This window comes from Cyprinus carpio, unplaced genomic scaffold, assembly GCF_018340385.1.
Source record: "Cyprinus carpio isolate SPL01 unplaced genomic scaffold, ASM1834038v1 S000006726, whole genome shotgun sequence".
NCBI lineage: Eukaryota > Metazoa > Chordata > Actinopteri > Cypriniformes > Cyprinidae > Cyprinus > Cyprinus carpio.
Window position 1 is genome coordinate 81367 of NW_024879330.1, and position 62500 is coordinate 143866.

A 62500-nucleotide genomic window follows, 5' to 3' on the forward strand; every position below is an offset into this window, starting at 1 on the left:
AATGTATAGATTAATAAATATAAATATCATGAGTTATAATTTATTTATAATATATTTGATTATGAAATGGTTTCTCTCTCTACGACCCGGTCTAATCTCATATTGCAAAGCAGTATGGGGAAAAACACCAGATCTGAGAGCGGAAAGCAAAATAAAAAAACGTAAAAAACCAAATACAAAAAAAAACAAAATTAAATAAAAAAAAAAAGAAACAAGAAAAAAAAAAAATTATTCGATGTATATCATTCTTTGTTCACTATATGAATTTTTCACAGGTTCAGATATTTATGCAGAGATACCAGAATATTCACCAGTTCAAAGTAAGAACCAAATAATATTTTAAAGCGATAGATTAGTTGTCATTTCTTTATTTATTTGACATTTTGACCTCAATCCCTTGTTTTCCAGCATCTAAACTTTAGCATCTCACGAAACGGACAGTGTCCTCGGACGGATTCTGGGTGAAGGTTTCTTTGGTGAGGTGCATGATGGGATCTATAAAAGCAAGGTTAGTGCACACCTACAGGCCCAAATATTCAGCGATATGGATCATAAGGATTTTGTAGAAGAAATCACTGGAAACTATTTCAGAGTTGCAGCTTCAGGACAGCAAGCCTCATGCACTCTTGATTGTCTTTAATCCAGAAGGGAAGAGCGAGGCTTGTTGTTATACGTGAACGTTGGATGTGGGACTTGTAAAAGACCATGCAAGGACATGCTAGCTGATGTGAAGAGGAAAGTTCATGAGGTGAACGCTTGTGAAGATGATTCATCTTCCCCATAGAATCGGACAGATGCCTGAATAGAATGCTAAAAGTCATTGTTTTCATTGCATGATCATGAAGAAAAAAAGAAACTGGACCATCCGCCACATCGTGAGGGCTCATTGGAACGTATATGCAGGTGTCACCAAGGATCCCGTGTTGCGATTTGGACAATGGGAGCTGATACCACGTATTTGGAGCATGTGCGATTTTGAGATTTTGTATCAATTTTGCACCCATACACATGATTTCATGATGATGTGTCAGGAGCCTTGTGTTCTATTTATTACAAGTGATGGTAGCAAATGAAAAATCAGACAAACCAGCGTTACTTGCGAAGAATTTAAGCATTACAAGGATGTGTTTGTGAGCATAGTCATATTAAACAAAGTCAATCCAAGGAATGCGTACGACTTAGGAGTTCTGTTTCCCCTCATAGGAACAGATTTTGTGAGATTCAATGTAGCATTACATCACTTGCTCACAAATGGATCCTCTGCCAGTGAATGGGTTCGCCGTGTCAGCAATAGAGAGTCCAAAACATCTGATTTAAAACACACCACAATAATCCAGCCACTACGCCAGGCCCCATCAGTTAAAGTGTCATTGTATCAATGGCATTGTATGTAACATTTTAGCACCCCTCCTCCACTTAACTGATACAACAATTAGAGTTAGTCAACATATAAAATTCCATAATAGAACGCCCGTTTGTCCAATGAAAAAGTCCATCTTCAGTTGTCCCTCATATCAAACATATTTGTTTTGAACTGTTTTCGCATTGTAAACAGTGTTGATCTACTGCATATTTCTCTACGGTTCAGATGAGATACACTTATCTCTGGAGAACAGCAGTGTCTGAATTGAGGATCAAGAAGAAAAACGGTTTGAAGTTATAAAAAAATATAAAAAAAAAACCTAAGCAGCGGGCTTTTTTTTTTTTTTTTTTTTGGCTTGAGAATAGCATTAACTGATGGATGGAGTGGTTGTGGCATTTTGTGATAAGTTCTTTATACAGATCTGCAATTTTGGACTCTCACTTACTGACGGGCCACCCCATTCACTCGTGCAGAGGCCATCCATTATAAGAGCAAGTGGACATGCACATGATACAAGGTTCTCCACACATCTGTTCCTATGAAGAGAGAAACATACAACTCAATGTACGTTCAACACTTTTTCAGGGGGGATCTTGCGGGATTCTTATTTGGCGTGACAAACCCTATAACCTCCTTAACACATCAACTGTTTGCCCATGTTCACAATAAGGAAAATTAAATCTGACCTTTACATTAGTACTATGATATGGCATATTTATAATCAGACTTTATTATCACTTCTGGTCATCTCTGATGTAATTCATTCCTAGCCTATGAATTTACCTGATGGACGAAACAACAGCACACAATCTAAAGCACTGTCCACGAGTGCAGCCCTTGCTGACTGTCTATCAAGATCAGTAAGCTCCTCTGGGCTCGCTTACTAGAGGGTGTTAAAACATGAAGTTCCACAGGTACCATCCAATACATCTTCTGACCAGATGTCAGTGTGTCTACAGCTTGTAAACAGTTCTCCGCCTGGTTTTGTGCATAATACATTAACGTTATTTGCGTTTGAGATTCTGCGGCATTTGGTTATTCGGTTGGTTATGGTGTAACATAGTATGAAGAATCCAACTGCTCATGCCTCTATAAAATATCTCTTCTCATTGACTTTTCAACTTAACTCTTCTTCGCTCTCGCAGCTCTCATTCAAGCAGCTCCCCTTACTGGCGTTACTAAAACGACTTGCACTGATCTGTCATATATCTGACACAGGTAAAAAATAAAATAAATTACAAACTACTCCAATCAATCTTCCTACGCCTGCCAGATGCACTTAAACTTGCAATGGGTACATCCGGACTTTGCTTTGTACGTCTAGTGTTTCTTCAGCTAACTCGCAGTTGTGTTCCTGCCATGAGTAATGTATATTGAATAATAATTACATTATAGAGCCTTTACGTGTTCACAAACAATTCTTGTTGTAATAATAGCTGCACATAATGACAGAAGAATTCTGTTTGTATGTCAGAAGCATAGCCCACTACATCACACAATTATATGTTTTAATAGCATTTTAGATTTGTAGAGATTTTGGATTTTAAAGCGACTTGATTGCCTTCTGTTGTGCAGTAATTTCATAGGCTAAATTTTTTGCATATCACTTTCACTTTTCTAATGAGAGATGTATTTGTAGGCTATATAGTTTTTTGAGACGTCTCCTTGCGCTCAACAAGATTGCATATATATGATTAAATTACAGTAAAAACTACAAAATTGGTGAAATCTTACTAAAAGGCTGAATAACTGTTCTATGTGGATATATTTAATTTATTCTCGTGAGCAAATGGAAATTTTTACCATCAATCACTCCAGTCATTCACGTGTCCACATGGATCCATTCAGAAATCACGTTCTCAATATGCTGACTTTGCCTGCGCGACGAAACCTAAGTTGCTTATTCATGTAAAATGCTGGCAATCACTGATAAAACAGTTGCTGCTGCTCTGTTCCATATTCGTCTGGTGGAACGCACCAATACCTACTATTTTTTAATATTTCCATACAGAACATACAGCATTTCTTTGAAAAAGACACCACTCTTGTATCACCATTAAAAAGAGTCTTTACTCGTCCACTTTTAATCAATAATTTACAATCCGTAGTCTTTGCGCCAATAAAAAAAAAGTACTAATATAGCCGTTAAATAAAACACAATCTCATAAATTGACACACGACCAAAAAACTAACGTACACAACCAATTGCCATAAACTATGTTACTCACCACCAAATTATTGCCTTGCCCTAATACAACCCGCGCGATGCCATTAAAAATATAAAACCTCATTTTTGCCTAGTATGAGTGTCTCTCAACATATCCTTGTTGAATATACATGAATAAATCATGTATCTATTACTAGTGTGGCCTGAACAAAGAAAACCTATTTCTACGTGTAGTGCACATGCATCCAAGCTTATAAGTGCAGTGCAAACCTGGTCCAGGGACATTGCTGTGAGAAACGTGCTGGTCGCCAAACCAGAAACTGTGTGACGCTGGGAGACTTCGGCTTGTCCGATACCTAGAACTCGGCCAGAGTTTACAAAGGCAAGATATGTTTGCCTCGGACTAGTATGTTTAAACTTATCCTGCAGTTTAAGTCTAATATCGGTTCTCTTGTGCCTAATGCTGTCAAATGGACACGTTTGGTATTCCTCTGAACCTCGTGAGTCGATTACTATATCCAAATGGGATGGCCCCCAGAGTCCATCAGCTCGCAGAGGGCTTACTCGGCGTTGAAGTGAATGCTTTGGATGTTCAAATCTTACGTGACTTTGAACTCATGACGGTGGTGATTGCGACCTTAACGCCGCCGTTTTAAACATCCATGACGCGTTTGTTCTATGTCACTTCCTACAAGAGCACGCACAAAATGCTGGCTCTCTACCTCACAGAACAGACTGAATCACTTGTTTTTTGACCACCATTAGCCCCCAAACGATCGTAATTCTAATCGTAGCAGGCGACATTGTTCTCAAAACAAGGCCGTCTCCATGGCGGTAAATTCCTAATCTCCTGTATCCATTCTTGCTTGAGATCAGTGCCTGAAACAAACCCTATCTTGTCCCACAATGCCTTCTGCGTCTTGCAGACACAGTCGTCACTGCAATGAAACAGGCCAAAAGCAGTTGCAGACAGCACTAATTTCAGGGTATCCTGATTTCGTGGCGACGGTTCCTGTGCTTATCCTTTCAGCCGTTGTGCATGTGGGAGATCATGAGTGGAAGTCAGCAGCCGTTTATTCTGCTGCGAAAACACCGGATTGTGAATAACCAGGCTGGAGCAGGGTGTCCGTCTCGCCCAAAACCTGACGCAGTGCCCCGCCGGACCCTCTACTCCCTCAATGACCTCCCGTCTGCTCGAGCGCCCTACCAGCCCCCCGCGAGAGACCCCAGACTTTCGCCAGACACTTCGTGTGCAAGCATGAGGGACTCACTACGGCTCTAGTCAGGTTGTCGGTATGTTTGCCATCCCTTAAGGAGACGTCAATACGAGCATGCACTTTCGGACCTCCAAAACAGAATACTTAACTTATCCCAAAATAGAGCATATATTAACCCTAAACGTTATTAGAGCTCGATCTCATCTGTATTTACACCACAATTTAGCACCGCAACATGTAACACCAAAACCTCCTCAATCGGCGACCTAGACCTGGTCACCATCCTTCAGAAACTCATCATATAAAAACAAAGTTTATGATCTGCGACTAAAGCTGTAAGTGGAAAAAGTAAGGATGATGAAAAACTAATATGACTGAAATTAAAATTAAAAATAATATTAAAACTCTAACAGCACCAAAAAAAAATGTCCAATTCTAACCTCAAAACAACCAACATACTATACACAAATTAATAAAAAATGTACAACATAATCCAAAAATAGTAAAGAATATAAACATGCAAATAATAATAACCAAATACAAAACTGACCTGATCATAAAAAATCTAAAGTGTAAAATTAATATTAAATTACTATTCAAAATTGTAAAAAATGTAAATACACATTAAAATTGTGATTGTATAAGAATAAAAAGTAAATAAATAAATAAATGAAAAATTCTAAACAATTAAATGTAAAAAAGAAATACCTAAAAACTAATTGTAAATGGATTACACATTGTGGTGAAATTTTATTTTAAAAGAAATAAAATGTAACTATAATAAAAAAAAGAAATATATTTAAAAAAATAAAATAAAAATTAAAAAATTAATATAGGAAAAGGTCAATAAGTAATAAACGAAAATACAAAAACTTCTATATATAAAACAATATAATAATATAATTAAATCTAAAAAATAAAAAGGTAGATGATGGTAAAACATAAAAAAAAAACAAAAACGTGACCACAAATATATAACTAACACATGAAATAATATAACAAACACTCTAGACTCTAAACCTGTTTCTGTTTGCTCCCCCACAGTGATGTTCATAATATGGAGAAGGTAAAGTGGAGGTGGAGGAGATGAGAGGCAGAACGCGCTCCATAAATATATCCCCGTTTTACCTGATGCGCTCCACCGAAGGTAATCTGTCTTTTCACTCCTCTTTTTATTATACATGGTATTTCGTACTGGTATTTATCAGTTCTCAGTCTTTTTCTGCTTCATCTTCATTCTTTTGTGAAAAGCCGTCAAGAATGAAACAATCAGGTCCAAGCAGCCTCTCAAAAATCCACGTTCTAACATCCCCAGGTGATTTTTCACTCCTATTAAGTCTGAAGTTGCTTTAATTGCAATAAAATGCAGCCTCTTTGTAGTGATGAACTACTTTATGAGCTCAAACTTTTTCTCCATCAAAATTCTCCCAAGATTATACAATATCCAGGATGATCCCCCCCCTCTCCACCAGCTGTCATCTATTTATGACCTTATTTATGTCTATTTCTATTTCACCCAAAGAATATTTAAGGAGAAACGAAAACACTTCTGAGACCAAAGTGTGGGAGTTAAATGAGACTTCAAATTATGTCTCCTGTGCAATGATGAAAAGAAGAAGCTATATATTTACTCAGTGGGTGATGCATTTAAAATTGGTAGACCATCACTATAAACTATGAAGCAGCTTCATGTTGGTCACGTCTATCTAGGTCAAGTCACACCATTTCCAGCAGCTGTGGTTTTGGCCTCTTTTCTGCATTTGCACTCAGAACCGCCATGTTATGCGTGTCATTGTGTGAATATGTTTAGCGTGTGGTTTAGTTGTGCTTCTCTGTTTGTGTTTCTTGCTGTTCGCCCAACTTTTCCAGCTGCCTGAGTCTCTGCGCTTTAGTTTCACGAGTCCTTGCCAGCCCGCCAGACTGGCGCTCTGTGCTCATGTCCAGGCTGCACGCTGAACCTGCCGCCGTCCCATCGCCGTCGGCAGTATGGGGGGGTAAAGAGCGCCACCTGCCTTCAGTATACTGCGAACAAACATGCTCCTGTGTGTTTTCACCAAAAATTACATTTGCTGACAGTTATTCACCCTCATAGGCATCCAAGATGTAGATGAGTAGTTATTTTTCATCAGATTTGGAGAAATGTAGCATTGCATACACTTGCTCACCAGTGGATCCTCTGCAGTGGAATGGGTGCCGTCCGAATGAGAGTCCAAACAAGATGATAAAAAAAACATCACAATAATCCACACCACTCCAGTCCATCCAGGTTAATGCTTGTGAAGCCAAAAAGATTCATGTTGGAAGAAAACAAATCCATCATGTAAGGTGTTTATCTTTAAATAACCATTCACTTTGGTCAAAATTATTGAGTGACCATACTCCATAAATACCACTGTCCACCAGTAACAAAAAAGTTACATCCCTTGTTTTCTCTCATCCAACAAATCCACTCACCTATGTGTTTTTAGAGCTCTTTGGCCTTGTACAAAGGGGTTTGATCTCGTGCATATTCTCTCTTGATTCAGACCAGATGACTTTTTCACTGGAGGAAGTACTATTATGGACATCATATTTTAGCCAGAAACAGTGGTTTGCAGTTAGGAAATATCTTAAGGATGGATGATACAAACACAGTTTTTCACTTCACAAGACATTAACTCATGGACTTGGAGTGCTGTAGATTACTTGAAGATGCTTTTTCAGCTGTTTGGACTCTCATTACGCTGGACGGGGCGGAGGGGCACCCATTCACTCTGCAGGAGCATCCATTGGTGAGCAAGTGATAAATTGCTTACTTTTCTCCAAAATCTGTTCTGATGAAAGGAAACAACATTCACCTATATCTTGGATGGGTGACGGTGAGTCAACTTTTCAGCAAAGTGTTGAATTTTTGGGAACTATGTACTTGATACTAATTCTTTAAAAAGCCAATTGAAACATGCATTGTCAAACGCACAATTCAAAACACTGTCAGAAACTACCCATTGAGAGGGCTTGACAAGCACCAGTTTCTTTCCTGTGTTGATGTATTTCCTATTTTTTTAAGTATCCAGAGTGCCATTTGTTTTACATCACATCCTGCCGAAAACCACTCCTCAACAGGCCCTTGTGGCATAGACGAAAAAAGATGCTAGTTCGCAAATGAATGAAGGTCAAGCCATTTACTTTGCAACTCTTTATGGCTGAGAACGAAATCATGAATAAGATGTACCATGATTTGCTGCATGCGATAATTCAGGGGGAGGACTATTTAATAACTACATATTGCATTTCTATTATGCCATCCAAGGTATATATCAGTACATTCCCTGGGAATTCAGAACACAGACCCTTGGGGCGGTGCGAGTGCTGTGCGCCTAAGGTTATGACAAAATTTGGTGTAGTGTTAAAACTGGTCTTTTGTTTTGGGTTGGGCTAGTTGTAATGTGGGCGCCCTAAGCTTCAGTGCATCATCTCTCTTCTTTTACAAATTTAAAGTGACATGATTGGAGTGAATTTAAGCCAGGGGGATGTCAAGCCTTCTATTTAATACAGTAATTTGACTTTCTGGAAATTATGTCATAAATGTGTGTATATTAAAATAATCAAACAGGAAGTACCGCTTGTGAAGTTCACTCAAAGGTCAGTGATAGGATTTAGACTAAATTAATGTTAAGGATATAAATATGTTATAAATAAAACAATGTCTTAAACTGTTATCAAATTGTATTTGTGGTGTATTTGTACATCAAATGTTGCAATAATATTGTTAAAATGCAATTTTGAAGCAATCTTTGTCATCTCACTTTAGAAAAGGACGTTTCAAAAGTGGGACAGCATGCTTTGACTAATGTGGGACAGTCAATATACTGTTATTCAATTGATAAAATGTGTATTAAATACCATACATGCATTTTTATTACATTTTGGGCTTGTAATGCAGGAATTTTTTAGCAGTAGTTTTAGTAATTTTGTTATTGTTATTAAATATTTATATTAAGCTGCAATTTATATTAATTTTAGTCATTTTACTGCTTGGTGCATTGATAACCACAAAAGCTTTTGGCCTGGTTTCTTTTTTAAAGATGGTCAGGTGTAAATGCATATATTTTAAGAGTGCTATCAGCATATTTATGGCCATAATGATGACAAACATAAAATTAAAAACTTGCAAAACTCCTGTTTAATTCATGAGGTCGTATTATTTTCTGGTATGATATATGCGTGTGTTGTTTGTGAAGGACCGAGGTTTCCTGGAGCCCAACAGTAAAGAAGACGCTCAGCGGCTGTGGGAAATGGAGAGGCAGTGTGTGCAGGAAACTTTAAGGAGGCAGAAACAGGAAATGCTGGAGGACAACAAGTGGCTTGAGAAAGAAGAGAAGCTTCTGGTTAGTCATCAGTAACGTGTGTCTCTCGTCAGAGCCGTAGAAGCATGCAATCCTCCCCGGGAACGTTACTATGAGTTCAGAGAAACAATTCAAATGTGACCCTGGACCACAAAACCAGTCTTAAGTGTAAATTTTTTGAAATTGAGATTTATAACTCATCTGAAAGCTGAATAAATAAGCTTTCCATTGATGTATGGTTTATTAGGATCGGACAAATATTTGGTCAAGATACATTTAAAAATCTGGAATCTGAGGGTACAAAAAAATATTGAGAAAATCACCTTTAAAAGTTGTTCAAATGAATTCTTAGCAATGCATATTACTAATAATATTAAAAATTAAGTTTTAATATATTTACGGTAGGAAATTTACAAAATATCTTCATGGAACATGATATTTACTTAATATCCTAATGATTTTTGGCATAAAAGTAAAATTGATACTTTTGAACCATACAATGTTTTTTGGCTATTGCTACAAATATACCCCAGCGACTTAAGACTGGTTTTGTGCTCCAGAGTCACAAATATGTTTGCACAGCAGAGTGGTGTTTAAAAAGACCGTTCTATAAAAAAAGATTAAAGTTAACATCAAGTCCAAATTTACCTTATTTACAGGCTTCTGTTATTCAGAAAAAAAGACTATATTAGCCTTTCTAATCTTTCATCAGAAAGTAATGACTTGTTCCTCCACTGAAATGGCTTTTTTTTTTTTTTGGCTGATGTTTCCTTCCCCTAAGGATTTCTGTTTTATATAATCTTGTTTGTCTTAAAATACATCACATTATGAAAGTAAAATGGGTTTCATCTTTTCATGTGGACTTTAGACTTAGGCTCTGTTTCTCTTTCAGGATCCATTTGCCAATGACGACACAAAGGCTAAAGTGGTAAAATACTTCTGTATATATATGAAATATTAAATAATCTCATTTTTATATGTTCATCCCATCGTGACTTTTGTCTTCCACTGTTATGCACTATTATTAAACAACATTAACATCCTTTTCTTTATTTTAGATGTCAGGAAATGAGACAAGCCAAGGTGAGTTAATTTTAAAACACACAATTAAAGGAATATTTCACCCAACATCATTTACTCACCTACATCATTAAAACCCTGTATGCTGTTATTTCTAGCTTTTCTGATGTAATTAAAAAATAAAAAATAAAAAAAAAGCCAAATTCTTTTCGCATTTTAGCAGTGATGAACAAATTTAATTGTTATATACTAACTTTCCTTCGGCTTATCTAAAAGTTTGTGGTTTTTTTATGTGCTTGTATTTTGTTATATTTCTATATTTCTCTGACTTATTTTATTATTTTTATTAATATATGGATATATATATATATTATTAATAATATGTTTAATATATAGTATGTTTATTGTTTATTTAACTTTCATTCAAGTTGCATAGAAGATTGACCTTTTATTATTTCAGTACACGAAGAATGATTTGTCATTTTTAGTAATTTGTTTAACACACTGCAGCGTTGATCGCACAAACTGTACTCCTGAACTCATTAATTCTTCTTATTCAGTCAGTAGCCATGCGACCGTTGAATCTGGTGAATGTCATATGTCATCCAATCACGTTCTGCTGTCTTTTGGACTTTGTGCTTTTGCTGGGTTTCTTCAGCTCCTTTCCATGCTCCTCCAGAGAAGCCCCCAAGGGTGTCTGCTCAGTAATGCAGGTTTTAATGCGGTTAGTGGAAGGCTGAATGCCAGCAGGACCTTCTGATCTCTTGTTTGAAGCACGCCTCAGTAAAGGTGTCTGCCATCCTTTGGATGTTTCCAGACGAGCAGATGGCAGCAATCAAAGCGAGAGGTTTTTACTGGGAGCTCTGTACTAAAACCTGATGAGCTTTGGAACCTTGTGGGGCTCACCTGGATAATGGAATCAGTAGAAAGAGGATGAGCAAGGGTTTTTTTTGTTTTTCTGAGACTTCAGTGAAGTTGAAGATGAAACCATTTCTCTGAGCTGCTGTATAGCTGTGGCACCAAAGAGAGAGTAAAAATGGCTTAAGGGAGTAAATAATAGAGAGACTGCTTTTTGACTGTACTTTTTTAAAAAGTGAGTTCAACATCCCTGGTTCAGGGTTAAGTACACAGTAAAAAAAACAAAAAAAAACAAATTTAAAAAAAAAAAATCTTATACTTAAATTAACATATGAAAAAAAATAGGGTAGGTTGTACTTTTCTTTGTTGTCACAGCTAACTGCCGTAACATACATCTAAATTTGTACTTACATTGCTAAATGAATAAAACTTGCTATGGGATAAAACTGTGGGCTTAGATGAAATAAGACCCCTTGTAAATTAAACTAGAATAGCCGTATATATAGTAAAGAAACAGCTGTTTATTACCCGTACTGTTATACATTAAGGCGCACATTAAAACTGCTAAATACTGCACTAGAAAGTTTGAAATTAGCTGTCACGAGACGCTGCTGGAAAAGGAACCGAGTCAAGAATAAATCGAGAGAGATAATTTATTAATCCAACACAGAAAAACGGAGGAAAGGAAGACACAGCCGTAATGTAACTTGCAGACCCGACCAAACAGTATCTTGAACAGACTAGGACCCTTAACGACAGGATAATTGAGGAAATACGTTGAAGTGGAGATGATCTAAATTAACAGGGAGACATGGAAAACACGATGGGTGAAGAAAGGCTAGCACACCTGGGAACTAAGCTCAAACCAAACAACAGGAGACGAGAAAACGGGGTCACGGGGCAACAAAACACTAAGGAAGGTACAGGGGTGTGACTCGGTATTTGTGACATTAAATCCCCACCACCCGGAAGGTTGCTGTCCCGCACTGCGTATAAACAGAGGGAGGGCGTAGGTGGGAACTTGGGAGGAGGTTCCGGTGGAGGACTGGACTAACCCGGTGCAGGGGTCTAGCACGACAGAGGACCACGGAGAAAGAAGCCAGGTAGGAGACGACAGAGGGAGGAGCCAGGGTAGGAGGACAGGGAGGACCTGGAGCAGGAGGAAGCCCAGCAGGACCAGGGCCACAGCCATAACAGCCCAAGGTGGAGCTGACGGTTGGAGGAGCCATGGAGGAGGAATGGCGCCGACTCCAGTGGGGCTGAGCAACCGGGTGCGGAGCGGGAGGAGCACAGTGAAGAAGCTGGAGCCCGAGAGCAGAGCCCAGAAGAAACCAGGCCACAGCCATAACAGCCAAAGGTGGAGGCTGAACGGTTGGAGGAGCCATGGAGGAGGATGGCCGCCGGACTACCCAGGGTGAGCTGAGCAACGTGGGCGGAGCGTGGAGCCCGAGGCAGAGACAGAGAGCCAAAGGAGCCAGCTGGTGACGGGGGAGGGATCCGGACTTGGGTCTAGCGGCGGAGACTGATGGCTCTATGGCAACCAACCCGGAGGATGTGGAACTGAAGGGCACACAGCGGATCACAGAGTGGCCAGAGGACTGAGGTGGAGCCAAGGGAGGAAGGGCCTGATGGAGCACAGAGGGAGCTATGGCAAACGCCAGAGGATTGGATCTCGAGCTAATGGATGGTCGACGCCAGAGCAATGTGGAGCCGGAGGAACGAGGGAGCCCAGGCGGGACTTGTGGAATGCCGGCCCAGGCAGAGGATCAAGAGAGGACGGAGCTAGGAGCCATAGTGGAGCCACAGTTCAATGGGTCTCGAGATGGAGTGCCAGACCTCGGAGAAGCTGAAGGGTGGAGGTGAGGGAGGACTACGGCCACGCTGGACTCCCTGGAGGATGGCAGTCCCGTGGAGATTTTGCAAAAAACCGCTCATATTTATGGTGGGCTGAGCCGCGAGCCATGGGGCTGGAGTCCACCTGGGCACTAACACCGTGACACAGGGGGTCCCATCCTAGTGGCCTAACTGGGAATTGGAAGCTCCCCTCACTGGGCTGGATGGTAACCCAACGGATGAAGGAGGGAGCTGGATGGGACCAGGGGAGACATGTATGAGAGGTAGAGGGGGTATGGTCATCCTATGACAGTTCAGATCTCCCGGTCTATTAAAATCCACCTCCTACATTTTGCCGGTCGCATAATTTGCTCACCCTCAGCCGCGTCAGAGGGGAGGAGCCTCCACCTCACACTCACGACCGGCCACGGCTGTGCTTGCGCCGTATCTCGCAACCTGTCGTCTGCAGGAGGATGACGGCTGGTGGACTAATTCGAGGCAAAGGAGGTAGGGGATCATGGACAACACTACAGAAACGGAAAAAAGAGACCTGAGGAAAAACCAGAAAACAACAAAGAGACGGGTAGGGACAAATGTCGCTATTTAAACTTTTGCTTGTGGTCGGATAAGACCACGCAGATTGAACAGACTAGGGACCATTTAAAGGACAGAGACGAGATAATTTTGGGGAAACAACAGTTGTGAGGTGACTAATGACTAAATGAACAGGGACATGGAACACATGGGGAAGAAACTAGACACACCTGGGAATTAATCAAACCAAAACACTGGAGACAGAAACTGGGTCACAGGGGCAAAAACACACTAAATGAGTCCGGGTGTGATGCTAGTAGCTTGTTAATAATGAAATTATTTCTACATTTACACCTATATAAAAATTCTGTTAACAATAAACAACACTGGCGTCGGGGGATGCACCTATTCCTAAAACTGTGCCGTTCATCTTTCTTATTTTGAAAAATTTGGGCAAAATTTTTAATCTTGCAACAGTGTTGTAATCATTAATAAAAACTTAAACTTAAATATTAAAATTGTGTTGAATTGAAACAACTGAAATAAAAGTAAGAAGTGTAAATATTAGATGAAATAAAAAGCGTCTGTTAAGAAAAGAAAAAAAAAAAGACGAGAAAAGAGAGAAAATGTTCTCTTGGCTCTCGTAACCTGCATACATGTTTTAAACTGAAATACTACAACATTACAGAATCTTATTATAAAAATGTAAGCTTAGATAGAAATATTTAATAACAGTACTGCACAAAATGACTAAAGCATTAATAACATTTTAAAATGGAAATCTGAAACTATAAAAATAAAAACTGCTTGAAGCTCTGAAATCTGGATTTCCGACCACGTTCAATTGTCTGAGCAAAGACGATGCTAGAGTCGTGCGTTGTACTTTATTAATATTTTGTACTATGGTACGCGTTTGAATTATAGCTCTTAATTTTGGTTTTGGTTTTAAATTAAATAAAACACACCCAAAGATTACTATGTTTTTACAATCACAATGCAAAGAGAAGATTATGTAATTTCAGTGGATCTGTAAAATTCCGATGCATGGAACATGAATGTGGCAAATGGGTTTTGCTGCCATGTATTAACACCAGACTTGTGCTGGCCATCACAGCCGCGCCCACAGCAGAACTGCGACCGCAGCGGATGACCTGGTCTTATACACTAACGTGATGGGAGATGGTGAATGGGCGTGGTGCAGCTGAGAGACCGATGTCAACACGTTACCATCCTCAGGGGAGTACGTCACTGTGGTGAAGTTAGGGCGACTTTGAAGCAGTTCGTAATGCTTAATGTTTGGAGTCATGTTGCTGTGTTCCGGTAAGGTCATTATTGTCTCATCCTGGCAGTGGTGGGGGAAAAACTGGACGTTACGCACAGTCTGATCAACAGTGGGATGACAATCCCTCCGACTCTACACGAGTCCATCAGAATCGGAGGTAAAGCATTTCAAATAACAATATTTTTTTGAGCTATAAATGATCAAAGCTTATGTTCCAAATATGACAAAGTTATTGTCAACTGACGATATTTTCTGATAATAAACTCGGGAACTAGAAGATAATTAGGGCAACATTGATAGATACTCACGAATTGTGAGATGTTAATGATACAGTACATGATAAATTATAAGATTTTAGTATGCTTTCGCAAGAAAAAAGTTAAGATTGTTTCCAAAGATAGAAAAGGATAAATTGTGAGTTTTTATCTAACATTTCTGACTATTTCATCTATTCCATGGCAGAAACAAGTTGGACTTTTTTAATTCGCAATTGTGAGTTCACAACACGTCGATTCTGACCTGACATGTCTTTCTCAGAATTAAAAATAAAAAAAAAGAAAAAACGATAATATAAACTTGAGGAACAATTCGTGCAATTCTAGAAAAGCAATCCAATTTTCTTAAACTATTTTGAACTATTATTATGGAAGATATTTCCCTAAAAACATTTCAAAAGGTTAATTGCAACTTTTTTATCTCACAATTCTGACTTTTTTTCCTTGCATATTCTGAGACATTTCTATAAACTCAGAATTAATAAGAGTATAAATCAGACGTTGGAGAAAAACTTTAAAGGTTAATAAAAATCCTCAGTTTACCTTTTATAATTCTCAAAATATTTTCTATTTCTTGACTTTTTTCGACGGCCAATTGTGAGTTAACATCCCATAAACATCCTAGCTCTAATCAAAGTCTGAATTGTGAGATATAAATTTGCAGTTCTAAGAAAAAATGACAAAACTGTGAAATACAAAATCATATTAATTATGAATTGGTGAGATAAAAAGTCAGCAATTTTGACAGATTAAAAAGTCACCAATGACCTTTTCAATTTGTTTGCCTTTTTTTTTTTTCTCACAAGTGTGAGTTTAACCTCATAATTCTGGCGTTTGTTTTTCCTCAGGACACAATTGATGAGATACATGTGCTAAGATTGTTGGAGATTTAACAACTCATCAACTTCTGGAGAATTGGTGTGTGGTTTGTAAAGGGTAGATATTAACCCTCGAATTGTGAGATATTACACTCCACATTCCAAGAAAAGGCTGAATTGTGTGATCTAAAACAATCTCTTTTCATGTTGTGAGTTTAACATCTCGTAATCGTGGCGTTTTTTTCTGGAATGTGTTGATAACTGTGCAAGTTCTGAGTTTATATCTTATAAAATAATCTTTTTTTAGTCCTAAATAGTACATTCCTAATTACAAGAAAACTTTTGAGGAAAAAAAAGGTCTGAACTTGGTTAACGCCCTTAGTTAACATTTATAATTAGGCAGGACGAATTGTGAGATAAAAGTTTCATTACTTATTAATCTATTTATTTATTTCGTCTCCATAGCAGAAAATAAGCTTTCATGACATTTCTATAAATGAAAAAAGTATAAGTGTATGTGTCTGGCTGCCCTCTCTGGCTCGTCAAGATTGAAGGAACGCAGAAGTTGCGTGAATTATAGCGATCTGGCCGAGCTTGAATCAGTAAAGATGCGTTCTGGCTCAGCGAGAAACGCCGTACAAGTCTCTGAAGGACCGAGTGTAAGAAAGAACAGATGCTGGCAGGCCGCTCACGACGACCTGGCCAGGACTCCAAATAACCTGCTGGACGCTGTGGACACAGGCCCGAGTACGCAGAGAAAAAAACGTGGCCCAAAACCCACACACCACACTAGATCTTGATCCCTGATTGGACGTCAGACAGTGGCAAAGGTTTTCATTCCAATGAGAAAGCTGGGGGAGTGAACTCAGTTTGTAAATGACCTGGAACAACGTCCTTTATTTATGGCTTCCGAGATGGTGAATGAAAGCAGGGCTGTTCGGACGTTGAATGTTTGTCAGATGGATTTTTCACCAAATGTTCTGCTTGTAATTGTTTTCCCCAAAAGTCAAGGATGTCTGATCTCAGGAAAGTTTTGTGGGAGCGAAAGAAATACAGACTTCTGGAGTTTTAAATCATGTCCGATCAGTAACTTATTTTATTCTTTACAATTTACAAAGAATGTTGTTATAGAAAATCTCATGCAACACATCAATACAGTTTTTGTTGTATTCGTTCTATACAGTACAACTGGATTTAGGACATCACAAAAATACTTTTGAATCACTCTCAATATATTTTGAAAACTCATCCAGTTCACAATTTACCACTGAAAGAAATGTCCAATCAATTGTGGATTACATAAATAGAATTTGAAAAAGTTATTTGATATATGAACTCACAAGTTCTGAAAAAAAATAAAATCACAATCGATTAGCCAGACTATACAATCGGATATTTTTACAAAGTCAGAATTGTGCCAGACTAAAAGCTGCAATTTACCTGTTTATCATTATTTTAAGTTGATAAGATTTATAAACGTTTTTAGAACGAAATTTCTGGATCCCAATCCTGAGAATAAATCTTTGACAAATTCCTGACTTTTTTGTCCCCTCAAATTTGAGATGCAATATGATGTGGTTTGAGTGTTATGCTTTTCAGCATCGCTTATAAATTACGAATTAGAGATATAGTTAAACTTAAAAGATAGGGGAAATTCAATAGATTGGTGAATATAATATCTTCTGCACCTTTTGCCCAATAAAATTCATTTTCCGCTCAATTTGAATTACTTGATAAAGCTCAGATAAAAATGAGAAAAGTTACATTTTAGCAAATTAAATATTGTGTTTATATTTTTTATTAAGATTAAAAAAAAAAGAAATGTGTTAATTTCATTGCCATATTGTAGTTTGTAAATGATGCTTTTAATTTAAAATTGACGGTGCATTGAATCCGGAATGAAACTTTTACACAACCATTCAGCAGAGGGAGACATTGCTTACATCTGGCTCATTTATTGATTAGCTCCAGTTTTTTACGGACGTTTACATAGCTATACAATGGAGCTAATTTAGGAATACGGAGATGGTTTATGGAGGGAGTTCTATTAATTAATGAAGTCAACCGACTGGGACATTTTCTGTCAGGAGGCATTCTGATTTTTTATCAGATAAAGGCCTATTCCTATTGCTCCCTATATGTGTTTTCTTTAACGGATTTGTTCAATGTGGTTGGCAAACAGTGTTTGAGTTCATCTGTGGCGAGCAGAATTTAAAGTCGTAAATTCAGTGTTTCGCTCAAGATCCATTTAAAAGGTATTGAACTAGGTGGTTCACGGACCTGACCTTCATAAATTGCAAAACCTGCCCGCAAAATCAAACGCAATGTTTTTCCCAGACGCTAGACAAGTTATAATTAATAACACTGTAAAGAGGAGTTTCCTTGTGACACTTGGCGATTAATGGCTGTTGAGAAAGCGGCCCGCACCAAAATGCAATCTACGAGTTCATTGAAGGTTGGATAAAGGGAAAGAGGTCGAAAACTATGAATTGAACGGCCACCCGGCAGGGTAACATAAGCTTTGCCTCTTCTCCCAAAGGTTAATTTTGCGTATTGCGGAAAGTGCTGCACAGTCCGTGCTCTCTTATGCATGGAAAACGATTAGGACTCGGGGAGCAGTTTGATTAGCGGTGGGTAAATGTCAGATCATTCAGTGGGTTGTTGTAAACAATGAAATCGCGATCCTCAACATATCTCCTGAAAGAAATAAAAACCTTTTTCATATAAACAAATGTTTGTAATGGTCCCTGGAAAACGGCCTTGGCTTCCATCAGGGAAGTCTTTATCTGGAAGCTCTTGATGTCAGATCTGTATCTCGGCTTTATTTAAAGCGGGAGAGTTTAGATCATTCCTGAGATGCCAGGGAGGTAAGGAAGAGGCCGACCGTTCCCCAGGCAAGCACACGTATGTATGAAACATCCCACAGAAAGATGACGGTCAATTCACACATGGCCACGTATTTCCACGTCCTCCTTGACCTGGGTCGAAAAGCAAAACACAGTGCAGATCAAAATGTCCAGAGTAGGAAAACATGTACGGTGAAAAAATGTCATGAGGGTTGACCTAGGATTGTCCAGATTGGTCGGTGAGAGAAACATTCACACCAAAAGGGGTTCAGCAGCGTTAGTAATCGAGTCCATTTCCACTTCACACTTCTCTTAAAAATTGGATTAATAAGCAAAAGCAACCTTTGTTTGGCCATAATTTCAACTTTATTCCTAACGTGCCAAAACTGTATTCTGATAAATTAATGTCTTGTGTAGCGCAAATTACATAGGTTGTCTTGCTTTATGTATTACTATTTTTTGGGCAGACATGTGACTTGATACCTCTACAATTGAATGTGTTGGCAGGTTTTATGTGTAGCATGTATTTTCATTATTGTGTGTTATATTTTCAGTTTTGATTGTTAGTAATTTTTAGTGTCCTTTGTCACTGTTAATTTATTTGGTCACAACGACCACTTGATAATTCACACTGTAAACTTATGACCGAAAAATCCAGAATATATGACAATCGAGATTATGAGATAAATGTGGAAAAACTGTGACATAGGTATAACTATGATGATATAAACGATGACAATAAATGCTAACCTTTTGTCATAATTTTTTTGGTCATAATTTTTTACTTAGTATGATATATGTCAATTTGAGCTTTTTTTCTACATAATGTTGAGGCTTGGATGTTCAGTTTCAATTTGTGTTTGATTCAATTTCAAATTTGATCGCTAATTTGACTTTGTGATGGAATAATTTGATTTAGTGATGCAATCAATTTTAAACTTGCTTAGCTCATAATTTAAGCTTTATTATTGAATAGGCTATAAAACTTTTACTCTCATACTTGTGACGTAGTATAATCACAAACTAGTAGTTTCATCTCATCATTTGGATATTAGTCTAATAATTGAAGTTGAGATCATAATTATGGCTTAGTGTTGTGCATATTTGGTTTCTTTCTCTCAGTACATACCTTTTCAACCTCTTTGGTCTCATAACTATCTTTTTGTAGGTCCTAATTATTACTTAATTTGACTATTATCTCATAATCCATATCTAATTGTTATCCCTAAATGAGGAATATTGGGCATGTCAGACATTGTGTTTATCTAATAATTTTGAACGTTGAACTGCAATTTAATGTAATTTTACCATTTAGCGAAGGATTAGGGCTTTTGTGAATAAATTTTGACTTTTTTGTCATACATTTTGACATTTTTTGTCAATAATTACAAAGTGACTGTCATCATTACTGGGTTTCACCAATAATAATGATGTTTATTTCCTCCTGTTGTGGAATTGATTTATTTATCCTGAACACTTGGTCTGAATGTTAGTCACTCAACTCACGAAGTCTTCATCCTCAGGCACGCAGGGGATCGGCGATCTGTACCGCACACCATTCCAGAGCTCGAAGACACACACGGTGAGAAGGTCAGACTGGGTCGGACACGAGATTTGTAAGCTTTACTGGGCCCTGGTTCAAAAACAAATCCCAACTGCTGGAGCTCGTACTGCTGAGTAAAGGCTAAGAGGTCGGACAGATACGACGGTGGTGGATGGGACAAGATGGACGTTGATTATTCCCATCCCTCACCCGAACTCAATGTCCCTGACAGTTCAGCCCGTCCCACATACCGTCTCCTTCGCGGAGTCCGCATTTGGATGTGCTGGGTTGGCAGTAGTGCTTGGTCGTTTCTGATCGGGTTACGGACAGTCTCAGAAGAGCCAGCGGGGAAGGATGAGGTCCAGGACCATCAGAAGTACCCAACGGGCATTTTATGGTGCTGTGGTGACACGATGGGCACATTACAGCACAAAAAACGGTAATGACTATAGAGAGGGTGACAACGATCATGGTGAAGAAGCAGGTACCTCCAATCAGTGGAATGACCAGAGCCGTAGAGGTAATGATTTCCGTTGATGAGTACCAGGAAAACTGTGAGGGGAAAGGCGGACGGATACTAAACACGTAAATCTTCTCCTCCACAGTCTGAATGGCAGTGAGAACACCAAGACCGTCAAAAACCATAGAATTGACAAGCAGGGATTATGGATGAGGGTGATGGGGTTAGAACAGATGCAGACCGGCGGAGAGAAGAATTAGGTGATGTGAGGTCCGGGTAATCTCTCCTGACAAGCAGTCATATTTCTTTTGTGGTTGGTAGGTTCCCACTTGGGCATTGACGATGCCCATATCCGCGCGTCTCCCTCACCAGTAGTCCCTCTCAGTCCGACAGCTCTACGATCTGCTCCCAGACGAACAAATCGTGGCTTTGGCGTAGGTCCAAGAGCCGCACCATTCAGCTTTGCAAGTTTTGTTTGTCCAATGTTAAGAAGGTGACATCAATGATCGGAGGAAGCCTGCTTGTAAGATGTCTTGGAGGAACCCCACCACTATTTCTGTGTGGACAGGTGGGGTTTTTTTGGTCATGGGGGTCACAGGCACACTCAACCAGTTCTGCACACTGTAGATGAAACGCACATGTCGTTTACAGAACCCGTTCAATAATTTGGGTTCGGTAAGATTTTTTAATGTTTTGAAAGAAGTCTCTAAAGCCGGGGGATACACGGTGTGATTTCAGCTACAAGTTTTCGTTAAAATACCAACTCTCACTTTACGAGTAAGTTGCTATGTGATTTAAAGCCAAAGCTCAGATTTTGGTTCTCACACTATACGGTTCTGATCTGTCCGAGCTACAACTTCAATCTAATACGAGCACGAAAGAAAACAAATGAGCCCCATGAGTTTGGAACGGAGTTTGAGGGTCAGTCGGGTCGTAGCTCCAATTTAAACTGTGTGGAACCTTCATGGAGGGGTCGACCACAATGTCTGCCCTGGACAGAAATTTAATCTGACCATCTGGTGTGCTGGTCCAGGTAGCGGCTAATCACCTCTCCTTACCCACAACACCCAACCCCCAACACACATGCACGTCAAAAGATCTATCACTCAAAACTTAAAATTTGGGTCAGAAGCAGAAAATCGGCTTCAAACTTGTATAACAATGCACAAGTGCCAAGCACAGCTTTATGCGCACAAGGCTGCAGTTTACGTATTTCTTATAGATTACGGACTGTAGCTCATAATTATAACTTATTATGTCATAATTTTTGAATTTGAATCTCATATTATTGGACTTAGTAAGTCAATCATTTTTGACAGTTTTCTCATTATTTCAACATGGTTGTTATCATAATTTGAATTTTTATTCGCATAGTTATGAGGTAGATCTCAAAGTAGGTGGTATGACAGAATTTTGTGTCGTTTTTAATCTCATCATTATAACTTGATCTCAATTATGGGATGGAAAAGTCATATTGTGGACGGGTTTAGCTCATAGTGTATGACTTTCCCCTATTGTCGCAAAAAAGTAATATCCTTTTTATTCTCATAGTTTGACTTAGTATGTTATAATTTTAACATGCATTTAATTCTCATAAAGGCAGAGGATCAGAATTAGGTATTTTACCAGATTGTTGGGTGGTGTTTCTTGCAGTAGTTTGGGGGGGGAAACAAAAAAAAAGGACATGTTATTTTATAATTTAATATTCTGGAATATGATTAAAGAAACTTTCCCTACATAGATTTAACGGCAAAGCTGAATTTTTAACAGCCATTACTCCAGCCGTTAGAAATCATGTTAATATGCTGAATTGATATGTGTAATGTATTAGTTTTTATTATTATGATCAGTACTTATGAATTATTTTTTTAATAAAAAGCAATGATCCCAAAAGATTATAGGGACAGAAGAAAAAATTCTAAGGTCTATAAAACACACAACATCACACACCACACACACACACACCACACACAACACACAACAACACCCACACCACACACAAACTTAACTGACTTTCATAACAGGATCTCAGAAAGTATGCCCTTTAAAGAAAGTGTTTTTCTCGTAAAAAAAATAGTAATGAAGTATAGGAAGGTGTCTTTGATGTATCCCTTGGGCTAGAAAAACTTTATTGAATGACGTCTAGGAGAGATTGTTACATGACCAATTGCATTAATTACTTCAAATATCTACAAGCTCTGTTCCATTTTTTTTTTGGCTCCCAGTATCTTATGATGCAAGAGCGACCTCGAATTTCTAATGTTTGTCGAGATCAAATATCCTCCTAAGATAAAGACAGCACCTGGTGTTTTTCTTCGGAAAATAGGACGAGTCATTTGGACATTTTATTAGGAATTAAAACAATGCGACCTTTTTTCTTAATCAACTACCGCAGTGCGTTACATCTTATTTCACGCCCACGTCTGTTTGATTTGCAAATATTAATGTGACCAGAAACACCAGAGCGCTGGATTCTACTGGCCTGCCAGATATTCAAGTCAGCCATTAAGAGCTTGACTGCCCCTCTTTCTTCAATAATCTTAACAGGGATCACCTGTGGTTAGTTTTAATCATAAGCCTTTATGTCCAAATAGGCCAGGACAACCTTGACCCAAAAAAAAAATTTCCTGGCATTTATGTTCATGTTGGCAAACAACCTTTTAGAAATAGACAATCAGATACTTAACTTATTGGATAAGGACAACTTATCTAGGCACCCAAATTCATCTCTGACGGGACTCTTAATGACGACGTTCACATATCAAATTCAGATGGATCCAGCGCAGTTTATAATCTATTCCATGCCGGCAGAGGTCCAAAATAGTTCAACCATTTTCATATATAGAGTACTTATAAATGGCCAAATTACAAGTATATATTAAATGTTGTATACAATAGTGTATATGAATATATGAACAAAACCCTCTTATAAAAAACCTTTAGATCTAGTTTAGAATAACACATATAAGTTGGTGTATGTAGGCACTGCTGAAGTTATCCTTGAGGTTTAATGGAAAATTGTTATAAATATATTCGGTAACATCAATTATTGCATTCGTTTCGCTGTATGGTTATCTGAATGGTTCATGAAACTATAATCAGTTGAGCTTTTGACGGTCAAGATTCATTTTTAATCAATGAAATTAAATAATAAAGACTGTTACCTGTTTCAGCCAAACGTTTGTTTGTCATCATTGATTTTTTCTCATCCTGTTAGAATATAAGAGAGGAGTAAAGTAACGCATCAAAAAAGATATAAATTTGTCTGGTCAACCAAGTTGAATAAATCCCATTCGATTTATATAAAGGAGGGAATTCAAGCAGAAGCCACACCCACACTTTGGCCAAAATCAGAACTTTGAGGGCCAAAAAATGAAGGCATTCAAGATGATTTTATTGCACTGATGCTGTTTAAATTTAAATTTGTTTTCCCACTCAGTATAACCCATGCAGACTCTTTTCTGTATTGTGTTTTCAAGGAGAGCATCAAAATCATTTCAAAATATCAATTACTACATCAATAATCTGGGCAATCGAGAGGCCAAACCAAAATTTTACGATAAACAACATCGCTGAGGTTCCGCACAGGTCTGGACACTTATTTGTAAACGATCGATACGTGAAGAGTTTTTTTTTAAAGAGTTTGTCCTTCGCATATGCATGCTTCAACCGTCTGATAATGGCTGCAAGAGATATTCAAAGACAAATAGAGAGTTTCTGACAGGGTCTTGGATCATGCTGCTTTATAGTTAGCTCCATGCCATTGGCAACGTTCAAGGGACATTTAAGATACTAAATTATACACATTTTCTACAGTTTGATATGTCTACTTTAGTATAAATGCTAAACATTAAACAATATAATGCAAGCTCGTCTCAGTCTGTAGAGTCCCGGAGTTGGTCTGTCTAATTTCTGTAATTCTTTATAACTTGGTCAGATTTCCATTGGTTGTTTTCATAGCTCTGAATATTTTCTTTCACGTTCCATGTTCTCTAACTAGCTATTTTAGATCTGTCCCTCTAATTTGAGGGGTGGGGATGATGTCACGATATAACGTTACAGGCAAAGATCGTCTTGGAATAATAAATAATAATAAGAAATAATAATAAGACTAATATATAACATTTAACTAATAGGGTTTTATTATTGAACATTTAGTTTTTATAAGGACGAGTTGTTTCCGCATGGAATAAATAATAATAATAATAGTAATAATCTAATTCCTTGCAACTGAGGGATATATTAGACCTACGCACAATTGCAAGGTAAAACAATTGAAAAGAAAATCCAGATTGTGAGATAAAACGTTGAATTGAGCTTTGTTATTGCCCCAAGTCATGACATACAATATAATAAGTCAGAATTGGTGACTCAGAACAAGGAAGAAGAAAAGTCAGAATATCGTTTTATATCATGTTAATTCTGATTTTAGAAAGTTCGAAAGCAAGAAAAGAAAAAAAAAAAGTCATAACGGGTGTGAGATGGAAGGTTTGTTTCTTGCGACAGGAGGAACAAAGGTCTTTGTCTTTTATGTGTTGTGGTTATGTTACTTCGCATTACCTTCCCTAGTTTTTCTTTTAGGTTTAGATGAAACAAAAATTGCAGTATGGCGTTGACTTTGATTTTTTTTGGAAGGATATATCGGTGTCCACAAAAATTTGGGTATTTGAACTTAGATTCAGGGTTTTTCTGAATTTTTGTATCGGTTTTACCAGGGAGTTACGTTGTCAGCTGGTGACTCTGGTAATTGTTAATTCATAGTCAATGAACTGCTTACAAAGGCGTCTGATAAATGTTTTTGGAAATGTACTGAAGAAGGATGCAAGCACACTGAACCAGGGGCGGGCACAGGTCTGAGGGTCACTCACCCTAACTAGTTATAGCTGGGTAAAAATAAGCAGACTGGGGCCAAAAAGCACAGCTGCCTCCTCACTGGTAATGACCTATTTCGTTCCTCAATCATCTGCAGTCAGACTCTAATTAATGCAAGTTAGTCCAGTGATTGTGTTGGATGGTTTGTCTTAGATATAGCGTTGAAATTCAGATTAGAAAGCTGGAGTGGGTGGATTCCACACGGAACAGCCAACCCAATAAACCGCCAAAACACACGAGTGAGTGTTTGGGTGAGGTCAAAAAACTTTTTTCAGTTTGAATTACAAAAATGTATATTCATTCCCAGACTGTCCTATTTGATTTAATAATGTTCAGCAGAGCTTTAATGCAATGCTAGTGCGTCCGAGACTTTTAGATCCCACTAGAATGTATAATCTGGACTCAATTTCAACATTAAAATATGAGATCTATAGGACTTTTGTGCAAAAACTCATGGTTAATGTGTTATTATATTGCACATTCAAAATATCTGATCCACTGATATATGAAGATAAAAAGACATTAATACTCAATAACCTCATCTAAAACTTTTTTGATTCTTTTTTTCATGACACTGTAAGTGGTTCATACACAAATACGAATGTGATTTGAAACCGAATGAACTGAATAATTCGATTTTCTATAATTTCCATAAAATCTAATTTCACTAATAAGACGAACTGTGCACTTACCAGGTTTACGGTGTCGCACAAAAATGAAGAGACAGGACACGATGCTTCAAAATAATGGTTTAAATGATTTTGCTCCATATCTGTATGCAGAAGTCTAGAAGCGCGTGAACTGGCCTGTCAATGATTGTTGCAGTGCTTGTTCCAGTGCTGCCTTGGCTCTGTGAGACGCACTGAGAGCCAATGATGATGCTTCCGTGGCGTCTCCATCGAGGACCAGTGGGAGGGGTTACATCGTGAAATAAGTCTTCAAGTTTGGTACTTAAAAAGACCAAATTATCAAAAATTCTTAATTATTAACTTTTATTAAATATAAATACATACTATTTACATTGTAACCCAATTTGTTTGTAGGATTAAGCCAATTCCAGCCGAAAAGCACGTTACTTGCTTGAGTGACGTTCGCGAGCAACGAATAATAGGCTACATTATAATCGATTAATCAAATATCGCAAAATAAATCGGTACAATTATTTAATGATGTTGTTAAATAATTTGTATGGCATTACATATAACTGTTTTTTTTTATTATATGTCATTATTTATATTATTATACAATATTATTATGATGTTTACGATTTTAAAAAACATGACTGGTTTTTGTGCAATGCAATAGTTATGAAATTTTTTTTTTGTCAGTGAAAGGATTTCTTTAACTACTGCAAAATAAAAACGGTCCACTGATTTATATTATATCGATATTTATATATACTATATATATATATAAGAGAGAGAGAGAGAGCTGAGAAGAGAGATGGAGAGAGAGAGAGAGAAGCTTTTTATGATCTTGATTTTATGCTATATATCTAGATATTTTATATATACAATTGTATTTATAAAATCTAAATATATATACATATGAAGAAACGTGAAATAGTGAATATATATACATACATCTATAAGAGTATATACATCTAGTAATATATATTATACTATATATATCTAATATATCGCACATATAATATAATATAATATATCTACTTATATATATATATACAACATATTAATATATAAATATCCCTACATAGAATAATATAGTATATCTATATAGATATATCTAGAATATATATCTAATAATATATGGTGTGTCGTGTGTGTGTGTGTGTGTGTGCGTATGGCGCGTATCAAAGACGCCAACTGATCAATCGAGCCAGCTTACCTTTGCCTTCCTTGTCAGCCAATCAAGGTACGAGTATTTTGACGCGAACGTGATGACAACGCGATTAATATTCATTCGCTGGTACTCTGCACGGCCGGGGGTGGGTTTCTATAACTGTACTGTAGCGGTGTAGCTAGTTTGTCATGTTTACAGTTGGTAACTATAACTTCGGTAAGCTTTAGTACAGCGATCCTCCTTGCGTCCAGACATCATTCAGGAAATCTGCAACATCAGGTAAACATTAAAACATCACTGAAATCAACTTTATGACAAACTCTGTATGTTTTTGTCCTGGTAGATAGCCACAATTATGAGTTATGTAAACGTTAACATTTCTGCCCTGTGGTTTTCTTTTGACCAGAGCCCTTATTAGTTTTGAATAAACTACATTAAACTAGTTTTCCAATAGAAGGCAGTGTTGTTTAGTTTGGTGGTGTGGGTTGTGACACCCATCTACCCAGACTTTCAGGAGTTTTGAAGAACTGCTGGTAGTTCAAGTTAAGTGACTTTTATTGGTTGTTTTTGTTTCTTGAATAAATATTTTATATTAAAATACTAAATATGCTTATACCTGTATTCACTATTGTGTGCGTGTTTAAAATGTTTATAATATAAAATATAATCCATTATATATATTATATGTATATCCTATACTCTCTCATATCTCTATATATATATCTATTAATACAATATCACTATATTAACCAGTATAACAAATAAATTATACTCAAATTAGCCTATCTTTTAAAGCAGAAAAAATTAAATAAAATTATATATATATAGATATATATCTATATATATAATATTTTTGTATTTTTAACTTTTTTCTATATATTATTAATACTATTTTGTACAAAATATTTTTATACTACATTTAATATTATATTGTATTATATATATATATATATATATATATATATATGTATGTATGTGTGTATGTGTGTGTGTGTGTGTGTGTTTGTGTGTGTATTTTATATATATATATATATATATATTTTTTTTCCTGTTAAAATACCAGTTTAAGTGTATGTGTTTTGCTCTAGGGGCTTCATAAAGAATGTGATTGAAAGACTTGGCAGTGAGAATGCACTGTACCGCTTTGGAGAAAGGAAAGTCACTCTACCTCAGGTCATTTTCATTCATTCATAAAATGTATTCATGCATATGACATTGACAGTTTTGCATGCAAGTCTGCTTTAGTGCAACAAAAAATATTTGCTTATGTATCACTGTTTCAATATGTCAGATGATTCCTGCTTTTGAAGCTGAGTGTCAGAAGGTAGCCGCTTCTAATCAGGAACTGTCTCTCCTGCACAGTTCTCAGCTCAGAAGCTTTTCAGTGACGTTGGGCAGGTGAGTTCAATAAGCCGGTTCTTGATGCTGCAGCCGTCCTCCTCCGTCGTCATGGTATGTTGCTTTCGTGCATTGCGACTCTGAGTGGTTTTAAATAAACCTTTTTCTCAAAGGAATTGTTGATTTTTAGCTCTTTAAAAAGAAATAGTTCACAACAAAATGAAAATTAGCTGATACTTTCCTCCCTCACCCGTCCAACCGCTATATGAGTTTGTTTTCTTCATCAGAACAGATTTGGAGAAATGTAGCATTGGCAATCAGTGTCTTCAGCAATGGATGCTTCCAGAGTTAATGGGCAGGCCATCAGAATGAGAGTCCAACCAACTTGATAAAAAACATCACGATAATCCACAAGTAATCCGCAGTCCCACCACTCTGAAGTCCATCAAGTTGTACTTCTGTGAAGTGAAAAAGCTGTGAGTCCATAGCTCCGTAAATTATGCTGAGTTTCTAGTAAAAAAGTCCATCCACTATTGTCCTCTCACATCAAAAATCCACCCAATGTATTTATTTAAGAACTGTTTTGGACAGTTTTTCACTTGTAAACCATGCTTGGATTCAAGTGCATATTTCTCTCTCCTGATTCAGACAAGATTATTATAATTTTTTTTTATTTTTTTAGTATTATGGAGAGTAGACTAATATTTCAGCCGTAGAGGCTTACATGGCTTGACACGCTTGGTTTCATCGTTAGGAGGGATGGGATTTGTTCTTATAACTACTCACTTTTGCTTCATAAAGTCATTATTGATGACTCTGTGTGGATTACTGTGGATTATTAAGATGTTTTTATCAGCTGTTTGGACTCCATCTGATGCAACTCTCTCGGAGGTCTGAGGGTGTCTAAATTCTCAGCAATTAACATTTTTGGGTGACCTTTTTTCCTTTAAGGATTGCTCCGTGTCCCTGGCCAATATCTTGGGTGGATACACGAGCAGCGAGACTGCGTCGGCTAGGATTCTGTCCCGTATTGGAGAACCGTTTCGACCCTGTTTGTGCGATCAATTGCTACGCTGGTGTCCAGAATCCCAGAGCCAGATATCTTTACCAATGATGCCCGCGAGAAACTCGCGGTAAAACCTCAAGAAGTATGCCGTAAATCATTTCAGACTCAGCGATTGGAATTGACAGCGATTCAAAAGCTGCTAGTTCAGGAGTCACCTCTGCTCAATCATTATTCTGATTAAGGCGTCTGGCTGGATGTGGATGAGAAAGTGATCCAAGGCAGCTGAAGGTTTTGGGAATGACGCTGTTCAAGTCAAGGGACATCACTGAGGCCTTAAGGAATCCAGAAGCTTACCGGAATAGCCGGTGAGGATTTCTGACCTTTTTTCACCACACTACAATAAAGTCTAAATCTAAAAATACGGGTTAAAAATGGTACAGAGCTTTTGGAAGATTTTACAGTGAAAAAAAACATAATTTGACTTCCCTGTGTGAGATTTGTACATTACTAATGGTTTTAACTGTTAACAGTTCACCAGTGATCTCCAGCCACCCTCAGCTTGCGGCTGTACTCACAAGCCCTTCCTGAAAAATGTCCCTCAAGTGGATATGTTGAATATTAAGGTACTTTATAATGCTTAGCTCTGTTTTACGTGTGGCCAAAGTTCACTGGCAGCGTAGTATTGATAGAAAGGTCATTAAATGAGTGTTCCTCTGGTTTTCAAGCCGGGCGTGAGGATCCACTATGTGGACATGGGAGCACGGACCCCAGCCTGTTCTCCCTGTGCCATGGCTTCCCCGGAGAATTGGTTTTCCTGGAGGTATCAGGTGAGGAACGTCAGCTCGTTCAGCAGGGTGCAACTGAAAAACAAGCCTTTGAATGTAGTAGATTATTGTGAGCAGGTGGGGTGGCCCGGTGGCTAGGAGCCACTGCCCCCTTTGCCCTCATCGGCTGAGGGTGCCCCTTTCACCGACCCCCCCCCCCACCCCCCCCACACACCCCAGCTCAAAGCGGTCTGGTACGCCCGCTAAGATCCACTGATTCCACTAATCCACGCTCTGCCACATCACTCCTCACATCTATGTGCCCCCATCTGGAGATTGGAGACCACAGTCCCCGAAGCTTGTTGTATTACCAGGTAGATGCATTAGTCAGTGGTTGATCCACTGAATTAGAATTTAGTTGGTAGGCTTCAAGTAGTTTTTAATTCTTTTGTTATAATGAATAATAGGCTCCTATAAAAGCCCTAACAACTTGTACAAAATATCTACTGGTTCCGATTAGAATATAGAATGTCTAATCAAATTATTGTACCTGATCAGATCTACAATATAGGTATTAAAACACCATATTTGCTGTTGTTGGGCAACACTTCTTTTGTAGACAAAAAAAATAAAACAATAGATAAAAAATGCCTTGATAAAAAAGAAGACAGAAGAGTGAATGAGCTTAAGTGACGCTGCTAAAGACAGTTCAACATCGCAAACATGAATCTCAAAAAGCTCCATCAGGTAAATCAGCATATCGAATATTTAGCAAGCAGTTTGTCACACTTTGAATTCTTGTAATTAAGTTATTTCCCATTATGATGTATTCTGTCTTAATACCAATAATCTGTAACACATCATATATTTTAATTAAAACCGGATTTCAATAGTAGGGGCCCATAAATAGTTAAAAAAAAGTATAAATGTTCTTAGATTAGTTGTTTATTAGTATATAATATAGATGTATGCTGTGAAAATAAAATCGAATCCTATCCTATGTCTTATCCAAAGTAAAGTATTCTCCTCCTATCAGTTTAAAATGATCAGAATGTTATCGATGACAGTGGGATCTAAAACAGTAGCTTCTTAAAACAAAGTGTAAGAATACCCCCATCTGGGTGTAAAATGACCAGCTGGACTGAATCTGATTCACAAACTATGTGAAATTACTGCAACAATATACCAGCAAAAACTAATGTACTACTTCCTTTTTACAAACCGTCATACTTCTTTTCTTAAACGTTAACTTTTAACAACATAAAACCAACCAATAACGTTGAAATTTCACATTTAATTGTTTGCATTTCTGAAACAATATAAGTTGAACACTCAAAGTTGTAGCCTTCCCTAACAACAGAGACTAAACAAAGAGTGTGCTGGCCATTAGTGACTACATGTATATGAAAGATATAATCTGATTATAATGTGATGAAAAGGCATTTTTCTGGTTCTTATCAATAGAGAAGGATTTGGTGTCCACTGTCTCCTATCAAATGAACTCCAAATACATTTGTATAATAATAAACTAAACCAGTACTATCACATTAAAATACCATTTATCATTCAGAAATGTACTTAACTAGACAGTGCCCTTATGGTGTGGTAGTTAAAATACTGACACAATTACCCCACAGCATTTGTCTCACTTTGCCCCATAGCTGGCCATTTTGAAAAAAAAAAATAGCTACTGTAGCTTACCCCAGTTCATGGCTAAATATTTAGCTAAATGATTTGCATCTTAGTTTTATATGTTGCTACACATATAAATACATTTGCTTTGGATGTAACAACAAATTTACACATCTGTTATGCCTAAATTTTTACTTTGACCAATAAAAAAAAACAGTTTTTTAAAGAGTAAAAATGGGTGCCTTCCCACTCCGCCCTTGTCTTTCTCCTTATTTATGACAGTCTTGGCAGAAATGAGGTGTGTTTCCAAAATACATGGTCACATGACAGGTAAAAAATGCACGCAGTTACTTAAGGTACAGGGAGTGGAGTCAACTGTACTCACCACCCACTTCCGTGCATTACAGATAAAGGCAGAAGCAGGCTCAAGAGGAGGCAAGGAGAGCCCACTCTTGTCAAAGAAACATCTCCAATAAAGTCTAAAATTATTACGATGGTAACATCTTCTCTTTTTAATTGTATGTGTTGAACAACCGGATCATTTGTGGTAACAAGCATCCACCCTCCTTGTTGCTTACTTTTTTTGGTTTGGGCCACTGCCCCGTCCAAGTGTCTGTGCACGGCCCTGATGTGTATCTTGTCAAAGCTTTGTGGTTAAGATCAGGGCTGTAACCCATGGGATTGAACATCCAAAGCAGTGATTCTGAGTTTTGACTATTTATAACTTTGAATATGGCTCCAGATCGGTAATAAAATAGGTTGCTTTGGATCAAAAAGAAGAATTGACGGCGTCACCACTGTGGTGATGCAAGTTTATATATATACTCTTACTTACTTGGCATAAATACAGAAAAATACTGTTAACTAACAGAGAGGGAGTGATGGATAATTTCACATCTTTTTCTCTTCTGACCATCATAATCAATCTCTCTATATTTCTTCCTCTTTTGGCAAGTCATAGAAACATTAACATTAAGCATTGAGCAAATGGGAGCGCAAAAAATTATTTGTTGTAGTTTCCATTTACCACAATTGATGTACCCAACTATATACAACTTGTGCGTCTGAGAATCCTGGAAATGTGAAAAGATTCGATAGTGTAATGCAAGAGTTTGTTATTAACCATTTTTTAAATCACTTTCTGAGGCACTTCAGTGCTCATTACTATTATATCTCATACTTGGGATTAGAGGTTTGAATTGTTTTTTGTTTCTCTTCAGATTCCGGCTTTGGCTGATGCTGGATTTAGGGTTCTGGCTCTTGACATGAAAGGCTACGGTGACTCCACTGCTCCAGCAGGTCAGTTAATATTAAATACATTATATACATGCTTTGTCTTTTACTTCTGTTTTTTTTTTTTTAACATTACATTTACATTTACATGTTTTTATCCAAAGCAATTAACTAAAGAGGAACAAAAGCAAAGAGGAACAAAAGCACTTCATCAAGGAGCCAACAATATACTGTACATATTATACAATGCAAGGTTTGTTTGACAACTAGATTAGGAAGCTAGCTAGAGAAGAGGAGAATTAGAAGATCATTTTTTGTGATTGTGGAAGTGCATTGGTTTAAGAGTCTGGGGTGGTTAAGTGCTTGCAAAATAGGTCTTCAGCTGCTTCTTGAAAGGTCCGGTGGATGTTGGGTGACAGCTTGTTCCACCAGAGGTTTTGGCGAGTGGCTTTTTGCATTGTTGTGAAAATGCAAGAAGGCATACGCAGCTTATAATGTGATCTTGGTGTGAATGCATTTTGTCTCCAATGAAGATTCACACCAGCTATTTTTTACTCTATCTATGCATACTATAGATCTTATTCTGAACAATTCATCTGTGCATATGTTTCATTTTTTAAAAATGCTTTGGCCTCATATTGTTTCATCAGAATTTCATAACTGAATCTTCCAGTGAAAATGTCAGACTTCTCTCTTCTCCAAATTATGTAGTCTTAAAACTCGCCCCTGCAAGCTTGCATATTAAAATCTTATTATACTGTGATATACATCACAGTATGGCAGAAACGATCTGTCTACTTCCGTTTTGACACTACTTTCAACACTGCATTTGTTAAATATAGAGTGAAAAAAAAGAGGTAAAAATGGCCTTAACCTTAGCAATAAAGCCTAAAAAGGGGTTTTCTGATCTGTAAATTATACTAAAGTCAATGCATAAGTGAGAGATCCTTAAAACTGCTGCCGAGAGTTTGTTTTAAACGTGTGCATGCGCTATTTGCTCAAATGTCATGCTTTAGCTTTAAAAGCAGCATGTATTTCCAGGTAACTGAAATAAATTCCCAAAGCAATTCTAGCTCTCCAGTTCCTCTATGATCGCTGCAGCATCATGCTGAGAATGAAAATGAGAAGCACTGCTCTTTAGCATGTGCGTCAGGTCACTTCTGTGATGGGATTTGAAGTTTACATAAAGAACTGTGTGTGGAGTGACAGTGCATGTTTTTAACAATAAGGTACGAGAGGCTGTGTTGTTTTTTGTATATGTTTTCAATATAGCATGTTCTCAAGGCCTTATTGCTTTTACAAAATGGTTACAATGCAATGCAAACATTACGGACATTTTTCATCAAGTTTTAATGAAACTTTAATCAGCAGAAAAAACGCCACAAAGACATGATTGCTGTCTTCCACTGAGCCACATTAAACCCGTTTTTAATCAATTCCCAAATGATTTTAACATATATGAATGATTCTGAAGATATTATTTTAAGCCTAATCTTGATTTCAAGTTTGGAATTGAAATCAAGACCAGTAAAAGAAGAAAATGCAAACATGAGGCCAGATGATTTCTGCTACATCATGCTTTACTGCATCCAAACAGCGATAGAAAATTATAGATTTTGAAGTTATTAAAAATAATATAATCAAAATTGAGTATTTGAAGTCAAATTATAATATAAATACTTCATTTTCAAACAGATTTGACTTGTTATTTTGATATGTGCATTAAAGCTGATACATATACTGTATATAATTTGAAATATCTTGTTGTTATTATTGCTATATGAAAGGTACAGTACATTGAATAAGCTCTGTTTCATTCCCATCTGTTTATGCAGACATTGAGGAGTATTCTCAAGAACAGATCATGCTGGTAAATAAGAGTAATCCTTGTAAATTTAAAAAGCAAAAACTGATGTTTTGTTGCACAGAATTGATCATTTTGTTTCTTTCCCTTGGCTTTTTAGGATCTGGTGACATTTTTGAATAAATGGTATGTACAGTTTTTACTTTAACACATGCATATAATTACAGGATTACTGAGGAAGGCTGATGTATGATATTATATAATATTGAAAAACAAGATAAAGGGCTGATAGTTTAACTTCTGTTGGGTTGGGACTTGGACTTAACTGGTTTTGTTTACAAAATACTGGACACTGCTGATTTCCATGATGTTACCTTAGATTTTTTTTTGCGCATATGCAGTGCTTCCTCCATTGAAAAAAACAAAGTACTAAAAAAATATACTAGCAGTTGTATTAATCAGGTTAAGTCTGTCTGAATGTTATAGAGCCTGTGTCGTTCCATTATCAGACCACTGATCCTCTCTTTGCTCTTTTGCACGTCTCAAAATAGGACTTTTTGTTTAACTGACAGTATGTGCAGAAGCTAAATGCAATAGAAAAAATTGGGGAAGCAGTTCCCCCTTTTCAAAGCCATTTCCTTATGAATAACAGTGCTCTGCTGCTTTTTCAGAACTTTTTTCAGGCTATCAGTGACATGTGCAATCATTTGGCAAGTTGTTTTAGTATGATAGAAAAGTTTTTCTCGGTTGTGATTCTCATAGACTAACTTCTGCTTGTGTTAAAACACAATTGTTAAGGTGTCCTCAGAGCATCCACACAGCCATGTTTGGCAACAGAACTGAGAGCTGGAGACCTCAAGCGGTTGAGGACCTGTTTTTTACAAAAGTCTGTTCAACCATATTTGGTTAGTCCACACCGCGGTTAGACCAGCAGATTCTGCAATGCAGATACCACATGATGTTGCATTTGTTAGATCTAATAACACAAGGTGGTTGCAAACTGTTAAGGTGCATTGTACCAGATAATGCTTTGTTTTGACAGTCTGACCATAATAGAATGAACTGCTTTTTGCTCATTGATATTAATATTACGTGTGTCTCTTTCGGTGTGTTACTTTGTAAATGGCATGCAGTGAGATTTCATCCCTGTACCATGTAAGTACTTCATCGAAGTGCTTTGGTCCCATTTTGTCTTGAGGTGGTGTGTCATGGGACTTTCAAAATATGATGCTTTAATGACTTTCTGTTACTGTAAACTATGAAACGTTATTGCTATGTGTTAGTTTAACTATTCCATTACGAGTATTTTTCATTAGCAGGTCACTTTGTGTCTTTTATTTTCCAGCTTTGTCCATCTGCTCAAATTGTTTTGTTATTGGCAAGAAATGAAATTGTTCGTTGTCTATTCCCCGTTTGCTTTCGTTTTTGCTCTTCTTTTTGGTCGTGTGGGACCTTACAGCTTGGCTATGGACAAACTCGTTAGAAACACGTTTTGTCAGGATTGAGAAAGAAACATGTGTAACCATGAATGCTCACGTTGACACTACACTTCTGGTAAGTGCACCTCTATATTATTTGAATGGCCCCATTCCTACCTATATACACTATACCTTTGTCTGTACTCATAAATGGGCCCTTACTGACGTACTCAGAATTCTGACCTCTGTTCTTGGTTGCACTTTTTGTTCTAGCAATTCATATGTATTTCTATTTTTCATAGGTTTATCTATTTTATACTGAAAATGGTACTCATACATCTGTAACGTAACAGTAGAATTAAGTATTAAGTCCTGGAGGTTATGGTTTTTTAAATGCTTCACTAAGAATAAAACTCTTACAATATTTTGACTAAAATAAAAAGTCTGATGAATTAGTTGACACACCGTGGAACAAACAAATTAAAGAACTGTGTTACGTTGTTTAAAATGTTTAAAATTAGTAGCTGGAAATAATTAAATCAAAAACTGTAATCTAACATTAAGTCGCTTTCATACTTATCACTCATAACATCTAATAAGAGAAATTAAGAGCTTGATTGAACAATAAATCATGATATAAAAAATGCTTACAATTACAATAAAAATAATTAGCCTATCATAGGTGTTCCTTTTTAAATTATAGATTTCTCCTGACTTGGAATTTTTCACGGCAGTTGTAGTTTTTCGACCCCTTTGGTTTGTATTATTGCCTTCCAGCATTTTGAATTGGGCGGAAAAAATATGAAAATAGAGGCTTAAACTCATTATGAAAGTACATGCATGGTTACAACCTGTAAAAAAACAAATAATCCTAATATAGTATATATTTATTTTCTGAAGTTTCTTTTTTTCTTGTGATGTTTGGACTGAATTATGATTTTCCCATGATCCCATGATCAGTTTCCTTTTGTGAGAAATTGCACACCAAGAATTGAATTTTCATCATTAATTGCATACGATTGGTTTGATGAGATTTGGGTCTTTCTTGCTGTGCTCCGCAGGGCATTTCCTTCGAGGTCATCTGGATTGTGTCGTGACTTGGTTGGCGGTATTCCCTTGGTGTGGAACATGGCACAGTTTCATTCTGAGCGCGTGAGGTTTGCATTTCATTGAGAATCATTAACAAGACTGCTTCAGGAGTGTCATGGAGTGTTGGAATGTCATCATTATATTTGTTTTGATTGCACAGTGCAAACAGAAAACTACATCAACGTTTTGTTTTGACATTTTTCTTCCCATGCTAACTGCAATTGTTGGTAATTTACAAGCTCAATATCGTGTTCGCATAAGGGTAAGATGGGTCCCGTGCCTTCTCACAGCCCACCCTTTTTTTTTCCTGTGGATCCAAATACCCCAAAAATTTTCCCCCCCCCCCAAAAAATTTAGAGAGACCTCAATGCCCGACCGATCTACTTTGGCTTACCATATCCTCCTTTCGAGGAAGCCTGTGAGTGGTTTATCAATAATCGAAATTAATTTCATTCATATATGGGTTAACATTCACAGTATATATAACATATATAGACACCTTTGATATCATAATTAATATTATGTATTATCTATATTATAATTGATTCGATGTTTGTATCATATATTGAGAATTTGGTTTTGATGTTGAATTCCTAATATCTAAAATGTTAACTACATAGATAAATAACTCTGGACTTTTCATAATCTGTTATAAATTTTTTATTATAAACCTAGACTAATTGCTAATAATTGACTCATAAGTTTGGTATTTAATATGTTTCTTATTGATTATAATATTTACAATATAGTTATTAGTTAACATGACTTACCAATGTAACGCTAAGCGCTATAAGTGATAAATTTCATGGTATTTAACTACAAGAGTTATTTTATTTTACATCACCATAACAATTATAATGATTGATAGTATAAGAATCTAATAACACCAAATCTCGATATATTTATTATATATATATATATTATATATCTTTTCACATGTATTATATGAAAATACAAAATTGGTAATATTATTTTAATAAGTACCTAAGCGGAACCTGAAACATAACAAAAACAGTTTGTGTTTTTAATTTGCTAGTATGTGCTTTACACTTTTAGTTTATTTGTGCTATGTTTGTCTGTTATTTTCAGGGTGTCGCAGAGGCCTGAACTGGAGAAAAAACCTTGAGCGCACCGCACACGGATGTTCAAATGGCAGTACTGGAAACTGGTAAAGTTTCCTGATTATCAATGTACATTTTTATCTTGACCCTTGTCCTGCCAGGGCTTAGAATTATAAAAACACACACCATTAAAGTGGTTTTTGGGTAGACACGAATTTAACACTATATTCCATGTTCTCCTGAGCATTAATGATAGCTTTTTCTATAGAAAATATATTTTTTTTAAATGGTGTTAAATGCATTCTTTAAAGAGAGGTTAGTGTTCACTTGTAGTAGTATATTGATGAAGTTTTTAATAGGATGGGACCCCAAGATTTCCCCCTCAAGTTCATAATCAATGCATGTATTTTAAAAAGCATTTCAGTAAAGTCGTTATAATTCATGTTGCACAAACCAGCAAGAGCACCTTGACTGAGGCGACGATCCTTTGTGCACTTCATCTGAAGTGAACAGTTTTTCTGTTAGATATTTACATTGCTTATTGCCGGCATTCAGAAAGCCAGCGCTGAATGGAGATCTAAGAGGCGAGGTGTGTGCGGTTGGTGCTAATGACCCGGCATCATAATGGAGGCCACTTAAAGGGCTCCCATCCGGGACTCTGAATTCCTGGACTAATGAATCACACAAATGGCAGGCCGGCCATCGTTCAGGCTCAGGTGGCCACACGCTGCATCTTAATGAGTGTTGGTGGATCTCTAGACATAAGCCCCCTTCTGCTGCAGCAACCACGTCCCCACCGATTAAAACCAGGAAATCACCACGGAGGAGGACCACAAGCCACTAATTATTGCATTCACACCGACACGTATCAATGCCATTCATCCAACGAAGAACCACATTTATTTTATACAACAGTCATGTTGAAGGAAACCTGTGATTTAATCTTTCATTGTTTAATTTAAATGGGAACATCAAGTATTTTTTTTGATAACTATATTTCGTCTCTTTTGATGTTTCTAGGGTGTTGTTATGGATGTATGTTTGATTAGTCACTGTGATATTCTAGTTGAGTCTATTATTATATCTAATTCTGGGATTTTTATATGATCCACTTGGTGAAACACTGTAAGTCTGATCGCTCCGAGAAAAGTAATGGCACAGATTTCCTCAACCAGCTGCACATTTTTGATGTGTAATTCACAACCTTACTACAAAGCAGCACTTATTATACAAATGAAAGGACAGGTAGTCTCTTATTACAACCCCCCAGGAGGACTGTATGAAAAAATCTGGCCTGAGCTATTTTTAATGATCAGCCACTATCTTAGAGAAACACCATGAAAATCACATAGTAATGTGATAAAACAGCACTCAGAATACATTAGCAGCTGCATTTAGTTTTGGTAATTGGAAATGAAACACGCAGAAATATTAGTTGAAAAACATTAACCTTAATTTTTTTTCATTATGATCGACTAAAAGATCCACCACTGACCCCTCAAACCTGATGAACCGGACTTACAAAATGTTAGGAACTAGCACTAAAAACCACAACTATCAAAACAATCATCAACAATGCTACAATAAAATTACTAAAACGGTCAAAATTTAAAATAAATAACCTCAAAATATAAAAATAAGCTATAAAATTATTAATTAATATGAAACCTTTTAAAAATTATAGTAGTGTTATTAATATTTTGAATTCAGCGAGTTTTCTTTTTAGGATTTTTTCAGTTAGACTAATACTGAAATAAAAATTAATTAAAGATAAAGAAATATTACAAATATATAAAATTACTGAACTTAAACAAACATTTAAGAAAAACTGAAACATAAAAATAATTCAAAAATATTAAATAATATTAATAAAATACTCCACCACAAAAATTATAGATCAAAGATTTCAATTTTATATTTTTAGTTTTATTTTTATTTTATATTTATTTTATTTTTGATGCTCCCGCTAGTCACCTTTAGGCAAAAATAATTTTCTCATTTTGTGTTTTTGTTTAAGTTAGAACTACCTACATAACTAAACTTTAAACCACACCACCCCAACAAAAATTAAAGATAAAAAATAGTAAAAAAAAAAAACATAAAAATCGACAAAATAAAATTTTAAAACTAAACAATTCAAATTGAAAATTAACTAAACAAAAATATACAAATAAAAGCTCACTCAAAATATTAATAAATACTTATAATAGTATGGAAATAATACTAAAATAAATACTGGCAACCCACCCTAAAACATCTTATTTCTTATTACCCTATCTGCCAGACACATCATTTCCTAGCACCGCTGGAGTCTGCCAGAGAGGAAAGAAAGTACACCAACCTATAATGTTTTTTATATATTTGATGAACAGTGGAGGAGGTGGGCAGCATCATTAGCTTCTGTTATGCAGTCAGCTTCTGATTTAGTTCAGTTGTTTTTGTATTGAGATGAGGGGGAAATGAATCATGCATGTTTTGATTTTGAGTTGCACTCGAGAAGAAAGAAGGTACATCTCTGTTCGTTGCACCGAGCCTCACGAGACTGCACTGGCGCACACGTTTTCCTTGTCTGCTCTTTTGTTTATCAGGTGGATTGTTTGTGGGGTCACCTGAAGATCCGCCCCGCAGTGCTATTCTGAGCGAGTCTGCGCTGCAGTACTACGTTCAGCAGTTCACCAAGAGTGGCTTCAGGTACACTGAGCAGATCAGTCCAAAATGTGCATCATATTTATGTGTGTGTTCATAAGCAAAATGTGGGATTTAATTAAGTACAGTAGGACAAGTTGGTTGTCAGACAACATTTTCACTTTAATAACTCTACCAAACTATTTAAAAGTCTGAGTTAAGGGCTAAATTTGAGGATGTCCTACTAGACTAAATCATGTTGTGCAAAGGCGTTCATATTTCCTTCATGGTGGTTTTATATTTAGTTTTCCTTTAAAATAAAAAGGAAACAATTGTAAAATCTCTTTAAAAACAATAGTTCAAACCCCAAAATAAAAAACGTCATCATTTACACACTGTCAAGTTGATTTTAAACCTGTATGATTTGTATGATTGTATATATATATATATATATATATACACACTAATTATTATTTTTTTTAATTGATTAATTTATTAGTATGGTTTTTTTTGATAAAATGTGTATTTTTTTTTCTTCATGCTGCATATACTTATGTGCATATTTAGTATTTAATATGTGCTATTCATTTGCTATTTATTCTGTTCTTCACATATAGAGCATTTATATTTGCTATTGTATTTATATATTTTCATGAGTAATTAGGATTATTTTTATAAAATTATCCTAATTACTAATTATTTTTATTTTTCATTTTTTCTTGTGATATGTGACCCTGGAACACAAAACCAGTCTTAAGTGTCCATTTTTCCAAAATTGAGATTCATACATCATCTGAAAGCTGAATAAATAAGCTTTCCATTGATGTATGGTTATTAGGATCGGACAATATTTTGGCCGAGATAAAACTATATAAAATATGAAAATACTGAGAAAATCACCTTTTAGAAGTTGTCCAAATGAAGTTCTATATCAAGCATATTACTAATCAAAAATTAAATTTTGATATATTTACGGTAATAATTTTACAAAATATCTTCTAATGGAACATATCTTAACTTAATATCCTAATGATTTTTGGCATGAATGAAAAAATCGATAATTTTGACCCATACAATGTTTTTTTGGCTATTGCTACAAATATACCCCAGCGACTTAAGACTGCTTTTGTGCTCCAGGGTCACATATATTCTTCCACAGAATGAAGGAAATCATATGGGTTTGAAATGACAGAGTGTTTATGTGAACTAAGCCTTTAAACGTGAGGCACTGATAATGAATGCATGCTCATGCACATGACATGGATGACGTGTCTCTGAGAGTCCTGGTTTGTCCAGGGGTCCTCTGAACTGGTACCGTAACGGGGAAAAGAACTGGCTTTGGATGTGTTCCAGGCCGAGGGGCAAGGCAAGTGTCCTCACCATGAAAATTGATGCAGATGAACTGATTGATGCTGTTATTTCATGCTACAAATGCAATCAAAACTCGATACTAAAATAACACTGTTGTGACTTTTTTTGTTTCAAAAATCTAAAATGTTACACACTGTATCTTATGAAATTGTTGCATTTTTTTAAAGTCAGTTCCTTAAGACTGACAAAACTAATTTGGTCAGTTGAAAGTACATGAATTAAAATGCTTCTGCCATCACAGATCATGATGCCAGCTTTCATGGTGACCGCAGGAAAGGACCCTGTTCTTCTGCCAGCCTTTGCCGCAGGCATGGAGAACCTGGTGAGACAGCAACTTTGTTATTCTTCCATTATGTTAATGCTGCGTTCAGATCATGTTATAATTACCATAATTACGACTTGGAGTTGTTCATGTCCTCTGACTCACAGATTTATGGAAGCTTATTTACAGCACGGAATAAAAAAAAGATAAAAGCAACTTTTCAATCTCACAAATTCTGGCTATCATTTTTTTCTCACGAGTTAACATCAGAATTCTCCCAATTCTGAGAAATTTTTCTGGAAAGTCATAATTGTGAGATATAAACTCAGAATTCATTATTTTTTAAGTTTATCCCCCAGTTTCACAGACAAGGCTTAAGCCTAGGTCCTAGACCTAGACTAAAATGTACGTCTGAGCTGTTTCAAATGAAAGAAACTTTCACTGACTGATCTTAAAATATATCAATGCCTTTGTTTTGTCTCAAGATGCACACCAGTAAGGCACATTTATAAAAATTACTTAAATGTCCTAATTGAACTACAGTATGGCCTAATCCTGGCTTAGGCTAAGCCCTGTCTGTGAAACCGGGCCAAAGTCTCACAGTTCTGATTTTATATTTTGCAGTTGTGACTTTTTTGTGAGATATAAATGAACAATTGCAAGAGTTTATATCTCAAAATTCTAATTAAAAAGTCAGAATCTGTTGGCGGAAGTAAGCTTCCTTACAAAACATTATTGTCTATGGTGAGTTTAAAATTGCGAGTTTAACACAGAAATAAATTAGGGTTATTCTGATACTTTACATAAAGGCTGTATAAGATTGCATGTGTAATGTCGTGTTGTCCATGTGAGCTGACTTGATGTCTTGTTGTTTCTGTCTGAAGGTCCCTAACCTCACCAGAGGCCACATTGAGGAGTGTGGCCACTGGACTCAGATAGAGAGGTAACATTCACTTGAAACTCATGTTTGTGAGACCCCACCAAAAAATGATGCCACTTCCTGCAGGACAGTGTCTTTCAGGAACTGGCCTTTGTTCATTTTTACAACAAAATGGAAAGTGATGTTAAGAAAACACAGGGAAACGACGCAATTCCCAAGTAGATTTTTATTTGAAACATTTTATTTGAAGAAAGAAAAATAGGTACATAATACTCTTAATAAAATGCAATTTCTAGAAGTTTATCACAGCTTAAACCAAAATAGTGAAATCATTAAATATATTCACCCCTATGTTCACTTAATTGTGATATTGACAAAAAAAAAAACATCATTATAATTGACTTTATTTTATCCAACATTGTTTATGTGATGGGGACATGAAAATGTACTGCATAACAAGAATTATTCATTACAGATATATGACATTAAAACTTAATCAAAAACTCCTATAGTAACAATTTACATGTTTAAATGGCATTAAAATGACATGGTGCCTCTTAAATGTCAGCAAGGTATCAGGAAAACTTGGTTTCCAGGAAAATAATTGACAGACTGTCTGACCTTTAGTACTTTGGTTGACTGTTGTTACATGGAGAGTGTAGTAACTGATAGAATAAAATAGTTTTATTACGATGTCAGGTTAGGTTAGCTGGATTAGATGCTCTGACTGAATAAGATATGACCTAGAATGCATGTTTGAGTCTTATATATTCTGAAACGTGTGCATCATTTTTCTTCCCATCATTTCTTGTCCCTTCTCTCAGATCAAATGCTAGACTCATATCAGCAGTAAATACTTTGAGTCGTATTACTTCAGCAGCAGTTACCATGTTATTCTCAGGAAAACTCTCAGGGATATATTCAGGTTATGTTTCATCCCAAATATGATATTTTTTATTTTTTTTTTTGAATAAAGATTTTTTTTTATAGTTTTTTTGTTTTTTTGTTAATGGGGGTTATTATAAGTAATAATTAAATAAAAAAGAATAAAATAGTAAAAATTAAATCTATGTAATAAGTAAATAATTAGTAATAAGCAATACATAAACCAAGTAAATAATTAAATAAAATAATACAAATTGAAACCATAAAAAGCTTGCTTTTTATTTTAAATAAATGATTAAAATGTACTAAAATAACAAAAAATAAAACTTAAACTTATTTTTTTTTATAAAATAATAAAAATTGAAACCATAAAAATATATATATATTAAAATATATAACATAAACATTACAAAATTAAACAAAATACACAAAAGTATAATTACAAAAAGACTCTTAAAAAAACTGATAAAAAACTGATATAACAAAATATAAAATAAAAAATATTATATATAAATAACAAAAATATATAATAGTATCTTAGTGGTACTAAAAACACTGACATTTTTTCATGAAAACAAAATCATCATGGTCCAAAAATAGGCTTAAAGGCTTTCCTTGTGCAAGAAACATAATATATAATATATATATATTTGTTTGATATATATTTGGTTGGTTGATTGGTTGGTATATTCAAAAAAACTAAAACAAAGGGCAAATATGCCCTTTTTTATTTGGATGAAAGACATGGACCCAGACATGTTTTTGGCATGTTCAAATCTCTGAAATGTACATTGGCAACAAATTGCATCGTGTTGAAAGCATTTTCAGGATGCTTGTGTCAAAACAGTCTATTATTCACTGACAGACCATTGTTTATTGTCAATTATAAGCCTTTTAGAGCAGCAGCACGTGTTACCATTCAGCATTTCTTACAGAGAAGAGCAGTTTTAATGAAGGATTGCTCAGATCTAGGGTTTCCATCGTTGAAAGGGGTCAGGGCAGTGATTGTGCAACAGCATCACCAGCCAATCACATAAATAACAGAAGCATGACACTGACGGAAAGATCCAGCTTATCTCAAGGTTAAACCGTCATATAGACAAAAACATTCCTCTCATTTAAAAGATACAAACCCGAAATCACTAGAATGTGATTATGATGGATGAGGAGATGGAGTAAGGGTCAAGTTTAAATTTATAATAATAAGAAAGAAATTAGGTTGCATATTATATTGTAGGCTTACATAATAAGAAGCTTCAAAATAGGAAGTTAACATTTTGTTTTTAAATATTTGTCCCGTATCCAATGCTTTTCCAGAAACTTCAGTTGTTAACAAGGGTTAACAAGGGTTAAAAAGATCTCATGTGCATGTTCCAAAATTAACTCAGTTTTTGTGAAACTGCTTTACTAAAAATGACCCACAGTGTTGGCTGAAGGGTGAAATGTACATTACATGTCCTTTAAAGTGTGAAAGATGGCCTGAAACTGTTGGCAGATGATATCAGTAAGTCATAAATGGAAACCAAACCCACCTGATGGGTATCTCACACCACCAACGCCTCTTTCCGTTTAGATGAGGCATTTCAAAGCTTTATTCTGTTAAACTGTTTCAGTTAGAGCTATCAGATTTACTTGACAATGTAACACTACTTGGCTTTGCAAAACTTGCCACCACAATCCTAAAATGTCACTGCACTGCAAAAAACGAATTTCTTTAGGCCTGTTCACACCAAGGACGATAACTATAAAGATAACGATAAAGATAAAGTTCTAAAAATCGTTCTCGGTATTAAAGAATAGCAGCGTCCACACCGCAGCTATAATGATAAAGGCACAGAGAAACCATATGATTGGCATCACTTTTCAGAATGATTTTTCCTGCTGATGAATGATAAAAACATTGACAGCCAATCAGAATCAATTCTGCTATAACGAGAGTGTGTTTGGAATAAACAGACGGGCTAATATCTTTACAGAAATCGTTCTTGGTGTGAATGGGTCTTTACTCAGTATTTCTTTCCGAGCACAAATATCTAAACATTCTTAAATCAAGACATTTATTTGAGAAAGCAAATCACATAAGATATTAGTTAGCTTAAAACAAGAAAAATAAACTTAAGCCTTTTAGAAACATTAAGATTTTATTATTATTATTATAGCTTTGTGTTTGTGTGTGTGTGTTTGTGTGTGTGTGTGTATATATATATATATATATATATAAAAGATCATGTATAGATATATTAAGTTTGCATATGGAAAATGAGGCCTTTTCTAGGGCTGTTAAGATTTTTGAAATTTTATATAATTATTTGTATTTTTATAGATATTTATATTATGGATATTTGATACACATTTTGATATGATTTAGCATGAAAAAAAAAACATGTATGGATAATTAAGTCAACCAAAGTAAGGGTTGTTATCTTTAACTAAAATACATTTTTTAACAACAATTATTAATTTAAATAAAATAAACATTAAGTGAAATAAAATAAAATATGCAAATACATTTTATTTCTGCTATATATATATATATATATATATATATATATATATATATATATATATATATATATACTATATATATATATATATATATATACATACATACATTTATTTGACATATATATATCCTTTAATTATAAAATTATTTTAAAGGAAAACAATTATTTTTCTTACTTCATTCTGATACATTTTTCAGAAAACAAGACTTAATATCTTATGTCATTTTGCTTCTCAAGTAAATGTAAATTAGATATTTGTACTGGAAAACAAGACAAAAATACTTCGCAAGAAAATGATTTTGTCTGTCTTCTCAATCCTCATCTGTATGATTTTATGGTAATGTCCTTGTCGTGTGGGTAATGCTCCTCTAATTAGCCGTCCTGCTATCAGAGCAGAGCATGATTAAACGTCCTCTCCACACTGACCCGAGGGCTCTAACGCAACCCCTGCGGCTGTAAATTATTTTAACGTCTCTTGACCCGTCCACCTCCATCACCCTCTCCACCCTCCACTGAACTTCAGTAATCAATAGATGAACGCTGACATTCTGAACCTGTCAGAGAACGCCTGGCTTCTTTTTCCAAACAGGCCATGTGACGTGACCCCGTGACCCCATAAGACAATGACACCCTGTTAAGGGAAGAAGATTTTTATGCTTCTCTGAACTAACATCAGGGTCAGAGTGTTTTTTTTCTCTTGTGACGCTGGTTTGTGGTTGCTACCTTTCTAAGATGGGAAATGTGCTCACTGGGGTTTGCAAAATGTGATGAGATATATATAGCATTCAGGGTTTTGAAAAACCAAACACTGCTACAGTAAGTATTAAAGTTGAGTATGTTCATCGTCTTGCAGCATTTAAACTCCAGGAGTAAATGATTCATACGTCTTGTTGAGGTGCTTTACTAACGATGTAAAGCCTGCAGTATTAAATGTTATATCTAACTAAAATAAAACATAAAAAAACACATTTCATTTTCATTTATTTTAAATCAAAGTACTAAAATTCTAATTTAAAATATTATCAAAAACTATATTAATGATACTAAAGTAACCCTGAAGTTGCTTCAGTCCAGTATGTGTTTATCTTGAAATATTACTGACAATTTAAATGTTATTCTTTAGTTTACTTTATCAAAATCAGAAAAGATTTCACAACAAAAAGGCATGAACCACCAGCTGAAGGTGAACATTTGTACAATGATACTAAAAGTCCTTTTACTGCTAAAAAAGTATAAACTATCAATCAGATGACAGAAAGCATGTAGTAGATTGTGTATGACGTTTTTCAGCACGATTATGTTGATCAATTCCAGGCCTTAGAAATGTGTGTATCCAATATGATCCGATAGGCTTTACAATGCTAATGAATTGTTCAAATGAGCCATATTAATAGAAAGCATCTTTAATTATTTTACTGTCATAGTCATTTGAGGTTATATCACATTTTTATATCGCACTTCCTCTTCTCTCTTCAGGCCTACCGAGCTCAATAAAATCCTCATCTCCTGGCTGAAGGCAACACACCAGAAAGCCTCTATCCCTGTTCATCCCAAGTTATGAGAGCATGATCTTGATTTAACCAGCTAAAGCGCACTAATGTCCAGGCTTGCTGATAGCATAATAATAGTCCATTGTGAGTGGATTTCAGTAGTTCAGTACTTTTCATATAAAGTCTTCTGTAATGCACTGCAATAATGAAGAACTGTTTTAAAGACGATGTCTATTTATACTGTGCAAATAGCATAGTATCTTCACATTTCACTTTTAGTTCAATTATTTCTGTTTACATTTCCTGTGAACAGCATCTGTTACTGTTTGAACTCTGCCTTTTTTAACATTTTTTATTAACAGCTTTGCTTTGCAAAAGATAACAAATAAATAATCATTTGCATTGTAATAAAGCAAATCATGACTGCTTTCTTCAAGAATCATCAAAAGTATTATGTTTGCTAGTAACACATTGATATTTGTAACCAATATTGTCCAGACCTGTTACTCTGATGGCAATTTTTTGTTTAGCGACATCAGCCAATGAATTAATTCAGTAACTGTCAGTTGTAGAATCCTTTATGGAATTATTTTTAAGTGTATGTGTACATACTCTGAAAAATTATTTCTCATTTCATATCAGCACTTCTGTACACGTTATCTGCTATCAGTATATTTTATTAGTGGGTCAGTAAGAATTTGTTTAAAAAATATTTTGCATAAAAAATTGAAATACGTCAAAAGTGACAGTAAAGGCATTTATAATGCTACAAAAGGTTTCCATTTTAAATAAATGCTGTTCTTTTGGACATTCTATTCATCAAAGAATAATTCAAATCAGCATATTAGAATGATTTCTGAAGGATCATGTGACACTGAAGGCTGGAGTAATGATGCTGAAAATACAGCTTTGATCACAGGAAAAAATTACATTTTACAATATATTCAAATAGAAAAAGTTATTTTAAATCTTAATAATATTTCACAGTTTTACTGTTTTTACTGTATTTTTTATCAAGTAAATGCAGCCTTGCTGAGCATAATTTTATCAGTGATGCTCTAACTTTTAGTCAATAATTGTTTGATTTCCAGCTTTAATACATCAGTTTTCATCAATAAACCTGAACTCTTAATGCGTCCACTATTAACTATTCTGGTATTTCCCGAGGAGGAGCTGTGATTACAGTCACCGCGTCTCGTCTTTAAAAACAGCAGCCGCTCTCTTTGTTAAGGCAGACTGATTGCCTTGACCTGAGATTGCTGTTTCATAAGGGAGTGTAGAGAGGAAGGCAGAGCGGCCCTAGAACCACTGCGACTGCTTCATTTCAAAATGGAAATTATTTCATATACAAAGGGGTCATTTTCTGCAGTAACAAAGCGGCTCACTGTTTTCAAAAGGGACCATCATTCTCCTTTCATTTAGCCTCCGATTATGCTCAGAGTGTCCTGTTTGATTCAAGATTCAAGATAAATTTCTACTTTGAAAACTCGCTGTAGTCTTGCGAAAGAGCTAATAATACCTTCTGGTTAGTGATTATACACTTTAATTATTTACCAGGGTTTTAGGCAGTTTCAGTAATGATGGAATACATTTTTTTTTTGAATTTTTAAATCTTAATTAGCATAGATGGATAACATGGAATTTAGGGTGTATAATTTATTAGCCAGTTTTTAGATAAAAAAAAAAACCTTTTTGACTCTTGACCTGTCTGAAAATGCCAACTTAACACCTAAAAGTTGCTTTATTCTGCTATTAGACGCATGCGCAAGATTTCCCTGAATGTAAACAACACTGCTGACGGAGAACATACATGCGCTGTGCCTCGTTTACGTTCAGGGAAAGTGCGCGCATGTGTCATGGTACTCTCGTAAATGGCGAAAGACGGTACCTCAGCGGAGACAAATTGTTGAATAAAGTCTTATTTTTGTTTTCTTTGCACACAAAAAGTATTCTCGTAGCTTTGCAAAATTGAAGTTGAGCCACTGATGTCACATGGACTATTTTAACGATACTGTCCTGGGTTACTACATTTCTGGGTCTGGGAACGTTTCAGTTGTGTTGCTGTCTATGCAGGGTCAGAGAGCTCTCAGATTTCATTAAAAATATCTTAATTTGTGTTCCGAAGATGAACGAAGGTCTTACGGGTTTGGAACGACATGAGGATGAGTCATAAATGACAGAATTTTCATTTTGGGGTGAACTATCCCTTTAATTGATGGACTGGTGTGGATTACTTGTTGATTATTGTGTTATTTTTATCATCTGTTTGGACTCTCATTCTGACGGCACCCATTCACTGCAGAGGAACCACTGGTGCAAGTGATGTAATGCTACATTTCTCCAAATCTGTTCCAATGAAGAAACAAAGTCCTCTACATCTTGGATGGCCTGAGGACGAATAATTTTTCAGCAAACTTTCATTTTTGGGTAAACTGTTCCTTTAATGTAGATGTTCATTTTGCAATGATAAAAACTAGATTTTTACATTTTCTGACTAAGGTTGTTGCTTCATGGATGCTAGGTAGTCAAAGTAAAAAATTTCAATGTAGCCTAAGTATTTGATTTTTCAAATCGTTATTTCGATCATTTAGTAAAGTAACAGCTCTCCTCAACAAGACTTAATGATTTAAGGAATCATTCATGTTTGGAGCATCAGGTGTTTGTCAGTATTACTATGATTTAGCATGTGGTACTGTGTTCAAATACACGATAATTCTGATTCTTGGCCTGGAATCGCAGTATACTAGCTTGTGTCAACTGATCCATGTAAGCTGACTGGATATTATCCAGGTTGTCACTGGCTCTTTGAAAATACATGAATGTGATGCTCAAACATGATGTCTCTTGCACCACTCGAAAGCAACTCTCGGCTCTACACAGGGTGACGAGTCCATTTTTATATCCATTTATCTTAAAACACGTCATCATGTCAGTGTACATCACCATACTATTAGTACTCAAGCAGTTAGTGCTTTCCCTGTGTATATTTCCTTTGGAGCTTGGTATAAAGCTGTTTTTTTTTTTTTTTTAATCTGTAATTATTTGTGTTTTTAGGAGCAAGCTTAAGTGATTATTTCTTTTTACATTCATCCAAAAGACAGACAATTTTCATTTACTTGTGCTGGTGTAATTACTTCCAGTGACGTGAGAGATTTCTTTGAGCTCTAGCTTTGCTCTTATGTGTTAATGCTGCCTCAATGAATTTATTATGCCATTTAATCTTGCATTCATATTGCAAACAATAGAGACGAACCTTAACAGATGAAACTGAGGTTCCGGTTCATTTCCTTTCAATTCCCAAATGGATTTCTGTTATAAAGAACTGATACATGTACCGGATGAATATTTGCCAACTGTTTCATCTTTGCTTTTATTTAACTTTAATAATTATAGGGGGGAAAAGCAAGCTGTGAAAATAGTGATTAATACAAAATCTCTACCTTATATTAAAAAAAAAACATTTATGTGCTGATAAATTGGCTAAGTCCATAAACAATTATGTATCCTTTTATCTGAATATATGAACTGGAAAGCTTGTGATTAAAGTCCAGCTGAAATATTAAAACGTCATATCAGAGTATCATACTTAAATACAATGAGATGGCTAAATTACACAGAACTCATTCTGACAGATACATTGTGCGCATAAAACAGATACCTTTTGGACATTATTCAAGTTAAATGCACAGGCATACAAACACATTTAGTAACGTTAAATCTTACTGAAAATGGCCGATTAAGCAATTTATATTCTGAAATATATTTCTAGGTTGTGTTCTGTGTGCATTAAATTACATTTGGATGTAAATGGTCCTTTTCCTAACAAATGTAAAACACTGAGCTGCTAAGGGAGCGTCTAATGGATCACCTTTATAACACTAAATATCCATTTATGTCATGCAACAGGTAAGCATGGGCTATTATCCGCCAAAATGCAGATTCACGCGCCAACTTCTTAAGCAAATAAGATTGGGAAAGCCTATTAGTAAGTTAGATTTTATTTATTAATTTACTTACAATAAATAACAATAAAATATATTAAAATAACTACTTTGTGCATATTTACTTTTGAATTGAAAACATTATTAATTAACAAATAATTAGTAAAATCTTTCAATCGTTAGGGAGCAACAATTGAAAATAGTAGGATATTTTGCTAATTACTTATTGCAAATAGTTGCAATTATATGCACCTCAGCATTGTAATACATTATAAACCAGTATGAGTTGAGTGCAAATTGAGAGCAAATTTTAATTCTAATTATTAAATGGATGCCATCTCACCAAAGCCCTCCCCTACACCTACCCTAATCCTACCCGATACTTTATTTTCAACTTTTTTATGATTTTCTTTAATTTCATTAAAAATAAATGCTTTTCTGATGTGATTTGAAGTTTGAAAAGGGAGAAAAAAAAGTTCGCCAAAAGGCAGATTCGAACCCAGTTCGATCGCGTCAAAAAAATTAAATGACCCACGCTTTACCATCTACACCACTGAATTTGATAGTTAATAGCCGTCTTCTGTATTGTTGACTAGCACAATCACAATCCGCCAACAATACCACCTACTTGCACTTTTTTTTAGTGTAAAATAGACGCCGATTTTTTTTTTTTTTTTACTATTATTATTATTTTTTCCAACAGTTAAACAGTTGCCCACAGAAAAAAGAAAAAAAAAAAACGCGGGTGCTGCAGCACCCTCAGCACCCCCACTTCCCGCGCCTATGTGGAAGCTTCCCTTTATGTTGGTATTTATGATTAGTCATATGACCTTTTACTCCCACCCTCTGTTTAGGAAATTGTCCCTCTCACACCTACACCTCCGTCCTTTCCGTCATGTCACAGTGAACACTAAGATCATTCAAATACAGTAGGGAAAATACTCCTCAGATCTTTTTTGCATCCACCGTTGATTTCAGTCTTTCTCATGGTGATTAAACACCATCTACTGGTGTCAAATTGTGCTTACCGCCTTGCTGTCTATAGTTTCTCATTGTATAATATATTCTCAAATATTTAAAGGGGTCATATGACCTTTCTAAAAAGAACATTATGTTGTGTATTTGGTGTAAGGCAATGTGTTTATGCGGTTTAAGGTTAAAAAAAAACATTATTTTCCACATAATGTACATTATTGTTGCTCCTCTATGCCCCGCCTTCTGAAACGCATCGACTTTTACAAAGCTCTTCGTTCTTAAAAGCGAGGTGTACTTTGATTGGCCAGCTATCCAGTGAGTTGTGATTGGCTGATTACCTCAAGCGTGTGACGGAAATGTTACGCCCCTTATCTGGCGTGACAAGACAAAAACAGTAAAACCCATTATAAACGAGACATTTGTTGCATCCAGTGGGGACATAATTACTGATTATAATGACTTACTGTATACTGTCTTTTTATGCGTTATGTTGTGTATCGCGCTGCGTAAACATAAAACCATGTCTGGAGAAACGACAAACAACAAGCGCTACTCTACACTGCTCAAGGCTATGAGTCAATAGTCCCAGACTGTCCTTGCAGAGTTGGAACTGAGGAACGGACGACAGGCAACCATGTGATGACCCCGGGCTGGACGGTGAAAGCTGATCCGGCAATCCACAGTGCAAAGTTGATGTATTTCCTCAGCAACCAGCACGGATCAGCTCTAGGCATGATGAATCTCGTACTCTTTTGGAAGGCCAAACAAAGTAGTTTCGCTTTCACAGTGAATCAAACAGCGTCTATATAACATGTCGGCGGCGGCAACTGCAACAATACTACAACGAGAATAAAAGATACGCCTTCTTTTGTTGCGTGAACATTTGGGTGGAGTTATGCAAATCTTCCCACATCGTGACGTAGAGATGTGGGGGCGTGTTAGAATGTGACGTTTTAGGAGGGTGTGGTTGACTATTAACTTTTATAAACAATATCTCTTTGGATTTGAGACTTTAGTCTTTGCAACTTTACAGATCTTCTTTATGCACCAAGAGCTTGCAACACTCCAAAGAGAAAGAAAAAATTTAAATCGCATCATATGACCCCTTAAATGAGAATATATATATATATATATATATATATATATATATATATATATATATATTATATATATATATATATATATATATATATAATAAAATAAATATATATATATATATATATAAAACTATTTTTTTTTTTTTATAATGCATTGATCAGAAATGACTCATAAGTTTGGTTGAAGCCATTTTAATAAACACTTTCTGAGTTTTTACAAATTGTTAGCAATGAAACGTGGCACATGAAAATCTGTAGATTTATATATCTAAAAGTCCAGAGACATTTAATTTCCTCAATTCTATATATTAGCTATGACTCAGAAATGCACAAGATAGCATATTTTTTCCTTCAACTACAAAACGTAAAAAAATAATAAAGTCACTTTTTGTGAAAGAGACATTTTGCTAGTTAATGTAGATAAATTGGTTGACATTTAATCGTTCCTGCTGTTTACCTTCTTTAGTATAAGTCCAAAGCAAACTATAACTCTCTGGCTTGATATTTTTTCGTTAATGATGTTAATGTAGCAAGACTTTTGTTTAGATCGTATTTAACACCAAAGTTGTGAAAAAAAAAAAAAAAAAAAAGTAATGCATATATTTGACATATTATTATTTTTTTTTTTTTTAGGAATTGTTAAAGAAAGAAATAGTTTTTGTATGATCTTGAAGTCTTGTTTCTTCATGCAGAAGATGTGGCTCTTAAATCTTTTTCTTCTCAAATAAATCTTTCCAGGTGGGTACTATCTTGGAATAGACTTTTTCAATCTGGGAACAGTTTTCATAAAAGTTACTGAAAAGTTCTTGACTATCAGTGTTTTCCAGAATTTTAATATGAGAGTTTAATGTTGACACTTTCATCCAAGTTAGACAGGTTGGTGTCATAATGTCAAATTAAATGCGTATTTTGTGTACAAATCATCTTACCTGCTCTGACTTTTTTACTCCGTATCGTAACATTGTGGCCTGATGTTCGCTGTTGTTGAACAGGATGTCAAAAGTGATGGGTTTCGTCACGATTTCATCGATCTCCGGCTTGATGAGAACGTAGAAATCTCTTGGTGGATGCTTGTCATCCAAGTAGTTTCTAACCTTGAATTTCTTCCCGACTACGTCAAGCGGGTCTAGCTTTACAGAGGCGTTTATAGCTCGGCCGAAAAGGAGGAGTTTGGTGTCTGAATCTAGAAAAGAGATGTTATGAAGAAAGTCATAAGATTTAATTTGCTGGATCAGGTTATCCAACATGTAGATGAGTTTGTTTCTTCATCAGATTTGGAGAAATGTAGCATTGCATCACTTGTTCATCATTGGTTGCTGTGTTGTGTTTGTGTGTGGTGAGAATGAGAGTCCAAACAGCTGATAAAAACACCACAATAATCCACACCACTCCAGTCCATCAGCTAATGTCATGAGAAGTGAAAAGATGCGTGTTTGTAAGAAACAAATCCATCATTTTTTTTTTCAACTTCAAACACTTGTTTCTGTCTACAATACAAGTCCTCGATCCATAATAACACTTTCTCCAGTGAAAAAGTCGTCTCTTCTGAATCAGGAGATAAATATGCACAGATCAAGCACCTTTTATAATCAAAACCAGTCCAAAACAGCTCTAAACAAATATGTTGGTGGATTTTGATGTGAGATGACTTTTCCACTGGAATCATTATTATGGATTATTAAGTGGTGTTTTATTAACAAATTTCGGGAGGAGCACGCGCAGATAATTAGAGAGAACCCCTATAAATAATCAAAGCAGCCCTACCTTCATTATCTCTAGTCTTTCAGCATCCCACACCACCCTGACTCCTCACCTTCAGGCCGTTCCTACCCCAGCACAGGGAGGAACACTCGGGTAGCGATTGGGTCCGGGCTAAATGCCGAGCTCAGACCCCTCTCCCCGGACAGCATGTTAAATACTCATAACCTTTACTCTGTTCATTATCTGTAAGTGCGAACTCGTGAAATAGTTTAAAGTTAAAACGCCTTAATGATGGATTTGTTTCTTACAAAAACACAGTTTTTGTCTTCACAAGACATTCATTGATGTACTGGAGTGGTGTGGATTATTGTGATGTTTTTAATCAGCTGTTTGGACTCTCATTCTGACGGCACCCATTCACTGCAGAGGATCCATTGGTGAGCAAGCGATGCAATGCTACATTTCTCAAAATTTTCTGATAAAAAAAAAACAAACTCATCTACATCTTAGATGGCCTGAAGGTGAATAAAATGTTCATTTTTGAATGAACTATTCTTTTAAAAGATCACACAGACTCACCTCTGATGGTCAAATGGGCCACATAAGGAACTCCGTCTCTTTCACCATAGTAAACAGCAAAATGAGAAAAGTAACTGTTACCAGGAAACTCAAGTATATCTCCGGGGTACAGCTTCGGATGAGAGTTATGCTGAAAGAAAAAAACATAAAAACAAAACTGTTTAAAATATATCATGAAAATAGATTTTTAAAGCATGATCACATCAGAACAAAAACAATGCTTACCAGTCCCATTGATGTCCACGGTGCTATCGATGCCTTTACCGTAAAGAATGCTGGAGATGTACAGCGAGTGCTTCATTAAAGATTACTGAAGCATTAATCACATCTGATATCTCAAATGCAAATGGGCAGATTTATGGGGGAATGCGATTAGATTATCAGCTACAAGAACAGTTAAAGCTCAGGTTAGTTGTGCGCTACAGACTAGTGTGATAAAGTATGATCATCTCTAAAAACACACACCCAGGAACTATGCTTCAGTGCCTCCAGAAAAGACATCCAAATAAAGGCCTTTATTATTGCTATCTGTGAATGTGTGATGCTGGATATTAATATGGGAATGTCTGAGTGAGCAATTGGAATTCAATCAGTTTCAACTGGAATTGCAGTGCTTTTTATTTATATTATGTCAATAAGTTTAGAAAGGGACTTCTCAGGTTCACTGATTCAACCAATTCTCAAGAGAGAATTAAATAATAACTTCCCTTTTTATCAGGAAACATCTGCTCATCAACTTTAAGCAGATAAATCAAAAATGTAAGTAGCTGATAAATGCCTCACGCGCGTGGTGCTGGAACTTCTAACTTTGCATGTGGTGTCACCTCGTGGTTAAAGAAACCAAAATGTTGTAAGTTCAAACCCTGTAACAGGTGACCATGGACAAATCATCAAATGGAAAATTACAAAAGCAGATTTCTAAAGAAATGATGGGTTATGTGGTTATGGTGTGTTGTGTTGTGTTGAGTTGAGTTATGTAGTGTTTAGAGTGTTCAGGGTGGTTTTCAGCACAGCTTAAAAAGTCCATAAAAAGTATCATTCATGTCTGTTAGCAATTTGTGAGTAATTTAGATCAGTACATTATCACAATTATATCTATGTGTGTGTTTTTTCAGTTAAAATCAGTTTGTTTTATTTACATTTTCAATTAACGAAAACTATCTATCTATCTATCTATCTATCTATCTATCTATCTATCTATCTATCTATCTATCTATCTATCTATCTATCTATCTATCTATCTATCTATCTATCTATCTATCTATCTATCTATAACTTATTTTTAATGGCAACTTTATTATTTTATATTTTATATCTTTTAATAACATAATATTATATCATATATAATATTATTAAAAGATATATAAAAACTTAAACATTTTTATTTTTTATTTTAGTAAATTAATAAATAATATATATTTTATTTTATTGTTTGCCTTAGTTTCATTTTCAAGTAAGGAAAACTTTATGATTTTAGTTTCAGTTGTTTCAGCTGTGCAGTAGAGGTCAAAACTGATGCTGGAAGTGAGGATAGTCAGATCAGAGAAGAGGAAGAAAGCATGTGAAGAGCTCCTCTAAAGACTGAGTAAAGAGATACTGGAGTGTTTAATGGTGGCAGCTGTCAATGACATAGCAGAGATCAGATGTGATGAAAGAAAGTTCTGTCTGCGTGATTTAATGGTCCTGTTGTCATCATGAAGACACTCCACAGAACACATGCTCTGAAAGACACTTTCTTTCTTTTCTTTCATAGCTCTGTCTCTCTCAGTATGACAGACAGATCCTAATAGGAAACAATGGCTATTTTCAGAATGGCAAACATACATACTTGTACTACTCCAGATATCATTTAGAGGCCCATCGTTACTCTCTTCACTATTAAATGTGATTCAAACAAACTGGATTTTTCCGTAAGACATAAAAACTACTTTTCTAAATTTCAAGACTTCATTTTATTGTTAATGTTTTAGTCTTTTTTAAATGTATTTTTAATTAATTTTTTTTATTCAAGTTTAGTTATTATTTTAGTACATCTAAACTAAAGGAAAATAAGAAATGTTTCTTTTGGTAGCTAGTTGAAATAAAATAAAAGTTTTTTTTTTTATTTCAAGTAATGAAAATGTGTTTATGGTTTTAGTTTTTGCTCATACTATATATTAAATGTTCATGCCTTCATATTTTGTCTTAATGCATGATGCATAAAAACTCGAAGGCAATCATATTAATTAGGGGAATTTTTATTTATTAATTTTTCTACAGAAATTAAACACAGACAATATTAAGATACACTGCAGGTGTTTCTTCATATTTCCCCTTTCTATAACAGAAACATTTAAATCATTTCTGGTAGAGAAGGGAACAAACTTTTTGTGAATTTGAACTCAATTTATAATTCCAGTATTTTAATATCACTTTCCATCCTTTTGTTAGTCTTTTATAAATTTTAAAAAAAATCTTTAATGACATCATCCTCCAGGAAGTGACATCATTTTGGAGGAAAAACATCAGTGAGTATTGAATTCTGGGGGAGTGAAAGTAAAATGATTAAAAAAACAAAGTATTGAATTCTGGGAATCTTTTTAAAACACCTGGCTATTGTTTACATTTTTGAGAGATTTAATAAAATCTCTCTACAAAAAAAAAAAAAAAAGAAAGAAATTACAATCAAATTACACAAATCAGTTTGATAGCATTTCAAAAGATGGTTAAAAATATGAGAATGAACTTAGCTGAAGAAGTTGAGATTCTCAAAACTGTTGATCAGATGGACAACGACTAACTTTTTATTTTTTATTTTAAATTCAATGTATTACAAGCCATTTCTTAGTCATTTTTGTGCAAATGACTAGCAATTTCTGAGTGAAAATGGTTTCTACACATTTCTTTTTCAGTATAGAAACTATAAATATAAATTTGTATAGTACTACAGCACATGACTGCCCCTTCTAAGATGTTTGTCCTTCACAGGAATCCCTAAACAATCAAAGGTCCTGCAGAATGAAGCTCCCTGAACAAATGAGCACACAATTGTCATGAAAGGCTGAAGGAAGCAGCAGCGGCTGAGAGCCACGGTCAGACAGCGGGACTCGCTCGGCACGTCTGCCATTCGGACAATGTGCTAAGAGCACATGCCTTTCCCTCTCATTCTCCCAGGAACTCAAAGGATGAGAGACGGGGCCTAATTGTATCCCAGCTGAATATGCCGGCCTTGGAGAGGGGTGACATTTCTGGAGGAGGAAATGTTTTGTGGTCGACGCCACCTGCTGCATGGAGCATGTGCAGCAATTCACCAGCTGCTGCTTCAACTGCCTCTGAGGGGCTTCAGTCTGGAGCAGGGATTCCCTGGTTTTGCTCTAAGCAATAGGTTAAAGTTATTTAGTGTGAGACAACAGTCACACATTTAAATGCATTAAGATTACAACCAGTCTCAACAGTTTTGGGTTATTAGAGTTACAGTTTTTCTCAGTCACTTTGGTACATTTCTCGAATCATCCTTGACATTTGCAAAACAGTAAGTGCATTTCTCAAAACAACTGGTACAAATAGCAAAACACCATGGATTACCTGCAAAAGCCAGTCTCTCTCTTGCTCTCAAATCCTTAGTTTATCTCTCAAAAATAAATATCTGTGTCAATGAACATGTCAGTGCCATCAGAATGAAAAGTCCTTGTGTCACTGTGTACGGATAAGACAAATTACTTAGTCATGTTGTCAATATAACAGTGTACTCTGGAGGGATGTTCTGATGTAAACTATATGGCAACATTTTGGATGACAGTAGTTACTGTATTGAACAGTATGCCATATGATGTATGCCATATTTCCATTTCAAAAGTACAAATTTACACATTACTGTATGTGGGATATTGATTGAAAGACACTGGATAGAATTCCTAGTTACACTTTTACTAGTGGTCTGACCAAAAAAAAATAAAAAAATAAAACAACCTTTACAATGTCATTGTGATATAGAAAAGGAAAAAGATATATGGGCACAAAGATAAAAATAAAAAATAAGTCCACTGTCACAGATTTGTAACTCTTGTGTTGTCCTCTGTCTATACAGTATATGCTTTCCAGCTGAGAGATTCATGAGATTAACCTTGAGCTATTTCAGAAAAATGGGTTTTATCATTGGTTTATCTACATTCTCTTCATTAGTCAAGATTCACTTGCACAATGCATGCCAAATTTACAAAACGTCTAATAATAATGTGTAAAAAAAAATAATAATAATTTGCTTGGCAGTTTATGACGACTAGATGAACCATATTTGCATTCAATGACTTATTTACGATGAACTAACGACTAGATGTTTTTTGGGAGGGGTAAGACTACTGCACAGCTAAAACTATATATTTACATTTTGATGCAACATGACAATTAGCAACTGATAATGTAGGGAACTGCAGATAAATGTGCCCATAATCAATTGCATGAATGTACAAAGAGCAATCTCAACTTGTTCAAAAGAATGAGAAACTGGTTTTATGATGTGTATAAATGACTAGATGATGTGGAGGTTGTACAAGTAGTTTTGAGAATTTCATTTCTGATTTGAGAAATGCACCAAAGTGACTGAGAAAAACTGTAATTAAAACCGTCAAAACAACAACAACAAAAAAAATGATTAAGATTATAGAATTCTAGATTCTCGAATAATGATATTTGTTTAATTGCAAAAATATTTTAGCGAACTATTTCCAAAGTCTCTAGTCTTTGCTATTTCCAAGGAAACATTTCTCATTTTTGGTTTTAAGGACACATGAAATAAAAATTGACCATATTTATTTTGTCAGCGCACGCTGCTATTTTTGTGGTGAACAATTCATCCGTGCAAGTCAATCCACAAAAAAAAATTTAAAAAAATAAAAAATAATTATTTGCCTTTATTTATCTTTTATACATATGTATGATGCACAATGCAATATGAATCTGATGTGGAGGTTCTTTTATGAGGTGAATTTTTAGCATAACATCCTTTAACACGCCCCCCCCAACTGTCAGTAAAGCCTACTTCACTACATCCAATCAGTTTGCAGTAGAAGAAAACAAGCCACGCCCTCTGTTTTTCACATTTAATCTGTTTTTCTGTTTTTTATTATATCGTATTTTCTTTCATGTAATTAGTTATGGGGGTGTGTGTCGCAACTTTAACTTTTTATTAGACAATAAAAATTTTAACAAACAAAAAAGACAAAAACAACAAAATTACTAAAACTTAAAAATTAAAATGAAAAAAAAAAACAAATTCAAAATATTACTAAAACTATAATGGTGTTTCAGTAAAACTATACTATACTGTAAAAAGTCAACAGTAGGATCAACTCACTTCAATTTTCTTTTTTCAAATGAATTTTCCACTGAAGAACAACTCTCAGTTTTATTAGGTCAGACCAACATAAATGTTATAGTTATCGATGCCATAAGTCAAGTCAAGTCACCTTTATTTGTATAGCACTTTAAACAATACTGATTGTCTCAAAGCAGCTTTACAGTGTTAAACTGGAAAATAGTTTTGTCAGTAATGCAAGAGGACAATAACAACGAGTCATTTTTTCCTGTAAAGTCAGTTCACTGATGATTCAGTGATTCAGTCATCGTCCAGTTCTGCTCTCTTAGTAGTGTC

At 35.6% G+C, this 62500-nt stretch overlaps 3 protein-coding genes across 3 annotated transcripts; 2 read left to right on the top strand and 1 right to left on the bottom strand.

The window, feature by feature from the left end:
* Positions 1–8682: 8682 nt before the first annotated feature.
* Positions 8683–10264, top strand: LOC122144570 (protein-tyrosine kinase 2-beta-like). The gene is made up of 4 exons (XM_042755583.1): positions 8683–9114; positions 9965–10000; positions 10131–10155; positions 10251–10264. The coding sequence occupies exons 1-4, from the start codon at positions 8947–8949 to the stop codon at positions 10262–10264; spliced, it is 243 nt and encodes an 80-aa protein (XP_042611517.1). The 5' UTR covers positions 8683–8946.
* Positions 10265–20523: 10259 nt separating this feature from the next.
* On the top strand, positions 20524–49020 carry LOC122144571 (bifunctional epoxide hydrolase 2-like). The gene is made up of 16 exons (XM_042755584.1): positions 20524–20666; positions 28305–28389; positions 28508–28614; positions 29506–29605; positions 30091–30183; positions 30286–30387; positions 33177–33255; positions 35025–35059; positions 35154–35179; positions 35792–35898; positions 40846–40884; positions 41150–41252; positions 42483–42552; positions 42799–42879; positions 43704–43762; positions 48565–49020. The coding sequence occupies exons 1-16, from the start codon at positions 20524–20526 to the stop codon at positions 48647–48649; spliced, it is 1314 nt and encodes a 437-aa protein (XP_042611518.1). The 3' UTR covers positions 48650–49020.
* Positions 49021–55119: 6099 nt separating this feature from the next.
* On the bottom strand, positions 55120–57311 carry LOC109106816 (phospholipase A and acyltransferase 1-like). Its single transcript, XM_019120083.2, has 4 exons — positions 57097–57311; positions 56872–57001; positions 55521–55774; positions 55120–55361 (listed from the first exon to the last, which is right to left on the bottom strand). The coding sequence occupies exons 1-4, from the start codon at positions 57103–57105 to the stop codon at positions 55296–55298; spliced, it is 459 nt and encodes a 152-aa protein (XP_018975628.1). The 5' UTR covers positions 57106–57311; the 3' UTR covers positions 55120–55295.
* Positions 57312–62500: the final 5189 nt, after the last annotated feature.

Excerpts from the sequence above, each read along its gene's own strand:
- LOC122144571 (XM_042755584.1), top strand. The coding sequence starts at position 20,524 with ATGACTATAGAGAGGGTGACAACGATCATGGTGAAGAAGCAGGTACCT. Across the intron at positions 28,390-28,507 it reads GGAAAGTCACTCTACCTCAG|ATGATTCCTGCTTTTGAAGC; the intron begins GTCATTTTCATT and ends TCAATATGTCAG. Across the intron at positions 29,606-30,090 it reads TGGAGAACCGTTTCGACCCT|TTCACCAGTGATCTCCAGCC; the intron begins GTTTGTGCGATC and ends AACTGTTAACAG.
- LOC122144570 (XM_042755583.1), top strand. The coding sequence starts at position 8,947 with ATGCGTGTGTTGTTTGTGAAGGACCGAGGTTTCCTGGAGCCCAACAGT. Across the intron at positions 9,115-9,964 it reads AGAAAGAAGAGAAGCTTCTG|GATCCATTTGCCAATGACGA; the intron begins GTTAGTCATCAG and ends TTTCTCTTTCAG. Across the intron at positions 10,001-10,130 it reads ACGACACAAAGGCTAAAGTG|ATGTCAGGAAATGAGACAAG; the intron begins GTAAAATACTTC and ends TCTTTATTTTAG.
- LOC109106816 (XM_019120083.2), bottom strand. Across the intron at positions 55,775-56,871 it reads GGCCCATTTGACCATCAGAG|ATTCAGACACCAAACTCCTC; the intron begins GTGAGTCTGTGT and ends TCTCTTTTCTAG. Across the intron at positions 55,362-55,520 it reads GAGTAAAAAAGTCAGAGCAG|ATTGAAAAAGTCTATTCCAA; the intron begins GTAAGATGATTT and ends AACTGTTCCCAG.